Source organism: Sesamum indicum, linkage group LG11, assembly GCF_026168435.1.
Source record: "Sesamum indicum cultivar Baizhima isolate 11 linkage group LG11, ASM2616843v1, whole genome shotgun sequence".
Taxonomy (NCBI): domain Eukaryota; kingdom Viridiplantae; phylum Streptophyta; class Magnoliopsida; order Lamiales; family Pedaliaceae; genus Sesamum; species Sesamum indicum.
The window spans coordinates 8270807-8342895 of NC_142667.1; the positions used below are offsets into that span (position 1 = coordinate 8270807).

At 36.6% G+C, this 72089-nt stretch overlaps 3 protein-coding genes and 1 pseudogene across 3 annotated transcripts; 3 read left to right on the forward strand and 1 right to left on the reverse strand.

Moving 5' to 3' along the window:
• Nucleotides 1-387: 387 nt before the first annotated feature.
• Nucleotides 388-4227, forward strand: LOC105173794 (benzoate carboxyl methyltransferase). The gene is made up of 4 exons (XM_011095673.3): nucleotides 388-548; nucleotides 644-1060; nucleotides 2142-2399; nucleotides 3706-4227. Exons 1-4 carry the CDS (start codon nucleotides 474-476, stop codon nucleotides 4081-4083), a joined length of 1128 nt encoding a protein of 375 aa, XP_011093975.2. The 5' UTR covers nucleotides 388-473; the 3' UTR covers nucleotides 4084-4227.
• An 8524-nt stretch (nucleotides 4228-12751) lies between these two features.
• Nucleotides 12752-14219, forward strand: LOC105173410 (malonyl-coenzyme:anthocyanin 5-O-glucoside-6'''-O-malonyltransferase-like). The gene has a single exon (XM_011095134.3). The coding sequence runs from the start codon at nucleotides 12752-12754 to the stop codon at nucleotides 14111-14113; it is 1362 nt and encodes a 453-aa protein (XP_011093436.1). The 3' UTR covers nucleotides 14114-14219.
• A 10542-nt stretch (nucleotides 14220-24761) lies between these two features.
• On the forward strand, nucleotides 24762-30433 carry LOC105173795 (benzoate carboxyl methyltransferase pseudogene; annotated as a pseudogene).
• Nucleotides 30434-65383: 34950 nt separating this feature from the next.
• On the reverse strand, nucleotides 65384-66967 carry LOC110012925 (uncharacterized). Its single transcript, XM_020698056.2, has 3 exons — nucleotides 66800-66967; nucleotides 66077-66707; nucleotides 65384-65994 (listed from the first exon to the last, which is right to left on the reverse strand). The coding sequence occupies exons 1-3, from the start codon at nucleotides 66965-66967 to the stop codon at nucleotides 65384-65386; spliced, it is 1410 nt and encodes a 469-aa protein (XP_020553715.2).
• Nucleotides 66968-72089: the final 5122 nt, after the last annotated feature.

Genomic DNA, 72089 nt, shown 5'->3' on the forward strand with positions numbered 1-72089 from the left:
TTATAAAATTTTATTTTTTTATGAAAAAGAAAAGTAATATTTATATTTGCACCCACTCACTTATTCCCTTTTATACAGACCACCTCATCTTTCAAAAATTATAAAAACTACCCTGACAACCTCTAAAACCAAAAAAATGCCGCTATGTATTCTCTTTAAACACAAGATAGGAAAATAATTAAAGGAGAATATATAGGAGATAGCTGAAAATTTGGCAGAAAGCATATAAATAGGGCGGCAGAAATATAGATATAGGGCGGCATGCAGGTGATCATTTTTATTTGATTATTCGCCTACTCTGGTTGACTGCAATATGGTGATCTCAGGACTATATATGCTACCATGCAAGACCATATTGATCTTCCAAGGATTTCTGTATATATATAACACCCAATCTTGAGATTTTCTATAATAAGCAAATATATATATATATATTTATATTTGTTCTTGAAGAAAAGTAAGAAGCTTCAGAAATGGTGGTGAAGAACGTCATGAACATGAATCCAGGAGATGGTGCAACTAGCTATGCCAACAATTCTGGCCTTCAAGTTCTCTCTCTCTCTCTCTCTCTTTCTTGATACATGCATGGCTTAGTTGTGTGTGTATATATATATATTTATGTGGGATCTTTGATTTATTGCAGAAAGCAGTGATGTCAGAAGCATTGCCTTTGGTAGATGAGACATTGGAAGCAATGTTTTCTGCTGAAAATGGCTTCCATGCTAAGTGCTTGAAGTTGGTGGATTTGGGCTGTTCATCAGGACCCAATACTCTTTTCATCATCTCCCATATCCTGAATACAATTGAAGACTTGTGCAGTAAGAGAAATAACAGTACTGATCATCATCACTTACCTGAATTTGAGGTGTTTCTGAATGATCTTCCAGACAATGACTTCAACAACCTCTTCAAACTGCTCCTGAATTCCAACGTGATTAATGGTAAGAAGAAGAGGCATTGCTTTTTGTATGGCTTGCCAGGCTCTTTCTATTGCAGGCTGTTTCCAAGCAATACTCTTCACTTTGCTTATTCTTGCTACAGCCTTCACTGGCTCTCTCAGGTATCTAATTTCTTGCTATTTTTGTATATTAATTAGTCCAAACTTTAATTTCTGAGCCTATTCCTTCAAGTCCATGAAATGTTTTTCATAGAAAAAGTTCGACTTGAATTTGTTTATTTTAAATTAGTTTTTTATCTGGTGACGTACTTTTTTTGTCCATGCATGCATTTATTCATGCACACGTCTAGGGGCCAGATTCTACTTCTAAAAGGAGATCTTGAAGCCTGTTGGACTGTCCCATAGGGGCCAGATTCTACTTCACATATATATATGTATTACGTGTGTCAAAGGTCTTTTCACTTTTGATTCTATTGATTATAGAATTATCATTTTGATCATGTAACTTTAAAAAATATAACAGTTTTGGTCCCATAACATCTTTCTATTAGATGTTTAGCGGAAAAGGCCACATAGCAATTAAGTGCATGGGACCAAAATTACTACTTTTTAAAAGTTATAGAATCAAAAGTGAGATTTTCATAACATATGGAACCAAAAGCATAACTACTCTAACACGTGCTATTTTTTGTTATAATATATAACGAAAATGTGTCATGGGAACAAAAGTATTACTTTTTAGAAGCTACGGGATCAAAAGTTAATACCCCATAACCAATGGGACCAAAAGTATAAAAACCCTAAATTACGAGACGAAAAATGCTATTTTCTCTGTATAAAACGTTGTCATATGATAGGGATTTTGTATATGTTGTTGATTACTGTATATGCATGAAGGAAAAATTACAATTTTGATTTTGTGGCTAGAAAGGGGTGACAATTTTTATCTTATTAGAACTCAATTTGATGATTAACCCTTGTAATTTAAAACATTTGGTATATTAAGGACAATATTCGCCTCTCAGAATCCTAATTATTTGGATTCACTTAAAGCGAACATATAAAATTTCCCCCAGATTACCAATTTTATATATAAATTTTTTAAATTACAAGGCATAATTAGCAAATTAGATTCTATCCGGACGAAAATTGACAAACCTCTATAATTATCGGAACAAAAATATTACAATTTTGCATGAAATATCAATGAAAGTGAGTAAATTGAGAATTAATTATGGTATAGGTTCCTGAAGGAATTGAGAGTAGAAATAAAGAGAATATATGCATAGCAAGAACAAGTTCCCCAGAGGTATTTGAAGCCTATGCAAAGCAATACCAAAGAGATTTCTCCACATTTTTAAGCCTGAGAGGTGAAGAAATGATAGTCGGTGGGCGTATGGTATTGATATTTCGTGGCAGAAGTGTTGAAGATCCTTCTCGCATAGATGATTCTGCCCATATCACTTTGCTTTCCCAAACACTTCTCGACATGGTAGATGAGGTAATTTATACACTTTCTTAATTAATTAATTAAATGGCATCCCCAAAAAGTTAATTTAATTGTTACGCAAAATTTTTAATATTTTCAATCAAAAAAAAATTTGAAAACACAGTTATAAGGATAACCCAAAAAATGTGCAAAATTAAAACTTGAATTAACCATTTTTACCCCAAAATTATTGAAGGTCTGATGATATTTTGGCCAGGAATTATAAGTTGATGGAGAAACCAAAATACAACTAAATGTCAATGTTAGGGATGCATTAGTCAAGAATTAAAGATGATCGACTAAATTAATTATGAACACAAATTTAATTAAGGGATCATTTATGATATTTACACTTCTTTGGAATGAAAAGTTGATGGAATGGTTTTTTTTTTTTTTTTTTAAATTAAAGAGTACTCTTTAATGTTTTTTTTACATACAAAAATTTATTTCAACTACATTTTTATTTCTTCTAATAATTAATCGTAGAACTCTAACTTTTAGCTTAATAAAGTTAAAGAAGAATTTGATAATTACCTTTTATCTAAAATTTCATGCAAAATTATTACACCATTCTATAATAGTAGCATATAATCAAAGGGTAAATTGCAATCTATTTATCTGTGTTACGAAAAATAGAAAAACCATCCTCTTATGAAAAATAAAATAATAATTTATTCTCCTGTGTATTTCAAAGTGTAGGAATTTACCTCATTATATTTTTAAAATTGAAGCAATTTACCTCTTTAGTTAGGCAGGGAGGTGAGTTGCTTCATTTTTTAAAATATGGGAGGGTAAAAATTGTTATTTATTTTTCATAGAGGTAATTTACTCATTTTCGATATCATAGAAGGATAAATTGCACTAAACCCTATAATCAAATATTCGAACATTGTTATTAGGGGTTTAATGCAATTTGCCTCTTGTGATATTTGCAAATGAGCAAATTACCCCATATAAAAGAAAAATAGCAATTTACCTTGCTGTACTTTTTAAAATGAAGCAATTTACCTCCATATCTGAGGAGGTAAATTGCTTCATTTAAAAAAATATGGGGGGAGGGGGGGAGGGGTTAAAATGCTGCATTTTAAAAATATAATTGGTAAATTGGTGTTTTCCTTCTCATAGAAGGTAATTTGCTTATTTATAATATAATAGAGGAGTTGCTTGTATTTTTCCCTTGCGAGGAGGTTTTAATATATATATATATATATATATATATATATATTTTTAAGAAAACATAGGCTACGTATCATTCAAAATTATACTAACTTGGGAAAGCTAGTAATTGCCCTAACACATATTATGGAACTTTGTTTAGGAACTTGTCAAGAAGGAAGACCTGTACTCATTCAACATACCTCTTTACGCACCACGTGAACAAGAAGTGAAGACTGTGATTGAAACCGAAGGGTCGTTCCACTTAGACAAGCTGCAAGGGTTTCGTGTCCGCTGGGATGCCCATGACAACGTTGTCGATGACGATGAAAATAATCCAATTCTTAAAATTCATAGGTGTGGGAAATTGGTGGCAGATTGTGTTAGAGCTTTCATGGAACCAATGCTGGCTGCTCATTTTGGGAGTTCCATTGTTGATGAACTATTTGGAAGGTATGCTAAGAAAGTGGAAGAGCATTTCTCCATGAAAAAATCAACATATTTTGTTATAGTCATTTCTTTAAGTAGGAAAGGAAAGTAATATCAATGGGGTTGTCTGAAATACGATTGGAATATCCCGTCGATGGTTGTAAGGGATCGATCTGAATGATTAACTTCGATGTATAATATTTTTGTACGAAATTTATACATCATGAAGACTAATAAAATTGAAGGTTCCCATTAATTATCGAATATCTGTACTTTGCGGTTGCATTTACTATATCGGACTTGGTTCTACACTCCATCTATCCAGTCCAATTATGTGTTACTACAAAAAAAAAAAAAAAAAAAATTATTCTATACATTAGAAATGTTTATGGTTTGAAAAATGCGTAAATTGATATTATCAACTACAATATATATGTAAAAGTTATATTTTAATCACTGTTAATCAATATTTATCGTAGTTTTAGTTATGATCAAAATAGTCGCCGTGGTTCTTAATTACGATCCTAGCATTTACTATAATTTTTAAATATGATTCATCTCTTAGTCTTGCTTACTGCAACAACGATCAACAATATATTTAAAAAAAATGTTTATATTCAAATTTATTTATTTCATATCATTCAGCTTGAGGCTGTATTCGAGTCGGATTGCAATGTGGATGCAACCTCAATTTGAGAATGCCAAGTGATTAGGTTTGCTGGGTGGCTTATAGTAATAAGTTATTGATATTTAATGTCTTACAGACAATAAAAAAACCAGGTCACATTACTCGACCTCAATAAATCCTTTGTCATGAGAAAATATTGATATTTATAGAGGATTTTATATGTCAAAAAATATTCAAATCATATGTACCTACAAAATAAGGCATAGCGAAACAGGTCCTTGGGAGGCATATATAGACATAGATATAAAGGAGTCCAAAATCCAATTTGTAAGCCAGTTTTGCTGTATAATTGAAATGTGAATTTAACAAGAATAAGAATCAATTCCAATTTCATGAAACCCTATGCTGCGGGTAGTTTATTTTTTCAAACGAGTATTCTCTTTTTTTCTGTTTTTCTTTTTTAAATAGACTCTCCACAAATTTAGTACTCTTCTCCTCATGGAATTTAATAGAAATGACCATTAATTATTTAAAAATATTTAAATGGAAAGTTAACTTTGTCCATCTCTTTGAGATAAACTCAAAAATCCCAAGCCTCTTTGAGTGGAGATTTCATCCTTGTTGATGGTTGAAACCAAACGGGCTTCTCCTGTTGCAGCTTTAATTCAATTGAACGATGCCATAGTGGGTTTCTGTAATTTGATTAAATGAATTGCTAAATGAGAATCATTTTTTGCAATTCTGGAGTTGCTAAAATGATCTTGAGCTCCAAAATATCTCCTCTTTTAAGGTGGGAATTGTTTTGCCAAGAATTAGATATCGCCCCCACTAATCAATTCCGAAAATTTTGAAATTTTTGGAAATCCAGGTGCTGTAGTATGAACTGAATTAAGAACTCTAAAATCGTACCACTCTTGAACTATTTTTAGGATAAATACTTCAAGCATCCAGGTCCTATTATAATTTTCGAATGTGTCTACCAGGGTCATGCTTGGGTTAATTCCTTTATGGGAAACAAGTTTTCCCATGTTGTTAGATAGACTTACCAAGCAGAAATAGAAGAAATAGACTTGTTAGTATTAACCTTAGAGGTGGCTGTCATCGATCTAAGGTTTATATCTTCCTCCATGCCGCTAGTATTGGGTTGACTTGAATTATCAAGAGATTGCATTTCCTGTAGTTTAATTGTCGCCTTTTCACTAGAGTCTGGCGATAGCTTTTTGCAAGCAGTACTTGAATCTCTCATTTTAAGTACATAGTTCTATACTCTAAATACAGGTTTAGAGCCCAACGCTCGTAATTCTTGGGCTATCACCCTAGGTGTGCCTTTTGAATTGGTTCCATGAATGTGCCCCATAACATGCTAGAAGCAAGTATGATACTCTGCATGGCGATCTGAATGTTGTCAAGATTAGCTTGTTGTATGTGACTAGCTACTTGGGTTTTAACCGTTAGCTATTCAAACTTCTTCTCATACTCTTCAAGGTTTTCCTTGAGGTACCTATATCTCGTGATGATGGAATTCGCATCAAATGTTTCCATCTATCGTCAAGAAATTTGCAAGAACACTTTCATGAAGTTTAATAACAATAATAGTATTTTCTATCAACTCGAGCCTTATGAAGTTTCAATTCAATTTATTTTTAAACAAAGCTTTAACATTTGTATTTTCAACTTTCAAAGTAAATTCTTTTACTAGTAGAAATAAAGGTAATTTCTTAAATGCCTTCTAAATAGCAAAGAACTCTTTCTTATAAATATGCCAAAGTTTGGCTTGTTCATTAAACAACCCTCCTATATATCTAAATGGTTTTTCACCAATAGTTGTCTTCTTCATGAACATTTTGTAGCGTCTCCACAATATATTATTATCTTATTGGGATTTTTGATCATATGTTCGCTCAGAAATATTGCCCTCGGCCTTGATAGTAACTGAACCAGCAATCAAAACTAACTGAGATTGGGTACAACCGCTCTATAACGGTTGGTCAGCAGCGTGCGCTATATCATAAAAATGGTCTAATAACCCTGGCACATAATCATAGGGTCCCCCGCAATACAATGAGCTAGGATCAACACTAGTAAGGCAGACCTTGTACCATCATCAGACACACACTCGTGGTAAGAAAAAAAAATAACCCGACCGACTGGACAAAAATAATCCTCTGTGTCCAATCCATTTGTTGTTCATCACCCAAGTGGGAATAACCCTCCTCATGAGCAGCTGGGGTTTGCTCTTCATGCACTAGATGGCTAGTTACAAAGTCAAACTACTTCTGGCCCCTCTCCTTGCCATGCGAAGTCCAATTATAATATCCTTGCATAAACCCTCGCATACATAAATAATAACTGACATCGCGTGTGTTTTGAACTTTTCGTTTTTGCACTTCTAACACGAGCACCTAATTTTGTCTCCATCCATATGTCCACCTCGACACTTGGCTCATTTTATGGAAGTCTTAACCCCATCCTCAAACTCTAGCGTAAGACTTGCCCTCCGTAGGAGGTTTTTACCATACATCTATCACCTAATTTTGTCTCCATCCATATGTCCATGCTAAATTCAAATATTATGAAAATAAAACACATGCTAAACGCAGAGCAATATAGAGATATCTGCCTAGTAATAATTCAAGAAAATTAATAAAGCCTTATGTTTAATCAACACATGCATTGTTCACGAAAAATAAACAAAAAAAGATCGAATAAGCCACTCAAAGAGCGTCAATATACTTTTATATGCATACATATCTTTGGTATATTATAGCATTTTTTTTTTCAAAAAATTAGGAATACACACTACAAAAGGAAAAAAATATTGCATTTGTAACGGCTTTTTTGGAATGACCGAATAACACAACTTTTTTAACAAGTTTGCAACGATTAAGTTTCGATGACCTCAATCAGAACCCATAAGAATTTTATTTATTTGTAATAGTGAGAATCGTCGCAAAAGCCGTTGCTACGAATATATATCCGAAAAGCCATTCCAAAGTAATGGTCATCACAAGTAGTAACCGCTTTTGAAATTGCTTCAAAAGTTAGGGACAACTTGTCTTTCTTTAATGTTAACCGTTCCAAAATATATATTTAAAATCTATCTAAATGTTTAAATGTTGATGACTGTTACAAAGGCCGTTAATAATTTTCCGCCATTACAAACTTCATATGGTTTTTTGGACGGCCATATCCTTTTGTAAGAATCAAAGAAAAAAAAGTAAAGCCATTCCAAGAACTGAATAAACAACCATTACAAAACCTATAACGAAAGGACGTTACAAAAGTCGTACCAATATGAACGACTATTTGTTTCAAGTGTGTTACAAAGGCCGTTCCAACTGCAAACCCGTATAACGGTTATATCTTTTAAACATCTATATTTCAACGGCTGTTTCTTTGCTCCAAAGGCTGTTCCAAAAGCTGGTATACCTTAGCTTATATATGTGTGTATGTTGAATGTTGTTTTTATTTCATTTTATATTTACTAGAATTGATTATTAACCACACACACTATCAATAGCTCTCTAATTTTCGTGCATATACACTTGATCAGGTAGAATTGCTAAATTTAGGTCGGCTACTACTGATCCCTTGAATTGATTAATCAGGTAACAATTTTAACTCTATGGCAATTAAAGTAGCACAGCTTCCTATTAGGTTGCAGATGGAATGCTCGTGTGTTATCCATATAAACTAGACACCCTACAAGACCCACGGTACTCCATCTTGATACCATCCCATAAGCAGATAGGTCGTTCACAATCCACATCAATGCCACCCGCATAATAAATTTTTTATTTGTGGCATTGTCGTGTGTTCGAACACCCAGATGCCACAATTGCAACAACTCCTCGATCAACGACTCCAAGTACACAATGATCAGACGTTTCGCATTAGAAGGGTTGGGGATCACCATCGTAAGAAACATATACTCAGAATTCATGCATATACCCGAGGAGAGATTGTACGATGTAAGTATAATGGGCTAACATGAATAAGTACTGCCCATGCGGCGCAAACCCGTCTGGGCAAAGGCCCAACTGAATATTACGCAACTCTTCTGCAAAATCGGGATGACGTCCGGTCAAAATGCCTCCAAGCATCTGCACCTGATGGATGACACAAAGAGCCCTCATCCGTCTGATGTGTAGCATGCCACGTCATGTGCTCCACAATTGCTCTAGAAACATACAACCTTTGCAGAAAGGGAGTAAGCGGCAGGTGCCTAAGAACGGCATACAGGGATTTCTTGCGGTGGGGGTCTCGCTCCCTAGTCTGTTTGTACCTAGCGTCTCCACAAAACTTACAATATTTCAAATCGATGTCGTCCTTATAGTACAACATACAACTATTTTTACACGCATAAATCTTTTCAACTGGTAAACCCAAATCCCTTATTATCTTTTTCGTGCTGTAGTACTCTCTTGGCAGGGTATGATCGTGGGGTAATATATTATTATCTTACTGAGATTTATGATCATATGTTCTCTCAGAAATATTGCCCTCAGCCTTAATAGTCACTGAACCAACAATCAAATTAACGGTTGGTCAGCAGCATGCACTATATCGTAAAAATGGTCTAACAACCCTAGCACATAATCATAGGGTCCCCCGTAGTACCACGAGCTAGGACCGACACCAGTAGGGTAAGACCTTGTACCATCTTCAGACACACTCTGGTGGTAAGAAGAAAAATAACCTGGCCGACTGCATTAAAATAATCCTTTGTGTTTAATCCATTTGTTGTTCATCGCCCAAGTGGGAATAAACGCTCCTCCTGAGAAGTTGGGGTTTGCTCTTCCTACACTAGAAGGTCAGTTACAATATCAAAGTACTTCTGCACCCTCTCCTCGCCATGCGAAGTCTAATTATAATATCCTGCTATAAACCCTCGCATACATACGTATAACTGACATCGTAGGGTGTTTTGAACTTTTGGTTTTTGCACTTCTAACACGAGCACCTAATTTTGTCTCCGTCCATATGTCACGCTGACATTTGGCTTATTTTATGGAAGTCTTAACCCTATCCTCAAATTCCATCATAAGACTTGCCCTCCCTATAAGGTTTTTATCATACATCCATCTCCTCAATTGTCGTAAGATGATAATTACTACATATTCACACGTATATATAAAATTATATTTTGACTTATAAATTTATAAATATTATTTTACACTAATAATAGATAACATATAAGATGAAAAAAAATTAGAAAACTAATACAATTAAACTACAATTTAATTTATAAAAGGGTTAAAGTTGTTACCTGATTAACCAACTCAAAGGAGCAATAGTAGCCGACCCAAATTAAGCAATTCTACCTGATCAAGTGTATACGCATAGAAATCAGAGAGATAGTGAGAGTGTGTGTGGTTAATAATCAATTCTAGTAGAAATAAAATGAAATAAAAACAACATGCAACGCACACATATATATAAGCTAAGGTATATTGGCTTTTGGAGCAGCCTTTGGAGCGAAAAAATAGCCATTGAAATGTAGCTGTTTAAAAAAAATATAGCCATTATACGGGTCTCCAGTTGGAATTGCCTTTGTAACACACTTGAAAGAAATAGCCGTTCATATTGGTACGACCTTTGTAACATCCTTTCGCTGTAGATTTTGTAATGGTTGTTTATTCGGTTCTTGAAACGGCTTTACTTTTTTCTTTGATCATTACAAGAGGACATGGCCGTTCCAAAAACTATATGAAATTTGTAATGGCGGAAAATTATTAACGGCCTTTGTAACAGTCATCAACATTTAAACATTTGGATAGATTTTAGATATATGTTTTGGGAAGGTTAATATAAGAAGAAAGATAGGTCGTCCCTAATTTTCGAAGCAATTTCAAAAGCGCTTATTACTTGTGACGACCATTCATAAGAAGAATGACAGCTCGTCCGTAATTGTGCGGCATTTTTTTATTTTTTTTTGTAGTGTGTATTCCTAATTTTGTGCACAAACAACGGTATAATATATCATAGTGTATGTATGAAATTTTATTCGACTCACAACCAACAATATATAAAAGTATATTGACGCTCTTTGAGTGGCTTATTCGATTTTTTTTTTGTTTATATTTCATGAACAATACGTGTGGTGATTAAACATAAGACTCTGTTAATTTTCTTGAACTATTACTAGGCAACTCTCTATATTGCTCTGCGTTTAGCATGTGTTTATTTTCGTAATGTTTGAAGTTGGAGAAAATGTTTGAATTGGTATTTTTCCTAACGATTTGAATTATTTTTTTATGATAGAAATTGAATTTAATATGTATTTTTTTAAATTATTATTCTCAATTATAAAATTAAAATCAAGATGAATCAAAATATATGTTAAATAAAATAACAGCCAAATATGCCCTTATATAGACAAGCTTCTACCTAATTTTTCCTCCAAATTGGGTTGACTGTTTGTTTTAATGGTCAACCTAAAAAAAGATACTCAGGTGGATAAAAATTAAAAATTTTGGATACCAAATCTAATGACTTGAAAACCCGAGGTACTAAAACTGAAAAAAAAAGAGAATATACTTTGGGTACAAAAATTAAAATTATCTCATAAAATATACATTGCATCGATACATCATGTTTCATACTTGTTGGTATTTTATTTGATTTTATTTTATATTACAGAGGACATATGCAAGAAGAACTTCTAGGGAAGGTCACTTATGAAAAAAAGAAAAGAACAATTAGTTGTAAGACCGTCTTTGAAAATGTGAAAATATGCTTCCCTAAAGAAGTTTTAGAATTAGACTTACTTTGCATATGAAATTCTTCATTTACACTTAACGTATTTCGCTCGCTTTTTTAAATAAAAAAATTGATGTTAGCAAAAAATTATATTAATTTTTAATTTTTATTTTCTAATTTAACATTCTCCTATAATATTTCTATCCATGGGCTTTAATTTGATATGAATATTTATTACAATTATACTCTTTTGATTATATATATATATATATATATATTAGATTAATTCGCTTATAAGTATACAAATGTTATAGTGATATGTTAAATAAGGGGTAAAATTGAAAATTTATATATATTTATGTTAAGATCAATATTTTTCATCGTAATCTCGATGAAAGGGGGTCATGTGTAATCGATAAATTTCGGAGACACTACAAAAATAAAATAAAAATTAGTGACAAAAAAATTTAGCGATAATTTTAATATTGTCACTAAATGTATATAATTGGTGGAAGGAATTATTATTTTGTCAAAAAAATAAATTTTAAAGTTTTAATAATAATAACTATTTTGTAAAAGTTATAATTAGTAAGAATTAGTGACAAACTATTGTCCATTAAATTGTCATTATATACAGTTAATTACACATGTATAGTGACAACTTAGTGACAATAATCACTTATTATCACTATATTTATGTTGTCACTATAGATGTATAACTAATTATTTGTAGTGACAACATCCGTCTTTACTTGTCACTTATAATTATATGGTAATAAAAATCAAAATTATTATCACTTAATATATATTTTTTATGACAACTTTAAAATTATTACTGCATTTCATTCCCTGTTTTTCATTCCCTCAGTGTGGGTCTATGATATCTGAGAGTTACCTCATTCAAATTATACTTAATTGACATCTTCATTTCATTTCCACTATCCCAAAAGATCAGGTAAACATAAATGAAGCACTTCTTTCTGAATTGATTGTGGAACTAATAAAATTAAACTATGTTAGCAGTAGAATATGTTTGCTGCTGGTCAAAGCTGTTTCCGGAAATGCTTGAAGATGGTGGAGCAGCCTCATATATCATAAATTATTCTAATATCAACAAAAGCCGGTGTAGCTTAATTTGTGTTGGTCCTTTCGAATGTATTTACATCAGTTTTCGTTTAAGGATACTTAAACTCTTCTCCCTTAAATCCAAGTATAAAAACTCACATTGGATTTAAGGATAATCAGGCTCCAACTGATAACTTTCACCATGTCAAGTTGACACTCTACCTCTGAGTTATATCACTTCCCTGCCCTCAGTGACAATTCCTGAATTATTGAATTATTGCAACTACCATCTTGAATTTGCAACTACCACCTTGAATTTGCAACTACCATTTGTGCACCTTAAAATACCACAACTTCGTTCACTTAAAATACATTGAAAAACGCCATGGCTACCACCATACTCGAAACATGCCGAGTTCCAGCTCCACCAGGCGCCGCTGCTAACCTATCGCTGCCTCTTACTTTTTTCGACATCCAGTGGCTGCATTTCCATCCAATCCGTCACCTTCTCTTTTATGACTATCCTTGTTCTAAGCCTTATTTCTTGGAGACTGTCGCCCCAAAACTCAAAGAATCTCTCTCCCTCACTCTCAGGCACTACCTCCCCCTAGCGGGCAATTTGATCTTCCCTCTCAACTCGGAGAAAAAGCCAGAAATCCAGTACGTGGCTGGGGACTCGGCAGTTTCGCTGACAATCGCCGAGTCTGCTAGTGATTTCGACCATCTTACTGGAAACCATGCACGAGATGCTGATCAGTTCTATGAGTTTGTGCCCGAGATAGATCCTGTAACAGATGAATCCGAGTACCAAAGGGTCCCTGTTGTGGCCCTGAAAGTGACTTTGTTTACGGGTCGTGGTATATGTGTTGGGTTCGCCAATCTTCACTGTCTTGGCGATGCAAGTTCGGTTGTAGGCTTTATTAAAGCATGGGCTTCAATCAGCAAACTCGGGGGGGATGAGGAGGAGTTTCTGACCAAACACGCTGAATCTTTGCCAATTCTAGACAGATCTGTCATTAACGACCCGCTTGGAATTGATACCATCTTCTGGAAAGTAATAAGAGACGTTCCTTTGAAATCATCGTCTTTTCCATTACCCACCAACCGGGTCCGGGCGACATATATTCTCCGTCAGGCAGATATAGAAAAGCTCAAGGATTTGGTCTTGGCGAAGAAACCAGGTCTACTTCAAGTCTCTTCTTTCGTCGTCACAGCGTCTTATGTTTGGACTTGTTTTGTCAAATCCGAGGAGCAAGTGGATGATGATGATGTGCTGCAAGTCTTCATTTTCGCGGCGGATATACGGGCACGGATTGATCCGCCAGTTCCCGCCAGTTACTTCGGCAACTGCTTGGCTTACGGGTTGGCGAAAATCGAGCATAAACAGCTTGTGGGGGGAGAAGGGTTTGTGATTGCTGCAGAGGCTATTGCTGACCAAATCAAGAATAGGTTGAACAACAAGGACCAAGTGTTGAAAGGTGCTGAGAATTGGCTGTCAGAGACTAAGGAAATGACAGCCATAAGAGCATTTGGGGTGTCTGGATCCCCGAAATTCGACTTGTGCAGTGCGGATTTTGGATGGGGAAGGGCAAGAAAGCTGGAAACGGTGTCCATTGATGGAGAGAAGCATTCCATGTCTTTGTGCAAGTCAAGGGATTCAGAGGGAGGATTGGAGGTTGGCATATCTTTGCCAAAGGCAAGAATGGACGCTTTTGCAGCTATCTTCGAAGAGGGGCTAAGGTTTTGATAGTGTATGTTACTTGTTCTGGATAATTATCGTCATCTGCTTTTGATTGTTGAGTGCCTGTATACTTTCATTTGAATTAAGGGATAATTACACTCTACTTTGATCAGGTTTGGTAAATTAGATATAGACTCCTGTGATTTAAAAAATTACATGTAATTCTCGTGAGGTTTGTTCTATCTAACAAATAATTTCACCATTAGTCAAAATTAACTGAATTTGTTGATATAACAAAAAAATTAAAAGAAAAATTGATATTTACTATAGATTGACTTATTGTAGGTCAACCAAATTTTTTAAACTAAACCATTTTTATAACAGTGAAAATATATCTCCTCACATAGATTAACGGGTGAAGACGTATGAGGTAATTTGGTGATAAAAAGATTTATTTGATCTTCAATTATTTAGTGATATGTTAATCGAGGGTAAATCTATTTTTTTTTTTTTTATATTTTTGTTAATGTCAACCAATTTTGTGAATTTTGACTAACGGATGACTTATTTGTTAGGCAAAGCAAACCTCAGGGATGCTAAATGTAATTTTTCAAGACAAAGGAGATTTACATGTAATTACACCACACTCAGGAAAGGGAGGTGTAATGTAATTATCACTTGAATTAATGGAAGGTTAAATTGCAATATTTTCTACTTGTTGTTTGTAAAAATTATAAATATCTCTGTAATTTTTAATAAAATTGTATAATTCTTTGATAGAGTCTGAAATTGTGAACTTTGTTGTTGTATTTTTTATTTTTCTTAAAGAAATTAAAAAATTATAAAAAAATCAGATGAGGTTGATGAAAAGATTTATTCTCTTAGTTCATAAAAAAATATTTTTTAAAAAAAAATAAAGTTATAATTCATAGTTCGTATGAACATTAAGTTTTAGACGAAAAATGCTAATGTTAGCAAAAGTTTACATCAATTTTCAATTTTATCTCTAATTTAACATTCCCCTATAATATTTTTATCAATTGACTTTAATTTGACACCAACAATTATTACAATTATACTCTTTTCACTTTATATATAATACATTAACTTCCTTACAAATAAAAGAAATGGTATAGTTAAATATTGAATAAAAGATAAAATTAAAATTTTATGAATATTTTTGTTAACGTCAACATTTTTTATGAAAATTTTAGTGAAAGAGGGTCATGTGTAACCGATTAATTTAGGAGGAACTACAAAAAAAAAAATAAAAATAAAAAATTCCTGGCAAAAAAATTTAGTGATAATTTTAATATTGTCGCTAAATATATATAATTGATGACAAATTATTACTTAATCGCAATAAAAAATTTTAAAGTTTTAATAATAATGATTATTTTGTAAAAATTGTAATTAGTGAGAATTAGTAACAAAATGTTGTCATTAAATTGTCACTATATACAACTAATGACACATGTATTGTGACAATACTTAGTGACAATAATATGTTATTGTCGCTATATTTATGTTATCACTATACTAATTATCTATAGTGACAACATCAGTCTTTATATTCAATATTTATCACTAATAATTATATATAATGACAAAATTAAAATGATTGTCACTCAATATATATTTTCTGTGACAATTTTAGAATTTTTACTTGATTTCTTGTTACTATTATTATATTTTTTTTTCGGCTGACGAGATGTAAGTATAATTTTAATTTTTTTTAAAAATAAATCAAATTTCGTATTTTAAAGAGATCTGAGTTCCATTCATTTTCACATAAGTCATTGACAATTTTCGAGGTTTGGGGTATATAGCTGTCAAATTAAATATTAGTAGGAATAAAATTATCATCGGTAATATAGTTATCGGATTAAAAATACAAATTTCCTCTTATTGCAAGACGTTTTTAAAAAAATTATAATTTTAGCCAATCACGTTCTAAATTAACATACATGACTTCAAAATTTTAGATTCCTGAAGGATTAAATCGTCACAATAAAGAGAATATATATATATATATATATATATATATATATGGCAAAAACAAGTCCTATGGGAAATCAATTAGATTTTACAAACATATATGATATTGGGATATTACATACATCCTATGAGAAATCTTCATAACTTAAGAATAGGACTTTGTTGGGTATTAACCACCAGTAATGAACTCAAAATAAATCCTATCAAACTATTACAGTGATGATGATAGGCTTAAAACCCTTATATAAATATAATTTGAAATTAACAAATAAATAATGAATAAAGAGTAAATGAACATATATGATTATACAAAATATGAAAGCAATAGATCTCAGATAGGATTTGGCTCAGGGGCTAGAACCGACAAGGAGGAGGCCCAAACACTACCAGTGGTCGGCAACCCCTCACGGTTGCTAAAACACACAGGCACCAAGGCTAGACCGCAAAGATCCACCAAAACCACTTAGGTTTCTCACTTATAACTATGAAGAATCACTCAAAAACACTGAGTAATTTCCACTTAGAAAATATCACAAAGAACTTAATTCATTGAAAAAGGGAAAAGACAATTTCTGTTCTATCTATTCATCCTCTCTGCCAGAAAAATTGACAGCCATAAATAAATAGGAGGACATTTTTAAGTTGGTGAGAGAGGGAGACGACGGAGTAAGAATCTGAGAAGAGGAAAGAGGGAAGAGAGAAGAAGACGAGGAGACAGAAGAGCGAAATGAGAGAGAAGGGCACAAAAATTGGAGAAATTAGGGTTAGGGTAAAATTACATATGTAAGTAGAAGTGGTCGGATCAGGTAATGGGTGTGGGTTGAGACATAGAGATGTGCTTAGACAAATTACATATATAACGCAGTGCTGTGCTCTGCTAAGCATATCGCATAATTTATTGCAGCTACGCCAACAATTCTGCCCTTCAAGTTCTCTCTCTCTCTCTCTCTCTCTCTCTCTCTCTCTATCTATCTATCTATCTATCTATATATATATAGGCGTAATTGCAAAAATAGTCCTGTAAATAAGGGGGGTTGGCGTTCTTGATCCCGTAACTTTAGGACTGGCAATTCTAGTCCCGTAAGTTTCAAAAAAGTCGCAATTTTAGTCCTTCGCACAAATCTGGCCGATTTTTGGATAATTTTACCCTTTTCTAGCTTTAAAATGAGCAGTTTAGTCCAGTTTCAATTATCATGCATTCTAATGCATGTCTTTCACCCATGCTCGCCAAGAATGGTATCAGAGCCTAGGTTTATTGAAGAAATATATGATTATATTACATTTTGACATTATTTATCCACTAATGGATGAGACTTTTCAAGATAAAATAACCGAACGAAAATTCGAGTTACTCTGAAAATAGGGAATATTTCCAGATTCTGGAAATACAAAGAAGAGAATTTCTCATGAAAATTCTAGACAAATGTGACAACGGTCCCAAGAGGATTGATCCGAAACTTCTCACGCCAGAAGAACAACAAGAGTGGCTGAGAAATTTTGAAGTTCGACAAGTACTACCGAGAAATGGAGTGAGACGTCTACACTCCACTAAAGTCCATGGTAGAATCCCAGCCAGGATAAATGGAACGGTAAATTCCTACATAATTTAAGTTCTAAAAATTATGACTGATTGGAAAGAACTCGAGCCGGATACATCAACGATCTCCCAAGATCTGAGGGAGATACAAAAGACGGTTCAAGACTATGGACATAGGTTAATACATATACCTATAAAAATAGAATCTTTGAGCCAAAAGGTGGACGAAGTCCTTAAGATCCTTCCCGATCTACACAAGGGTCTTACAAATCTGAAGGCAGAAATCACAGATCTGAAGAAAAACCAATGAGAGAGCCCTGAGACACCTAGATCCAGACAGGAGCGAATCAGGAACGCCCTTGGAACAGTACCTCTTCTACATCAGAAGGGGAAGGCCACAGAGATTCAAAAGCCAAAGTCAAGAGAAGATCTAATTATTGCATCTATTAGATCTATCAAATAATGGAGGTAACGAGAGTGGATCTATCAGATCTACAAGAATTAGCGGAATCCTTCTCCCAACTCGGTATCATGGATTTAGCAATATTCAAACAAATGAGATCACTCCAGTACTACCACTGCCGGAGGGAAGTACATGCTCTAATGATCCTCCACAATTTCCACACTAATGCCATTCCAACATTTGTGAGAACCAGGCTAAAGGAAAATCCAGGAAGAAATTCAAAAAGAGTGCCGGAGAATACATCTTGCGCTATATTGAACCTGGATATCATCGATTTTCAAAATATCGAGAAATTGATAGACGAATGGGTTGCAACCATCAAGATAGCAGCTACTACCCTAGAGCTCGACAAGAAAAACTTCATAAAGCTTGTGGAGTTGAGCTTGGAGGGATCAGTGAAGATCGGATGGGATAATACCCCAGAAGATACTAAAGCCAGTATCCTTGCCGGAGACTCAAAAGGTGCAATAGCAGACAGGCTAGGGAGGCTTATCAAGATACACTTCATCGGAGATGGATACTTCGAAGGAAGTAGAGCAGAAAAGGCTAGAGAATATGCACAGGCTCTTTTCAGCCTAGAACTAAGAAGTATTTGCGCAGTAGATGAATACATCTATTGGTTTTGCAAGTATTTCTTTCAAAGTGGAGTAGCAACGGAGGTAGCAGCTCCAATGTTCTTCGCAAAAATATGCAGTCCATGGAGGGAAATGTTGATCCAATCATATAAAGTACCTGAAAGACAGCTGGATTCAGTCGCGCGAAGAATGTCTTTCCTTAAAGACAAACTGAAGGATTGGTGTTATCAAGCATCCATCCAAAAGAATATGAAAAGACTGAGAGGTAAAATCAAACGAACCCCTCTCTGTTGTGATAACAATGATTTTCCAACTATTATATGAGAATCAAACGAGCCAAGAAAAAGGAAGAAGCAAAATAGTGACTCCTACCCCAGGAGTTCCAGAAGAACCTTTTCCCGACGGTGATCATGGTGGTCCAAGTCCAAAGCCAGGACATACAAATCTAGACAGAGAACAGGACCAACAAGGGCTTCATCCCAAGGATCTAGACGAACAGATGCAAGATCCAACGGAAGAACCCCTACAAGGAGAACTTTCAGACGGGCCCATACCCGAATTAATGAAAGTTTCAAAGACTGCAGTTGCTGGACTTGCGGAGCAAAAGGCCATATATCTCCCGATTGCCCACAAAAACGTGGTGAATTAAGAAAATTTGAAGCCACGAATGATATCTTAGATGCAGTTTACTATGGAAATTTGGTACCCATCTACCAATTCGAAGATCTTACTTCAGACGAAAGCGTCTATGAGGAGGAAATAAAGACTGATTCAGATGGATCTTCAACCGAGTCAGAATAATTGCAACGAGGGAAATAGGCTTCAAACCTCTGAAAGCCTATCAGGATTCTTTTCCAGAATGACGGTGTCAAACAAAACTATGGAAAGAATCATGCGACAAGATTGCAACCTCAGCCTATATGATGGATTCAGGATTGGAGGCATTGGGAAAGTCCTAAACCAGATAGGACTAATCCAAAGAAGGCATCACATCATCTACAAAGTAAGTTTAGGTGAGTTTGATATACCTATTGAACTTACTGGTAATGTGATGGAAATGCAATTAATTCCTAAAGAAGAAATTCTTGAAGAATTAAGCAAGATTAGAGAAGAAGTAGCTGTTACTATGAAATGGATCCACATAGGAACTATTGAAGTAGTAATAAAAGCGACTTTTAAAGAAAGAATTGATTCAGAAATACATTTATCGATAATGGATAGAAGAATCAATAACTTAAGAGATGGTTGTCTTGGAACAATGATAGGAAATTTGTATGCTTGAGTATATTGAGATTTCTAGAATTTTCAAGGAGTTCACCAAGGTAATGACACCATACCCTGTTAGGATATCTAGAATAGGCGGTGTTGATATTATTATAAAAGATCACCCAGTCTTAGATCGGACACTTAGCTCTAGGACTGAGTTTAGTAGTCGGATGTCTTTTTCAGAAGATAGGATTATAGGCTACAAAGGAAAGGAGAAAGAGTTACTAAAAGCTTTAACTCCTCAAGAGATTAGGGTAGATAACGTACAACTTAGATGCCCTGAAGGATGAAAAGAAATACAAGTTATATTTGACATCACTAAAAAAGATAATTATTTCCCTTGTGATGACTTCTATAATTTGCAGCAACCTGTTGTTGGAAAATATGAGGGCATGCTAGAAATAGCAGGCCATGAAATTTTAGTTGCAGGTGTGGTAGGACGAGAAAATGGAAGTATGACTTTGGGGATAAGTTTCCTCGAATATCATAAACCATGGGGAAGAAAAGGTAACGGAATAGAATTCAGTCTTGATGGTGTTACCATAAGGATTGAATGACGAGTTCCTTTTCTATATACATATCTGTTTGTATGTTATATGATCAATATAAGATAGAATATTTTGCAGCTTATATTGATTCAGGATCAGGAATTTGCACGGCAAAACCTGGAGTTTTTCTTGAGGAAGCAAGGGAAGCCTTACCTGTTATTGCAGGAAGGGATTTTTCGCAAAAAATCCTGATACTCAATAAGGGAATACGAAAAGCCAAAATCATGATTGGAGGAGCATTTGGATCACCCTGGTTTAGGATAAAAACACCTCCTATATACTTTCATGATACAGGTGCCGATATCTTGCTAGGTAACAATTTTATTCAAACATTTGCAAGATATATGCAAGATAATTAAAGCAATCTGTTAATCTTTACTACTAACTGTGGTAGTGAGATACAAGTGTTGTGACGAGAAAAGGCATTTAATAGGATAATGCCAATATATTTTCGCAGCAAACGTAGTGATCTTGATGCCAAATTAACTCATTCAAAAATGCAGGATAACAGAAAATTTGATAAGGTTCTTTTGTCTTTCAGGCAACAGGGACTCATAGACAACGATAATTTCTATAAGGAATCCGAGGAGGAAATTCTGAACCTTAAAGAAGCACTACTGGAAATAAAATCGCTAGATATTGACGAAGAGAGCAGGTTTTCTCTTGAGAATGTCAAGAGGCTCATCCAGAGGAACTTTAATGAAAATCCTCTAGCCTGGTGGGATAGAAATAAGATCGAAGCTACTCTAAAGGTCAAAGATGAATGCAAATACGAGTATGTTCGATACAAACCTATCCAGATAACATGGAGGATAAGAAGGATATGCAAATGATAATCAAAGAGCATATCAGTCTTTGACTCATTGAACCTGGAGTCTCTACCTACAGTAGCCCTGGATTTCTGGTAAGAAACCATGGTGAGATTAAGAGAGGTAAACCCAGATTAGTATTTAACTATCAAGGTATTAATAAGATATTAGAATTTGATGGTTATTACATTCCTAGTAGAGCACACTTAATTGATTGCATTAAAGGAGCAAAAGTATTTTCTAAATTCGATTGCAAATCTAGTTTCTATCAGATTAAAATGGAGAATAAATCAAAGAAATTTACTGCATTCTCCAAACCACAGGGACAATATATCTGGAATGTGCTTCCAATGGGTTTAGCTAACGCACCCCAAATTTTCCAAAGAAAAATGGATAATCTTTTTAAAGATTACTTCGAATTTATGTTTGTCTATATTGACGACATACTGATTGCATCAAAAAATATGAAGGAACATATTAAACATCTTGAAATATTTTCTGATGCATGCTATAGGGAAGGTTTAGTACTTTCTGAAAAGAAAGCTACTATTGCAGTCAATAAGATTGAATTTTTAGGAATTCTTATTGATGAAACAGGAATTGAGTTGCAGGACCATATTGTGGAGAAAATCCTCAATTTTCCAGATGTACTCAAAGACAAGAAGCTACAAAGCTTCTTGGGAGTTGTTAATTTTGCAGGAATCTTCATTAAGGATCTTGCAAGATACAGAAAGGATTCCAGACCACTTCTGAAAGAAACGGAGAGTTTAAAGTGGAAATGGGAAGAAATCCACACCAAAAGGGTTCGTGAGCTTAAACAAGTTTGCAACAACCTTCCAAAGCTTGCTAGACCACAAGACAGGGATGAATTGATAGTCTACACAGACGTGCGGTGCTCATGAAGAAGACAACTACAGGGGAAGAACCCTGTAGATATACTGGAGGGTTGTTCTCTTTGGTACATAAATGAGAAATAATTCTTTGTGGTTTGGAAGGCTTTCAAAATATGGCCTTTATTCTTACTTGCTAAAGAATATACTTTAAAAGTTGATAATACTAATGTTAAGGCTTTCTTAAAGAATAAATTAGAATAAAAAATAGAGAAAGCACGTATTATCGGATGGCAAGCAGAATGCCAATATTATTGTTATAATATTGTCTTTATAAAATCTCATGAGAATGTTCTTGCAGATTTCTTGACGAGAGATGGAGGCATCTGAAGCAAACTCCATCATGTTGAGACTCAGGCACCTTAGGGAAAACCTCGAGGAGCTTGACAGAAAGTTCGGACAGCTAGCGGTTAACGCCCAAGTTGCCGGACAAATTCAATGAGCTAATCTAGACACTGTCTAGGTCGTAATAAGGAGTTCCTTATTAGCATCCACCTTGCTATGGAACGACATAAAAGAACCAATTCGGAAGGCGTCACCTTCGGGGATGACTCACGAGTTGAGGGAGCATGACCCAGAACATGTATTTAGAATACAGGGCTCTAGACTTGTAGCGTCGGATTTAAGTACCGATTGCACAAGGCCATCACCAGACTGTGGTGAAACGGCAACAATTGAGTCAAAGGAAGTACAAACTCCTCTTGATTCAAGCCAACCCAGACCTCAGGGGTTAAAGAGGGAGATTTTAGCCTTAGGCCAATGACAGGCACCTCTAAGGTTAATATTAATGAGTCAATACCTTCTTCTGCTTGGCAGGATTATCAGCGTATGTGGGGAAAATTACTTTCTCGCAAAGGAGTTAATCCAAGTAAGACCATTATAGAAACATCCGAAAAATACAACAGAGTCCGGATGTTAAAAGGGTCTAAACCCGAAGATGTTCGAGAATGGTATGATTTTGGAGCTCTTGCTTCAGTTCATACTATGTCACCAAGTTTTCCAGAAATATCAAAGCTTCCGGAGTTGATTAGTAGGGCGGTCTTTGATTCATGGCAAAAAACAACCCCCACTTAAAGAGAGGCGACATTCTGGAGATAAAATTCATTTCAGTTGCTCCAGAAACAGCAGGAAAATGGTCTCATCCAGCATTTCATTTCATGAAGTTGCAGAGGCCAGACATGGTGGCGTTTAATAAAATCAAAGCTGCCTCAGAAGAAGCTCCCTGGTATTAGCCATTAGTGAAGATAGTATCTCTACCAGGAGAGCTTGGGGATTATGGGTCTGTCTCACATAAATGGACAAAGTCAAATATCCATTCAAGATTTTCTCGAATAAAGTGAATGGATCATTCCTGTTAAACTCTATGATAGGAAAAAGTACTGACTTCGCAGAAAGCTTATTTGAAAAGAAAAGGATGTTAATCTGGAAAAATAAGCTGCCGGTGACTGAAGCAACGAGGATGAAGACGTGCAACATGTTGCATGTTGGGCAATGGCATAATCATTTGTGCCCTTGCTGTGAGAAACAAGAGAAGCCCCTGTTCGGGACAAAAATCCGGGTCACATAAAATAAACCCGAACCAGATCAGGACAAGGAAAAGAGAAAATTTTTTACCAAAAGAAGTAAAAATTAAAAAAATGTAAAAAATTGAGGAAATAAGGTTGTCGGTAGAAGATGACAAAAGCCAACAGTCTAGAAGACAGCTGGAAGTCACATGGCCGACAAATCATAATGACAAACAGCTGGAAAAGCAAGAACAATGACGAGCGCAGTGACGTCATTCGGAAAGGACAAAATGATGACGGAAGCAATGACATCATCAAAAAATCAAGTTGGGGTCCGAATTTCCACGGGCGCCTATAAATAAAGATGCAAGGAAGCAGAAGGGGATCATTAGAAAACTTCTCCTACTCTTCAAAGCATTAAAATTCTGAGTCATTTTAATCTCCTGTAATATTTTGATTTTTCAGTTTATGGGGGTTTCCGAACAGGTCAAGTCCTCTACACCATGAGAGGCTAAAAGAGTTGTCTCCTCCAATGGACGAATAATATCTATGTAATATTTCTTATATTTCTTCAATAAAAAGTTAGGCTTCTATTCAACTTGTGTATCCAAAATTTTATTGAAGTCCCCATACTGGAGTCCCTTTCACGCCCTAAGGTAGGAAATGAAATAGGACTGTACTAATTGTTGCTGAAGGAGCCAAGTATTTGCGAACCATCTGATGTGGTAGTCTGGTTGGAAGAAGTCCATAAAACCGAGGACTTGGAATACCTGGGAACAAGGCGGTCGAGAAAAAGGTATGAATTTATGAGGGCTTAGTTTATTTCGGAAGCATGTTGGGCCAAACTTGGAGCATGTTAGGGGCTAAAGATAATTTTTCGCTAGAAGGGCAAAATGGTCCTACAATGGGCTCAAGGACCAAAATTACAAAAATTCGAAAGATACAGGACCAAAATTGCCACCGCGAAAATTAGAGGACCAAATTTTCCATACCCCTATACATACAGGATGAAAAAGCAATATTGCCTATATATATATATTCTGCATTTCAACTGATTTGCTGTCTTATTGCAGAAAGGTGTGATATTAAGAGCATTGCCTGTTTTAGCTGAATCCCAAGAGACATGTTTGCTGCTGCTGAAAGCTGCTTCCCGAAATGCGGGAAGATGGTAGATTTGGGCTGTTCATCAGGGCCCAACTCTCTTTTTGTCATCTCCACATCCTGGATACAGTTGAACAGTTGTGCAGTAAGAAAAAGTTTATTGGATCAGATAACTCACCTGTATATGAGGTGTTTCTGAATGATCTTCCAGACAATGACTTCAACAACCTCTTCAAGTTGATTCGTCGTCAGGCGATTGGTAAGAATAAGAAGAGATGGTGTTTTTTGTATGGCTTGCCTGGGTCTTTCTACGATAGATTGTTTCCTAGCAACAGCCTTCAGTGGCTTTCTCAGGTATTAAGAACTTAATTATTTTATTATAGGAAAAACTGCAATTTCAACCCGTAACTATACGACGGTGAAAATTTTAATCTTCTTGGAACTTTATTTGTCAATTAAGCTCCATAATATTTAAAAAGAGTTGACAAATTAAGAACAAAGTCTGCAAAAAATTGAAAATGTCAACCTTGAGCCAGAAAGTGGACGAGATCCTTAAGATCCTCCCCGATCTACACAAGAACCTTATAGATCTGAAGTTAGAAATTGTAGATCTAAGGAGAAATCAAAGAGAAGCCTTGAGACATCTAAGTCATGACAAGAGTGAATCAGGGACGCCCTTGGAATAGTACCTCTTCTACATCAGAAAGGGAAGGCAAATGAGATTCCAAAGCCCAAGATCATAGAAGATTTCATCATCTCATCCATAAGATTATAAAGTAATGGAGGTAACAAGAGTAGATCTATCAGATTTATAAGAATTGGTGAAATTCATTTCCCAATTCGGGATTGTGGATAATATCCAAACCAATGAGATAACTCCAGCACTACCACCACCGTAGGGAAGTACATGTTCCAATGATTCTCCACTGGATCATCGAATGAGAACAAGTGTAGATTTCCACACCATCGCCACTCCAACGTTCGTTGGGATTAGGCTAAAAGAAAATCCAGGAAGAAATTCAAGAAGAGTGTCTGAAAATACACCTTAGGCAAGAACCATGCTCCAGCCCTTGCATCCATACGGCGCTATACTTAACCTGGATACCATCCATTTTCATAATACCGAGAAATTGATAGATGAGTGGGTTGAAGTCATCAAAATAGCAGTAACTACCTTAGAACTCGATAAGGAAAACTTCATAAAACTTGTGAAGGTAAGTTTGGAGGGATTTGTGAAGATCAGATGAGATAATACCCCAAACGATACCAAAGCCAGTATCCTTGCCGGAGATTCAAAAGGAGCGATAGCAGATCAGCTAGGAAGACTCATCAAGATACACTCATCGGAGATGGTTACTTCGAAGGAAGTAGAGTAAAAAAGGCTAAAGAATATGCACAAACTCTCTTTAACCTTGAACTAATGAGTATTTGCACGACAGATGAATATATCTATTAGTTTCGCAAGTATTTCTTCCAGAGTGCAGTAGCAACAATAGTAGCAGTCCCAATGTTCTTTGCAAAGATATGCAGTCCATAGAGGGAAATACTGATCTAGTCATACAAAGTACCTGAAAGATAGCTAGATTCAATTGCAAGGAAGATGCCTTTCCTTAAAGATAAACTCAAGGATTGGTGTTATCAAGCTTTTATCTAGAAAAATATGAAAAGACTGAGAGGTAATCTCAAACGAACTCCTCTATGTTGTGATAACACTAATTTTTCAACTATTATAGGAGAATCGAGCGAGCTAATGAAGAGGAGGAAACAAAATAGTGCCTCCTACCCTAGGAGTTCCAGAAGAACCTTTTTGCCGACATAGATTCTGGTGGTCCAAGTCAAAAGTCAAATCATACGAATTTGAAAAGAAAATAGGACCAACAAGGACGTTATCCTAAGGATCTAGACGAACAGATGCAAGATCCATAGAAAGAACCCTTATAAGGAGAACTTTTTGACGGACCCATACCCGAGCCAATTAAAGTTTGAAAGACTGCAATTGCTGGACCTATGGAGTAAGAGGACATATCTCTCCCGACTGCCTGCAGAAACATGGTGAATTGATAAAATTGGAAGCTACGGATGACATTCTAGATACAGTTTACTATGGCGATTTGGTACCCATTTACCAATTCGAAGACCTTCCGTCAGGCGAAAGCGTCTATGAGGAGGAAAATGAGACCGATTCAGATGGATCTTCAATCGTGTTCGAATAATAATAACGAGAGAGATAGGCTTCAAACCTCTGAAAGCTTGTCAGGGTTCTTTTTTAGAATGACAGTGTCAAACAAAACTATGAAAAGAATCATACGAAAAGACTCCAACCTTAGCCTATACGATGGATTTAGAATTGGAGGAATTCGAAGAGTCCTTAACCAAATAGAACTGTACCAAAGAAAGCATAACATAATCTACAAGTAAGTTCAGGTGAGTTTGCTATACTTATGGAATTTACTGGTAATGTGATGGAAATGAAACTTAATCCTAAAGAAGAAATATTGAAGAATTGAGTAAGTTTAGAGAAGAAATAGTTGTTACTATGAAATGGATCCATATAGGAACTATTGAAGTAGTAATGAAAGCAACTTTTAAGGAAGGAATTGATTCAAAAATACATTTATCTATAATGGATAGAAGAATTAATAACCTAAGAGATGGTTGTCTTAGGACAATGATGGGTAATCTATATGTGGAAAAATTGATATTTGATACTCATCCCAGGATCACATACAACCTAACAGACTATGATTTCAGCAGAGTCTTAACCCTTCATCAGAATTTTAAAAAAGGAAAGATCTAATGAAAAAAAGTAATAGATCATATTCTATAACTTATAGAATAGCTTGTGCCCTTTCCAATATACATCATTCTGATTTATTTCATAGGAAAGAGTACATTGAGATTCCTAGAATTTTCAAGGAATTTGCTTAGGTTATGGCACCAGATCCAATTAGGATACCTTGAATAGATGGTGTCTATATTGTTATAAAAGGTCACCCAATTTTAGATCGAACACTTAGCTCTAGAACTGAGTTTGATAGCAGAATGTCCTTTTCGAAAGATAGGATCATAGGCTACAGAGGGAAGGGGAAAGAGTTATTAAAAGCTTAGAGTCCTCAAGAGATTAGGGTGGATAACATGAAACTTAGATGCCATGAAATTTTGACATCACTGAAAAAGAAATCTTTTCCCTTTGTGATGAAGGCATGTTTGCAGGTGTTACAAGAAGAGAAAATGGGAGTATAACTTTAGGGTTAAGTTTCCTCAAAAATCATAAATCATGGGGGAGAAAAAGTAATGAAATGGAATTCAGTCTTGATGGTGTTACCATAAGGATTGAATGATGAGTCCCTTCTCTATATACATATATGTTGGTATGTTGTATGATCAATATAAGACAGAGTATTTTGCAGTTTATATTGATTCAAGATCAGGGATTTGCATGTCAAAACCTGGAGTTTTCCCTAAAGAAGCAGAGAAAACCTTACCCGTTATTGCAGGAGGGATTTTTCACAAAAGTTCCTAATACTCAATAAAAAAATATGAGAAGCCAAGATCATGATCAGAGGAGCATTTGGGTCACGTTGGTTTAGGGTAAAAACACCTCCAATTTACTTCATGATACAGGTGCTGATATTTTGTTTGGTTATAATTTCATTCAAATATTTGCAAGATATATGAAGATAATCAAAGAAATCTGTTAATCTTTACTTCTAATTGGGGTAGTGAGATACAAGTTTTGTGAAGAGAAAATGCCTTTAACAGGATAATACCTATAAATTTTCGCAGCAAGCGTGGTGAATTCGATGCCAAATTAACTAATCCGAAGAATATAGGATAAGAGGAAATTTGGTAAAGTTATTTTATCTTTCAAGCAACAAGGACTCATCGATAGCGATAGCTTCTATGGGAATCTGAAGAAGAGATTAGGAACCTCAAGGAAGCATTGCATGAGATAAAGTCATTAGATTTTAGCGAAGAAAGTAAGCTCTCTCTCGAGAACGTCAAGAGACTTATCCAGAGGAATTTCAGTGAAAATCATCTGGCATGATGAAATAGGAACAAGATCGAAGCTACTCTGAGAGTTAAAGAAAAATGCAAGTATGAGTACATTCGGTACAAGCCTATCCAGATGAGAATGGGAGATAGGAAGGATATGCAGGCAACTATCAAATAGCATATCAATCTTGGACTCATCGAGCCTGGAGTCTCTGCATACAATAACCCTGGATTTCTAGTGAGAAACCATGATGAGATAAAGAGAGGTAAACCTAGGTTGGTAATTAATTATCAAGGTATTAATAAAACATTAGAATTTAATCGATATTACATTCCCAATAGAGAGCACTTAATTGATTGCATTAAAGGTACAAAAATATTTTCTAAGTTTGACTGCAAATTTGAATTTATCAGATTAAAATGGACAATGAATAGAAAAAATTTACTGCATTCTCCACACCACATGGACAATATATCTGGAATGTACTTCCAATAGATTTAACTAATACATCTCAGATATTTTAAAGAAAAATGGATAATCTTTTTTAAGATTATTTTGAATTCATGTTTGTCTATATTCACAACATATTGATTGCATCTAAAAGTATGAAAGATCATATTAAACATTTTGAAATATTTTCTGATGCATGCCATAAAGAAGGTTTATTGCTTTCTGAGAAGAAAACTACTGTGATGTCAATAAAACTGAATTTTAGGAGTTCTTATTGATGAAACAGGAATTGAGTTACAGGACCATATTATGGAAAAAATCCACAATTTCCTAAACATACTCAAGGACAAGAAGCATTTGCAGAGCTTTTTGGGAGTTGTTAATTTTGCACGCATCTTCATTAAGGATCTTGCTAGTTGTCAGGCTTAATTGTCAAATTAAATTTCAATAGGATTAAAATTATCATCTGCTATTATAATTATGAGATTAAATTTACAATTTTTCCTATCATTGCAAGACGTTATAACAACATTATACTTTCACCCGAGCGAGCATGCACCATATATCTAAATTAACAGATATGGGTTCAAAATTGTAGAATCCTGAAGGACTGGAGCGTAACAGTAAAGAGAATATATACATGGAAAGAACAAGTCTTCTGGAGGTATTTGAAGCTTATGAGAAGCAATACGAAAGAGACTTCTCCACGTTTTTTAGCTTGAGAGGTGAAGAAATGATAGCTAGTGGACGTATGGTTTTGACATTTATCGGCAGAAGTGTTGAAGATCCCTCTTCCAAACATCATTCCGCCGATTACACTTTGCTTTCACAAACACTTATTGATATGGTGGCTGAGGTATGTACATATATATATATATATATAATTTACTCGATATATTGGTTAACTTAACTCTCTATTCCAAGAACTTGTGAAGATGGACGATTTGTACTCATTCAATGTGCCTATCTACATGCCCTATGAAGAACAAGTGAAGAGAGTGATACAAAATGAAAGATCCTTCAATTTGGACAAGCTGCATGTTTTTCCTGTCCGTTGGGATGCCCAATACAACATACTCAACTATGAAAATAATATAGGGTTTGATAAACATCGGAGTGGGAAATTGGTGGCAAATTGTGTTAGAGCTTTCATGGAACCATGGCTGCTCATTTTGGGAGAAAATGGGAGAGCATTTGTCCAAATAGAAATATTCATCATATTACACTATACTCATTTCCTTATCTAGGAAACGATAGTAATGTGACTTGTTAGGTTACCAAAAATTAAATGATTTGAATATTGAGTTATATGTAGTATCAATATTGTTTTAATGATCTGAAGAAAATAATGATTGAATATGGCGACTAGTGATAAATGATTTTTTGGTAAAAGAATTCTAATAAGTTAGATTTTACAAACGCATATGATGTTGGGATATTTCATACATCCTATGAAAAATCTTCGTAACACAAGAAAAGGACCTTGTTGGGCATTCATCACTAGTAGTAAACCCAAATTAAATCCTATCAAACTATTACAGAGATGATGAGTTTGAAAACCTTTATACAAATATAATTACAAATTAACGAATAAATAAAAAATAAAGAATAAATAAACAAATATGATTATACGAAATATGAAAGCAGTAAATCTCAATAGGATTTGGCTCAGGAGCCAGATCCCGCAAGGAGGAGGCTTAAACTCCACCATTGGCCAGCAACCCCTCATGGTTACTAAAACCTATAGTCACCAAGGTTAAACCACAAAGACCCACTAAAACCACTTAGGCTTCTCACTTAGAAGCACAAAGAATCACTCAGAAATATTGAGATCTTTCTACTCAAAAAATTTCACAAAGAACTTAGTTCACAATGAAAGGGGAAAGACAATTTATGTTTTGTCTATTCTTCTTCTCTGCCAGAAACACTGGTAGCCTTAAATAAATAGGAAGACATTTAAGTTGGTGAAAGAGGGAGACGACGGAGCAAGAACCCAAGAAGAGGGAATAGGAAAGAAGACGAGGAGACAAAAGAGCAAGATGAGAGAGAAGGGAACAAAAGCAGGAGAAATTAGGTTTAGGGCAAAATTAAATATGTAAGTGGAAGTGGCCGGGTAGGGTAATGGGTGTGGGCCAGGTGAGCAAGTGGGTTGAGACATGGAGATGGGCTTATCCATCCAAGTGAGGGGTGTATAGGTGGGTATTGGGCCTAGGAGACATGTGCCATAAATTTCCAACATACTCCCTCTTGGATCATGGACTTAAAAGAGGAAATCAGGCCCAAGGCCGGATCTGGCATTCATCATTGCCAGAACACATGGATTGTACCTACAAGAGAAAACAGAGAACACTCATTGCTTACAAGGGTTAGATGGTGCAGTAAAAACAAATTAAGTTAAGGCAAGTAAAAAAAATTCAAAACATTTCTCCAACATCTTCTTCAGAAACTAGGTTAGCATCTTGTAAAATTACCCAAAAATGCAGTGGAGAATTTGGGGCTTAGGGTTCCAACGTCCACGTGAGCGCAACTTAAACACCTAGCAGCTTGCAGGGCTGATGACGTGGTGGGAAAAGAGGCCCTCTTCCTGCTTTTTTTTCACCCCTATGTAAGTGAAATCTCTCTCTCTCTCTCTCTCTCACTCTCATAATTGCTGCAAATGAAGTTGCATGGGAAGAAAGATAGCTGAAAATGTTTTTATTATCGTCGGGTAATAACTCCACCACTGTGGTAAACTGCTTTTGTGGCAATAGGGCTCCATTAAGAACCTCTTGGACCAATGACAATCTTGGAAAAAGGTTTTATTCTTGGGCAAATTATAAGGTAAGAATATTAAGTTTAAGTTTAAGTTTTATAGATATATCTTCCTAAAAAATGATTTATTGGCTTATTTTTTGTTCGATTACAGAGTGGAGGGTGTCGATTTTTTACCTAGGATGACCCCCCTATGTGTACTAGAGCTCTATGTGTCATACTCGGTTTGTTTCGCAAGCTTCAAGCAATGAAAACCAAAGGAAAAAATGTTAAAGAGAAGATATTTTGGCTTAAAGTTTGCTTGGTGGCATCATGGTTTGTGTTGGTCGGTTTTTAAAATTGCAACATCTTGTAAAATTGCCAAAAAATACAGCGGAGAATTTGGGGCTTAGGGTTCTGACGTCCACATGAGCGCAACTTAAACACCTAGCAATTGCAGGGCTGATGACGAGGCGGGAAAAGAGGCCCTCTTGCTGCTTTTTTTCACCCCTATGTAAGTGAAAATATCTCTCTCTCTTATAATTGCTGCAAATGAAACCACATGGGAAGAAAGATAGCTAAACATGTTTTCATTCGTCGGATAATAACTCCACCACTTTGATAAACTGCTTTTGTGGCAATAGGGCTCCATTAAGAAGCTCTTGAACCAATGACAATCTTGGAAAAAGATTTTATTCTTAGGCAAATTATAAGGTAAGAATATGAAGTTTAAGTTTACGTTTTGTAGATATATCTTTCTAAAAAATGATTTATTGGCTTATCTTTTGTTCGATTACAGAGTGGAGAGTGTCGATTTTTTACTTGGGATGACCCCCCTATGTGTACTAGAGCTCTATGTATCATACTCGGTTTGCTTCCCAAGCTTCAAGCAATGCAAACCGAAGGAAAAATGTTAAAGAGAAGATATTTTGGCTTAAAGTTTGCTTGGTGGCATCATGGTTTGCGTTGGTCAGTTTTTGGATGGGTAAACAAATGGTGGTTTCTGGATAAACCATTCCAGGTTGCTAGATTGGTAGGGACTTACCTTATGTTGTTTAAACATAAGATGGAGGAATGTGTATGCTAGATATGCATATTATGTAATGGTATTTTGTAGTTTTGGTAATGAAATTGAAAGCCTCAAAATTTTCAGCTTTTGTGAATTGTATGTTGTATTGTTAATGAATTTTGTGTTAACAAATTTTGTCAATGAATTTTAATAATGACATTGAAAGCCTCAAATTGCAGTTGTTAATGAATGTGGTTTGGGTTGTTAATGAATTTTCAACCTCAAATTGAAAGTCTCAACAAGATAGTAATATAATGAAAATGAAGAACATTCATTTCTGCACCCTTTTCAACATGTAAAAAACATTCATTTCACAACATCTTACATAAATATCCATTTACAACACCCCCCAATTCGTAGCATAACAATAACAACTGATTCCTCAAGTTTCTAAAGTATCTTGAGATTACGGACAAAAAATGTTTCCATTCCTATAGAAAAGTTCTTTAACAAAAGGTGAATTCCTCCAATCTTTGTTCTTTCCCTTCCCCCCTTGTCTTTTGATTGTGATAACACATCGTTCAACCTTGATAATGTAACATACTTCTTGCCATCCTTCTCTAAAAAAGTGCATGTTGACAGAAGAGATTTGGTCTCTGGATGCAAAGGTTGTTTTGAAAAAACCTCCTGTCTCCCGGTCCCTCTTGGTGGGGCTCTAATATTCACCTTTGAGACTGGTGGCTGCAGATGAGTTGGTGGAGGTGGCCTAAAAGTTTGACGTGTATCTTGTTGCTGGGATGTGGAAGACTTGTATGATGCCCTTCATGATTGCTTGTGTGCAACTTTTTGTTTACAATGGGGTGGTTTGAATGGTGTTGCTTTAGTGATTTAAGGTTTGGGTACTGGTTTTGTTGAAGTTGGTTTCTCACATATTACCTATAAGGAGAATGAAATTAACCGAATAAGTGATTGATAAACAAAAGGTGAATTACTCTCTATGAAAATTCTTGAAATACTTGAAAATTACTTAATGAAGCTGCAGTTTCTTGACTCGTATGATGGACTACATCAATTGAAATTTGTTCTTGCATCCCCTGAGAAAAAGTCATTAAGTATTAGTGAAGGTGTAATTAAAATAAAATAAATGGAATGGTTGCTGAAGTTTCTTACCCTAGATTTGTCTCCCTCAAATGCATCAGTTTTAGTTAGGGTGTCAATTGATGTTTGTTCTTGCATCCCCTAAAAAAAAGTCATTAAGTATTAGTGAATGTATAATTAAAATGGAATGGTTACTGAAGTTTCTTACCCTAGATTTGTCTCCCTCCAACATGTCTGTTCGGGTGTCTTTGCCACCTGCCTCCTTTTCAACCTGTAACAGAAAAGTTTCATAAATTAACACACTTGCCTCCTTTGTCACTACTTACTCTGTAGTACACATTTCCAAGCTTTGTGAAATATATTCAATTACCAAAATAACCAACCTCACTAGCTATCTTATTCAGTTTTGAAATAGACATTTCATACACATCCTCATAATCAAATTTGTACCTTAATTCCCTAAAAAATATAATGTAATAGTTTCTAACAAACTATCATTATTATCTGTAAGAAAAAAGAGAAACAAAAACAAACACAAAACAAAAATAAATAACATTTAAAATTTCAATCACAAAAAAAATTCATACAAAAAAATCTACAAAATGAATAAATATACACATATTTCCATACAAGAACAACAACTAAAAACACGCATATGGGCCAAATAGAATAATATGCAGACAGAAAAAAAGAATCGGCCACTGTTGGTTTCCAGACAAGAACAACACAATAGGACCACAGTGTTGGAGATAATTTCCTCACAAAGCACAAGGGACCCCATACCCAAATCAGATTTCATTTTTAAGGACCACAAATAATTCTATTTTATACGCTAAAATAAAAACCCGTTTATATATTTTACAAAACTTACCGTACGAAGGTGGAGCAAAATCGTTAACTTAGGATCCCGAAGTGGCATTGCTTCAATCGGGTTTCTTCCTCCTCAATCGACAATCAATTCTGGATTTCAGTTTAAAGAAATTTTTTAGGGTTTTTTGGATTTGGGGCAATCTACTGCGATTTGCGGAGAGACTTCTACAGTTGGATTTTTTACCTGGGTTGATTTTTTACCCGCCTTGCCACGTCAATATTTTATGCCACGTTGTAGGTCACACGAGCTGCTGATTGTGTAACTTGGGCCAAGTTAGCCTTTTTTTCCACCCATTCCACGTTATCAGCCACGCAAGCTGCTAGGTGTTTAAGTTGTGCTCACATGGGCATTTGAACCCTAAGCCCCTCCGCTGCTTTTTTGGGCAACTTTGGCCGGTAGGACAAAAATTGCCACAAAATAAATACTTATAGGACTAAAATTGCTAGTCCTGTAGTTATGGTCCTAATTTTGCCAACCCTCATTTTTATAGGACCAGTTTTGTAATTTTTTCATTTTATTCTTATAGAGGAATAAACATACTTATCATTTTCTAATCTTTTTTCTTCAGAAACATTTGAGGTTATCTACTATCAATTACTTTAAAAACTTTCTGTTGAATCAAGATACTTTTCAGTTTTTGTTGCCATATAGCAAAATCAGACTTACTGATCAAAATGTTGTAGTTATAATCAGCCATATTATCAGAAGAATATTAATCACAGAGCATAGAATAATCAGTTGATTTAGAATAGAAACTAACAGAGTATACTAATAACAGTTTATCAATAATTTGAGGGAATCTTTTGTAAAACCTTAATCCAGATACCCGTCAGCCTTTGGGGCTCGACCAGGTGAGGGATTTAGCAAGGGATTTGGTCTAGGTTTTAGGAATAATCTTAAATTAGTAATAGAATAAGCACTTAACAAATCTAATTATCAATATCAAAAAGCACTTAAGCAAAAGGATTCAAGCATCACAAAGTAGTTCAAAACAAATCCAGAAAAAGAAAATTTTCACCCTCAAAGCAGTAAAGCAGATTCATTAAGCAGTGGATTTACGCACTAAGCACTGTTAGAAAATTATTGCACACAACAAAAAAAGTTACAGAACTCAGAAATATCAAATATCCAATACTAAGTTATTTTTCACTAAGCAATTTATAGCACAAAGCAATTTCGCACAAAGTTGTTTTCATGCACAAAGCAGAATTCAATATATATCTCAGAAAATAATTTAAAAAAAATGATTTCCAAAAAAAAATATATTGCAAAAGAAATTTCAGAAAAATATCACAGATTTTCAAAAATAAGCTTTAAACAAAACAAATTGTACACAACAGAAGTATCCACAGTGCCCAACAAATATAAGAATTTTCAAATAGTTTTACTAAGCTATTTTTTCCTTCGCCACCGAGAAATATTTTGCAGCAAATAATAACAACAACAACAATAATAATAATAAAAAGATCTCACTAGCTTGGGAGATAGAACTTGAAGGCTCTGTACCACTGTTGGGTGTTAACCACAAGTAGTAAACCTAAAATAAATCATATCAAACTATTACATATATGATGATGGGTTCGAAAACCCTTATACAAATATAATTACAAATTAGCAAATAAATAAAGTTTAAATGAACATATATAATTATACAAAATATGAAAGCAATAGATCTCAATAGGATTTGATTCAGGAGCCAGATCCGGCAAGGAGGAGGCTCAAACACCACCACTGGCCGGCAACCCCTCATAGTTGCTAAAACCCACAGTGGCCAAGGCTAGACCACAAAGACCCACTAAAAAAATCTAGGCTTTTCACTCAGTACCACAAAGAATCACTCAAAAATACTGAGATCTTTCCACTCAGGAAATTTTACAAAGAACTTAGTTCAGAAAGAAGGAGGAAGACATTTTGTTTTGTTTATTCTTCTCTCTGCCAGAAAAAACCAACAGCCTTAAACAAACATGAAGACATTTAAGTTGGTGAGAGAGAGAGACGACGGAGCAAGAATCTAAGAAGAGGGAAGAAGACAAGGAGACAAAAGGCGAAAAAAGAGAGAAGGGAACGGACGCTGGAGAAATTAGGGTTAGGGCAAAATTTATATTTGACTAAAAGTGGCCGAGTAGGTAATGGATGTGAGCCGGGTGAGCAACTTGGCTGAGACATGGAGATGGGTTTAGCCATCAAAATGAGAGGTGTAATAGGTGGGTATTAGGTCTAGGGGGCATGGGCCATAAATTTCCAACAGACCTTACGAAAGGTCAGGGCTGAAAAAATTACCAAGGTACTCACAGTTGAAGAGCGGACCAATGGATTTGTTTGTTCTCATATATATACTTAAAGTTTTCTTGTATCGTAATTGGGATTTTTTGTAATAGCATATGATTCATTAGGCGTAATTGCAAAAATAGTCCTGTAAGTAAGGGGGGTGGCGTTCTTGGTCCCGTAACTATAGGACTGGCAATTTTGATCCCGTAAGTTTTAAAAAGTTTGCAATTTTAGTCCTCCGCACAAATCTGGCCAATTTTTGGACAACTTTACCCTTTCCCAGCTTTAAAATGTGCAGTTTAGTCCAGTTTCAATTATTTTGCATTCTAATGTATATTTTCCACTTATGCTCAACAAGAATGGTATCAGAGCCTAGGTTTATTGAAGAAATATATGTTTATATTACATTTTGATATTATCCACTAATGGAGGAGACTTTTTCAAGAAAAAATGGAACCGAACGAAAGTTCGAGTTGCTCTGAAAACAGGGAATATTTCCAGATTCTGGAAATACAAAGAAGAGAATTTCTCATGGAAATTCTTGACAAGTGTGACAACGGTCCCACGAGGATTGATCTAAAACTTCTCACGCCAGAAGAAGAACAAGAGTGGCTGAGAAATTTTGAAGTTCGACAAGTACTACCAGGAAATGAGTGAGACGTCTACATTCCACTGAAGTCCATGGTAGAATTCCAGCCAGGAGAAATGGAACGGGTAAATTCCTACATAATTTCAGTTCAAAAAATTATGACTGATTGGAAGGAACTCGAGCCAGATACATCAAAGATCTCCCAAGATCTGAGGGAGATACAAAAGATGGTTCAAGACTATGGACATAGGTTAATACATATACCTATGAAAATAGAATCTTTGAGCCAAATGGTGGACGAGATACTTAAGATCCTTCCGGATCTACACAAGGGCCTTACAGATCTGAGGATAGAAATTACAGATCTAAAGAAAAATCAGAGGGAGAACCCTGAAACATCTAGATCCAGACAGGAGCGAATCAGGGACGCCCTCGGAACAGTACCCCTTCTACACCAGAAAGGGAAGGCCACGGAGATTCCAAAGCCAAAGTCAAGAGAAGATCTGATCATTGCATCTATCAGATCTATAAAATAATGGAGGTAACAAGAGCAGATCTTTCAGATCTACAAGAACTGGCGGAATCCTTTTCCCAACTCGGGATCGTGGATTTAGTCAATATCCAAACAAATGAGCTCACTCCAGCACTACCACCGCTGGAAGGAAGTACATGTTCTAATGATCCTCCACAGGATCAACCGATGAGGGAGAGTGCGGATTTCCACACTAATGCCACACCAACATTTGTGGGAACCAGATTAAAGGAAAATCCAGGAAGAAATCCAAAAAGAGCGCCGGAGAATACACCTTGGGCAAGGACCATGCTCCAGCCCTTACATCCATATGGTGCTATACTAAACCTGGATATTATCGATTTCCGAAATACTGAGAAATTGATAGACGAATGGGTTGCAGCAATCAAGATAGCAGCAACTACCCTAGAACTCGACAAAGAAAACTTCATAAAGCTTGTGGAGTTGAGCCTGGAGGGATCTGTAAAAATCGGATGGGATAACACCCCAGAAGATACCAAAGCCAGCATCCTTGCTGGAGATTCAAAAGGCGCGATAGCTGACCGGCTAGGAAGGCTCATCAAGATACACTTCATTGGAGATGGATACTTCGAAGGAAGTAGGGCAGAAAAAGCTAGGGAATATGCACAAGCTCTTTTCAGCCTCGAATTAAGAAGTATTTGCGCAGTAGATGAATATATCTATTGGTTCCGCAAGTATTTCTTCCAAAGCAGAGTAGTAACAGAAGTAGCAGCTCCAATGTTTTTTGCAAAAATATGCAGTCCATGGAGGGAAATGTTGATTCAATCATACAAAGTACCTGAAGGACAACTAGATTCAGTGGCACGAAGAATGTCTTTCCTTAAAGACAAGTTGAAGGATTGGTGTTATCAAGCATCCATCCAGAAGAACATGAAAAGACTGAGAGGTAAAATCAAACGAACCCCTCTCTGTTGTGATAACAATGATTTTCCAACTATTATAGGAGAATCAAGTGAGCCAAAGAAAAGGAAGAAGCAGAATAATGACTCCTACACTAGGAGTTCCAGAAGAACTTTTTCCCGACGGAGATCATGGTGGTCCAAGTCCAAAGCCAGAACATACAAATCTGGACAAAGAACAGGACCAACAAGGGTTTCATCCCAAGGGTCTAGACGAACAGATGCAAGATCCACCGGTAGAACCCCTACAAGAAGAACTTTCAGACGGGCCCATACCCGAGCCAATGAAAGTTTTAAAGATTGCAATTGTTGGACGTGTGGAGCAAAAGGACATATATCTCCCGATTGTCCGCAAAAACGTGGTGAATTAAGAAAATTTGAAGCCACGGATGACATCCTAGATGCAATTTACTATGGTGACTTGGTACCCATCTACCAATTCGAAGATCTTCCTTCAGACGAAAGCGTCTATGAGGAGGAAATAGAGACTGATTCGGATGGATCTTCAACCGAGTCAGAATAACTACAACGAAGGAGATAGGCTTCAAACCTCCGAAAGCCTATCAGGATTCTTTTCCAGAATGACGGTGTCAAACAAAACCATGGAAAGAATCATGCGGCAAGATTCCAACCTCAGTCCATATGATGGATTTAGGATTGGAGGAATTGGAAAAGTCCTGAACCAGATAGGACTAAACCAAAAGAAGCATCACATAATCTACAAAGTAAGTTCAGGTGAGTTTGCTATACCTATGGAACTTACTGGTAATGTGATGGAAATGCAGTTAATTCCTAAAGAAGAAATTCTTGAAGAATTGAGTAAGCTTAGAGAAGAAGTAGCCATTACTATGAAATGGATCCACATAGGAACTATTGAAGTAGTAATAAAAGCAACTTTTAAGGAAGGAATTGATTCAGAAATATATTTATCAATAATGGATAGAAGAATCAATAACTTAAGAGATGGTTGTCTTGGAACAATGATAGGTAACTTGTATGCAGGAAAACTGATGTTTGACATTCATCCTAGGATTGCATACAACCTAGCAGACCAAGATTTTAGTAGAGTCTTAACCCTTCATCAAGATTTTAAAAGAAAAGATCTAATGAGAGAAGGAAATAGACCTTATTCTATAACTTATAGAATTGCATATGCCCTTTCCAATACGCATCATTCAGACTTGTTTCTTAGGAAAGAGTATATTGAGATTTCTAGAATTTTCAAGGAGTTCGCCAAAGTCATGACACCAGACCCTATTAGAATACCTAGAATAGGTGGTGTTGATATTATTATAAAAGATCACCCAGTCTTAGATCGGACACTTAACTCTAGGACTGAGTTTAATAGTCGAATGTCCTTTTCGGAAGATAGGATTATAGGCTACAAAGGAAAGGAGAAAGAGTTACTAAAAGCTTTAACTCCTCAAGAGATTAGGGTTGATAACGTAAAACTTAGATGCCCTGAAGGATGGAAAGAAATACAAGTTATATTTGACATCACTAAGAAAGAAAACCTTTTTCCTTGCGATGACTTATATCATTTGCAGCAACCTGTTGTTGGAAAATATGAGGGCATGCTAGAAATAGCGGGCCATGAAATTTTAGTTGCAGGTGTTGCAGGAAGAGAAAATGGGAGTATGACTTTGGGGTTAAGTTTCCTCGAAGATCATAAACCATGGGGAAGAAAAGGTAATGGAATGGAATTCAGTCTTGATGGTGTCACCATAAAGATTGAATGACGAGTCCCTTTTCTATATACATATCTGTTGGAATGTTGTAAGATCAATATAAGACGGAGTATTTTGCAGCTTATATTGATTCAGGATCAGGTATTTGCACGGCAAAACCTGGAGTTTTCCCTAAAGAAGCAAGGGAAACCTTACCTGTCATTGCAGGAAGGGATTTTTCACAAAAAATCCTGATACTCAATAAGGGAATACGAGAAGCCAAGATCATGATTGGAGGAGCATTCGGATCACCCTGGTTCAGGGTAAAAACACCTCCTATCTACTTTCATGATACAGGTGCCGATATCTTGTTAGGTAACAATTTTATTCAAACATTTGCAAGATATATGCAGGATAATCAAAGGAATCTGTTAATCTTTACTACTAATTGTGGTAGTGAGATACAGGTGTTGCGAAGAGAAAAGGCATTTAATAGGATAATGCCAATAAATTTTCGCAGCAAACGTGGTGATTTTGATGCCAAATTAACTCATCCAAAAATGCAGGATAAGAGAAAATTTGGTAAGGTCCTTTTGTCTTTCAGGCAACAGGGACTCATAGACAGCGATAGCTTCTATAAGGAATTTGAGGAGGAAATCCTGAACCTTAAAGAAGCACTATTGGGAATGAAAGCACTAGACATCAGCGAAGAGAGCAGACTTTCTCTTGAGAATGTCAAGAGGCTTATCCAGAGGAACTTCAGCGAAAATCCTCTGGCCTGGTGGGATAGGAACAAGATCGAAGCTACTCTGAAGGTCAAAGAAGAATGCAAATACGAGTATGTTAGATACAAACCTATCCAGATGAACATGGAAGATAAGAAGGATATGCAGATGATAATCAAAGAGCATATCAGTCTTGGACTCATCGAGCCTGGAATATCTACCTATAGTAGCCCTGGATTTTTGGTAAGAAACCATGGCGAGATCAAGAGAGGTAAACCCAGGTTGGTCATTAACTATCAAGGCATTAATAAAATTTTAGAGTTTGATGGTTATTACATTCCTAGTAGAGAACACTTAATTGATTGCATTAAAGGAGCAAAAGTATTTTCTAAATTCGATTGCAAATCTGGTTTCTATCAGATTAAAATGGAGAGCGAATCAAAGAAATTTACTGCATTCTCCACACCACAGGGACAATATATCTGGAATGTGCTTCCAATGGGTTTAGCAAATGCACCCCAGATATTTCAAAGAAAAATGGATAATCTTTTTAAAGAATACTTCGAATTCATGTTTGTCTATATTGACGACATATTGATTGCATCAAAAAATATGAAGGAACATATTAGACATCTTGAAATATTTTCTGATGCATGCTATAGGGAAGGTTTAGTACTTTCTGAAAAGAAAGCTACTATTGCAGTCAATAAGATTGAATTTTTAGGAATCCTTATTGACGAAACAGGAATTGAGTTGCAGGACCATATTGTGGAAAAAATTCGCAATTTTCCAGATGTACTCAAAGATAAGAAGCAATTGCAAAGCTTCTTGGGAGTCGTTAATTTTGCAGGAATCTTCATTAAGGATCTTGCAAGATACAGAAAGGATTTCCGACCACTTCTAAAAGAAACGGAGAGTTCAAAGTGGAAATGGGAAGAAATCCACACCAAAAGGGTTCGTGAGCTGAAACAAGTTTGCAGTAACCTTCCAAAACTTGCTATACCGCAGGACAGGGACGAATTGGTAGTCTACACAGATGCCAATGATTACAGATGGGCAGCAGTGCTCATGAAGAAGACAACTACAAGGGAAGAACCCTGTAGATATACCGGAGGGTTGTTCTCAGAACAACAAGCCAAAGTTTGGCACATAAATGAGAAAGAATTCTTTGCGGTTTGGAAGGCTTTCAAAAAATGGCCTTTATTTTTACTTGCGAAAGAATTTACTTTAAAAGTTGATAATACTAATGTCAAGGCTTTCTTAAAAAATAAATTACAATCAAAAATAGAGAAAGCTCGTATTATCAGATGGCAAGCAGAATGCCAATATTATTGTTATAATATTGTCGTTATAAAATCTCATGAGAATGTTCTTGCAGATTTCCTGACAAGAGATGGAGGCATCTGAAGCAAACTCCATCATGTTGAGACTCAGGCACCTCCGAGAAAACCTCGAGGAGCTTGACAGAAAGTTCGGACAGCTAGCAGTTAATGCTCAGGTTGCCGGACAAATCCAAAGAGCTGATCTAGACACGGTCCAGGTCGCAATAAGGAGTTCTTTATTAGCATCCACTTCGCTATGGAACGACTTACGAGAACCAATTCGAAAGGCATCACCTTCCGGGATGACTCGCGAGTTGAGGGAGCATGACCCAAAACATGCCTTTAGAGTACAGGGCTCTACACCTGTAGCGTCGGATTCAAGTACCGATTGCACAAGGCCATCACCAGACTCTGGTGAAACGGCAACAATTGAGTCTCAGGAAGTGCAAACTCCTGTTGATTCAAGTCAACCCAACACCTCTGGGGTTAAAGAGGGAGAGATTAGCCTTAGGCCAATGACGGGCACCTCTAAGGCTAATACTAACGAATCAATACCTTCTTCTGCTTGACAGGATTATCAGCGTATGTGGGAAAAATTAATTTCCCGCAAAGGAGTCAATCCGGGCAAGACCATTATCGAAACGTCTGGAAAATATAACAGAGTCTGGATGTTAGAAGGGTCTAAACCAGAAGATGTAAGAGAATGGTATGATTTTGGAGCTCTTGCTTCAGTTCATACTATGTCATTGAGTTTTCCGGAAATCTCAAAACTCCCGGAATGGATTAGTGGGGCGGTCTTTGATTCATGGCAAAACAACCCCCACTTAAAAAGAGGCGATGTTCTGGAGATAAAATTTATTTCAGTAGCTCCAGAAACTGCAGGAAAGGGGTCTCATCCAGCATTCCATTTCATGAAGCTGCAGAGGCCAGATATGGTAGCTTTTAACAAAATCAAAGCTGCCTTAGGAGAAGCTCCTTTGGTATCAGCCATTAGTGAAGATAGTATCTCTACCAGGAGAGCTTGGGGACTATGGGTCTGTCTCACAGAGATGGACAAAGTCAAGTATCTATTCAAGATCTTCTCAAACAAAGTAAATGGATCATTCCTGTTAAATTCCATGACAGGAAAAAGCACGGAGTTTGCTGAAAGCTTATTCGAAAAGAAGAGGATGTTAATCTGGGAAAATAACCTGCCAGCAACCGAAGCCACAAGGATGAAGACGTGCAACATGTTGCATGTTGGGCAATGGCATAACCATCTGTGCCCTTGCTGCGAGAAACAAGAAAAGCCCCTGTTCGGGACAAAGATTCGGATCACGAAAAATAAACCCGAACCGGACCAAGACAAGGAAAAGAGAAAAAATTTTACCAAGAGAGGTAAAAGTTAAACGATGTAAAAGGTCGAAAGGATAAGACTGTCGGTAGAAAACAACAAAAGCCAACAGTCAACAAAACAAGGAAGACAGCTGGAAGTCACATGGCCGACAAACCTTAATGACCAATAGCCGGAAAGGACGGGGCAATGACGTATGCAATGACGTCATTTGAAAAAGACAAGGTGATGACGGAAGCAATGACGTCGTCAAAAAATTAAGTTGGAGTCCGAGTTTGAAGTCCGCGGACCCCTATAAATAATGTGGCAATGAAACAGAAGGGGAGGATCAGAAAAACTTCTCCTACTCTTCAAAAGTATTATTCTGAGTGTTTTCAATATTGCTAGTATTTTAATCTTTCAGTTTATGGGGGTTTCCCCAACGAGTCTAGTCCTCTATCCTATGAGAGGCTAAACAGTTGTCTCCTCCAACGGAGGAGTAATATCTATGTAATATTTTCTATATTTCTTCAATAAAAAGTTAGGCTTCTGTTCAATTTGTTTATCCAAAACTTTATTAAGTCCCAATATTGGAGTCCCTTTCATGCCCTAAGGTAGGAAACGAAATAGGGCTGTGCTGTTTGTTGCTGAAGGAGCCAAGTACCTGCGAACCATCTACTGCGGTAGTGTGGTTGGAAGAAGTCCGTAAAATCGAGGACTTGGAATACCCGGGAACAAGGCGGTCGAAAAAAGGTATGAATTTATGAGGGCTTAGTTTATTTCGGAAGCATGTTGGGCCAAACTTGAAGCATGATAGGGGGCTAAGGTTCATTTTTCGCTAGAAGGGCAAAATGGTCCTAAACGAGGCTGAAGGACCAAAATTGCGAAAATTCGAAAGATACAGGACCAAAATTGCCACCGCGATAGTTAGAGGACCAAATTTGCCATACCCCTATACATACAGGACGAAAAATGCAATATTGCCGATTCATTACGTCATTTAGTACATTTGAATTTAAAAATAGATGCACTATATTTGTAAACATACATCTACATTCGTGGAACTCGAATTTACAACATTTTCGTTGTTCTAGAAGAAAATTATTATCTAATCATGATTTGTTGACATAATTAAAATTAAATAATCATTGACTATCATCACGCTATGTTTGTTAGTCTTGGTTTTTGCAGGTGTGGCTAAAATATTTCTCATGATTAGAAGCCATGATATAAACATTTGCCATGACACATAGCCATGGTAAAAATAGTTTTCATAGTGAATAATCTAAACCTTCTCATCAATTTTTGTTTAATCATAATTAATAATAATTATTTTATTATAATTTTACTCTATAATCAATAAAATTATAAATAATAATAAATTTTCTCCTAATATTGTGAGGTCTTATCGTATTAATCATTTATGAGTATAATCTATTGTCATTTAAATATCCTATCCAAATTCAGATACAATTTATTTATCATTATCAACTTTTTTATTCCGGCTATTGCTAGCCGTCCATATTTTTAATTTCTAATATAAATTATAACAAACTCTCTTAAAATTATAAATATTTTTTATTATTTAAAACATTATTAATACCCACTAATTTTAACAGTCATCTAATAATTAGTCCAATTCATTAGTTTCTGTTAAGTTTTATTTTCGTTTACTTTTTTTTAGAAAAATTCAAATTTTCTACATACTAAATGAATTTTTGTTTAACAATTCTTTAAAATTTTTGGGTAAAATGCAAATACCATCCTACGTCTGGGGTTATTTGCACTTTGTCCCTCAATGTTTATTTTTTTTTACACTTTCCTACCAAAACTTTTGAGTTTATTGCACTTTGTATTTTTTCAGGGAATAATGATGGAATATTCCATCCATGTGTGTATACGAGCCTGAGGGCAATTTTGAATTCGATAAATTTGTAAAGGTTAAACGCAAACAACCACCCAACGTATGGGATCATTTGCACTTTGGTCCCCAACTTTTTTAACAAAAAAAAATAAAAACAAAATAAGTTAGAAAATTTTAGAAAAAATATAGAGAAAAATTTCTAAAAAATGGAGAAAAAGGAGAAAAGTTTTAAAAATTTAATGCTTGATTTGCCGATCAACTACTTCAATTACAAGCCAAATGTAATATTGGCATGGACAAAAATATACACACATGTTTGATGGTGACGTAGACAGAAATAAATAATTTTTTCCTTTATTTTTTTATTTAATATTTCCTCATTTTGTACAATAGTAGTGTATTTTATTTTGTTGTAAAGTTACACTCCTTCATGATTTTTTCATTTGGGTTGTTGAAGTTCAATCTCTTCATTTGGGTCGGTGAGTTTTCTTATTTTCTCATCTGGATTTTTTCAATTTTATAATGTTCTTATATATTTTGTGTTTGTGTTGAAGCTTTTTATTTGTCAATTGAAGTTTAAAGTTTCTTTTTTCGATTTAGGAGTTTCACACACCTGATATTGCAGAAAGTTCATGCTTTTTCTATTTGATTTTATCTTGTAATGTGAAATTATTTATTTGAAAATTACATATTGAATTTTTTCTCCATTTTTTGGATTTTTTTTTCTATTTTTTCTATTTATTTTGTTTCTATTCAAAATTTGGGGGGGCAAATTGCAAATGATTCCATACATTGGGGGTTGTCTATATTTAATCGTTCCAAGTTTATCGAACCTAAAATCGCCCTCAGACGCGTGTACAAATGCGGATGGAATATTCCATCATTATTTTTTGAAAAATATAAAATGTAACCAAAATCAAAAGGTGGGAGGGGGAAGTGTTAAAAAAAAAGGGCTGGGGGGAAAAAGTGCAAATGACCCCATACGTTGGGGGTATTTGCATTTTGCCCTAAGTATTTTCATCTACCTCGTCTGACTTTTTTTATAAAATTTTTAATTTTTGATGAAAAAGAAAAGGGATATTTATATTTGCACCCCCTCAATTATTCTCTTTTATACAAACCACCTCATCTTTCAAAAATTACAGAAACCATCCCTGACAGCCTCTAAAACCAAAAAATGCCCTTATTTATTCTCATGGATGGTTTTAAAATTGCAGTCACGATATTGTAGGGAAGGAACATGCATCAAATCTAATCAAACATTTAGGAATACCTGTGATATTATTAGGGGATAAAATGGTGAGCTGTTGGTTGAAACAAGCTTGGTATGCAAAATAATCGGCCACTTGATTACCCTCTTTAAAGATGTGTGATATCTTGAACTCAGTTTGGGATAGAAGATCTCTAATTTGTTGCAGCAAATTTTGAAGGTGCCATGGCCCTTGGGGGGAGATGAAATGAGCTTGATGGTGATGTTGGCATCTGTTTTCACCCAAATTTTTCTAATGTTGTTATCAATGCACGACTTACTCACCTCTATATATAGCTTTTAGTTCTGTTGTTATGTTGGAGCTGAGGCCAAGATGTTCCTGGAATGCAAAGACGGTATGACCTAGATGATTTCTAATGATGCCGCCTGCTCCAACTACGCTAGATTTCATTTTGATGCCCCATCCGTGTTCAATTTGAACCATCCCCTATCTGGCTTAATCCACTTAACAATAGATATTTTGGATGATATCTTCTGAGGGGGGAGTGAAATTTTAAAAAAAGACGCAACAAATCTGTCCCCTTTCCAGTATATAGCTCTCATGAGGTTGGTTTTACCAAGAAGTTGAAGATAATTGAGGGTTTGTGAGATAATACCATTAGCTTTGAAAGGAACCCCCTCAAATATGGCAGCATTCCTACAAGTCCAAGTGTTCCACATGATCAGGGAGGGAAGAATATCTCTAATGTGGAGTTAATTCGAAATATTGCTTCTCCAGGCTTGAAGGATCATGAAAAAATTATCCTTGGCTGGGATATTGATTTGAAATTTGGAGCAAAGAAACTCCAGAGTTCAAGGGAGACCTTGTTATGAAGGAAAAAGATGAGGGATAGTCTCCTCCTCCTTCAAACAGCAAACACATCTAGAGGCCAGAGAGATGCCCTTTTGTTTGAGTCTGCTATCGACTGGTATCCAGTTATGGAGGACTTTTCAAATGACGATAGAAATGGTAGGCCTGACAAGGGGAGACCAGAGAGTTTTGATGATGGGAAGGGAAGGTTTGTGATTTCTACTAATCTCCCATGCAGATTTGGTAGAAAAGGAACCATGCGAGGATGGTTTCCAATGCATAAAATCTTGAAGCTGAGGACTAATGGGGATTTTTCATAATAAGCTCCATGATATGCTGAGGAACGACTTCCTTCAATTTACCAATATCCCATGTGTGGTTGGTCCAGAAGTTTTTTGACCAGGGCATTTGGTGCTCTGTTGGGGTGTATGAGGGAATGAAGGGTGCCAGCAGGGAGCCACGATCATACTAGAAGGATACATTAACAGCTCCAAGGCTCCAAAAACATGTTCTCCAGAGAGATAGATTTAATGCTACAAATTCTTCTTCAAATGTTAGAGTCCTTCGGTTTAGCTTTAGTAGAGGCAGCAGGAGTAGACTTTTTACAATATCTACTGATAGTAAAGCTGGCCCATAGAGAATTATTTTGTCTCAACCGCCATTCCTTCTCTTTACTTATAAAAGCGCTATCACGCTTTATAGGTTAGAAAACGGTTTATTAGTTTTTTGCAGTTTATTCTGTTTGCCTTGTATATATATAAGAGGCCTTCGTCCTCTTCAGAAAGAACACTGTAACCAGAGCAAACAATTCTTGCTTCTTGAATGAAATTCTGTTGAGTTGTTTCCATGGCTTCCTTGCGCACCAACCTCCATAATTTTACAGGTCCCTGCCTGAAAAAGTGACTTTGTTTCCAGGTCGTGGTATATGCGTTCAGTGCGCCAATCTTCATTGTCTTGGCAATGCGAGTTCTGTTGTGGGCTTTATTCAAGCATGGGCTTCGATCAACAAACTTGGGGGAGATGTGTCAAGATATGGGAGTAGAACAAGAATGAAGAAAAATTCTTTTAAATTCCATTGATTGATCTCAGAGAATGAACAAGTGAATGTATATATACATATTTACAGTAGCAGCAGCCAAGAATCAGTTGAAAAACTCAACTAACCCAACGGCTAGCAAGTCGCCATTTCCAACTAATAAAAATGTTATTCCTAAAGTAATTGGAAGAACACGACTACAGGCAGTTAACAAAGGTGCAACAACTTAAAAAATCGTTAGTGCTATTTCTATTTACTCAGCAGCTTCTCGTCACACCAGTAACACCAGTTCAAACTTAGCTAACTTGCTTTCTTCCTCAAGCTCAAAGTGAGATTCTGCATCTGTCTTCGACCCCCCCCCCCCCCCCCTCAAGCTGGACTTGGGATAAAGGGAATCAAGCCTAGCTTGCCAAGCAAAAAGTGAAATATTGGTCCTGTTACAGGTTAAGTAAAAATATATGCCAATTGTTCCTTCAAAGGAACATAAGAAGGGCCCAGAAACCAGACTTGTAGTGATCACAAACAAGGTGGCAGTCAATCTCCAAGTATTTGGTGCATTCATGAAAGACTGCGTTGCTAACAATGTGAAGGGTTGCTCTATTGTCACAAAAGAAGGGAATGGGCTGAGGAACGACAACGTGAAGATCCTGGAGAAGAGAATAAATCCACACGAGTTCACAGGCTGTAGACCCTATGGCCCTGTACTCTGCTTTACCTGTTGATTGAGAAACAGTAGTTTGTTTCTTGGTTTTCCAGGAAATTACTGCAGGTCCTAGAAAATTACAGTAACCTGTTAGTGATCTTTTTCTACCTGGACAAGCAGCCCAATCCGGATTGCAGTATGCTTGAAGCGCAAATTCTGTTCTTGAGGGAAAAATTAGGTCTTTCTTTGCTATTCCTTTAAGATACCTTGCCAAATGTGTGGCAACATCCGAATGTTGTTTGCGAGGTGACTGAAGAAACTAACTTAGTTGCTATGTTGCATGTGGGAGATATGTGGTCCGGTAAAACTTAGATAGAGAATTCTGCCAACCAGCCTTCTGTAGACTGCTAGATGAGGCAATGTACTGTCTGAATCAGCTGAGAACTTGATTCCTGCTGGAAGTGGTATGTTAGTTGCCTTGGCATCAAGCAGTCCAAGATCTGTCAAGATGTCTTTGATATAATTATGTTGTGTAAATGCTAATCCTTCTACAGACCTTGCTATCTCCTACCCTAAGAAGTATTTGGTTGGTCCCAGGTTCTTCACTGTAAACAAGTCATCTAGTAGATCTGTACTTCAACTATCTGAGAGCTTGAGGGTCCTGCAATCAAAATGTAATCTGCATAAAGTAATAGGGCAATGAATCCTACAGGAGATGATTTTGTGAAAAGGCAATAGTTATATTTAGATTGGCTAAAGCCAAAAGACTGCATCCTTGATGTGAACTCATAGTTCTATTGCCTTGAGGCCTGTTTGAGGCCATAAAGAGATTTCTCGAGTCTGCACACATGGCCTGGAGGGACTGGGTATCCTTCAGGTGCATTCATATATATTTCCTCATCCAAGGATCATGCAAGAATGCATTGTTGACATCAAATTGATGGATATGTCAGCCAACAGATGTAGCAACAGCAAAGGGTGTCCTCACTGTTACTACTTTGGCAACAGGTGAGAAGCTTCCAAAGAAGTCCAGTCTCTCTATTTGGCTGTATCTTTTGGCAACCAACCTGGCCTTATGTCTATCAGCTGTTCCATTTGGATTCAATTTAAACTTGTAGATCCACATACAACTAGTGGCTCTTTTTCCATGAGGAAGTGGTGTTACATCCCAAGTTTTGTTGTTTTCCAAGGCTGTGATTTCTGCCTTCATAGCCTGTATCCAACTTGGTTGTAATGCTGCTTGCTGATAAGTGTATGGCTCCTGCAATGTAGAAATGGAAGCAACAAAAGCAGCATGTGCTGCAGCAACGATGGAAACAGTAGGAGGAGGCTGATCAACTGAGTAATCACACACAAAGTCATTCAACTAAGAGGGCTTAGACAAAGTTCTAGTGGATCTCTTGAGTTCTGGGACTATATGTTCTAATGCTGGAGGATTCTCATCAAGATTTTCTCTTTCATGATTATCTTATTCAATTCTGTACTAGAACCAGTACCAATTTCATGTAAGGGCAGGGGAAGTGGATCAGCTTGTTCTCCTTGAAATGGAAATATATTTTCATGAAACACAACATCTCTACTTACTAATGTCATTTTCTTTTCAATGTCATATAGTTTATAACCTTTTTGTCCATGCATATACCCAAGAAACACACACTTTGATGCCCTTGGATCAAACTTGGATTTGAAAAGCAAGACATTTGTAGCATAACAAAGAAAGCGAAAAACTTTCATGTGGTAATAAGTGACAGGCTTGTTGTACAGCTTCTCATATGGAGTGTTCCAGTTAAGAGTGGTAGTAGGAAGCCTATATAAGTGGTTGTAAGAATGGCTTCAGTCCAAAAACTTTTAGGAAGGGATAATTGAAACATGAGTGCTCTTGCTACTTGCAAGAGGTGCTTATGTTTCCTTTCAACTATTCCATTTTGTTGAGGTGTGTATGTACAAGTTTTATGATGCAACATACCTTCATTCCTAAAAAATTCTTGGCACTGATTACTTAAGAATTCACTCTAATTATCAGTCCTCATGGTCTTGATCCTCCTGTTAAATTGAGTACTTATCATGTTTTAAAAAGAAATTAGCAGTGGCACAGTGTCTGATTTATGTTTCATAAGAAAAGTCCAAATGCATATGCTATACCCATCCACAAGAGTCATCATATAGCTACATTGTGATAGAGATTGTTGATTGTAAGGACCCCAAATGTGTATATGAACAAGATCAAATAAACCTTCAGAGACACTTTCACTGACTGCAAAAGGAAGTCTCTGTTGTTTGGCCAATGGACAAACATCATATTTGCTAATTTTGTTTTGATTTCCCTTTAACAAAGGAACATGATTGAGTACATTGTGAGATGTGTGTCCTAGCCTTCTGTGCCATATATCTAAATCAGATACAACTGAATGGCAGGAATGATCAATTAAGCCTTCTTATATTGTCTGATAGTTTTTTGCCTGAATGAATTATCATCTATAATGTACAATCTCCCTATCATTTTCCCTACAACCGCAATTTCCTTAGTCTTGTGGACCTGCAGAACACAATAAGAGTTAGTGAATAGAAAGGAAATGAAAGAAGACTCACACAGCCTGCTGGCAGAAAGCAAATTAAATTTAAGTTCAGACACATGCAGAACATCTGTCAGTTTTACTTGATTAGGCAATGTAATATTTCCAATTTGTTCAACTGGTTGCCTTGAACCATCAGCTAGGTGAATATATGATTTAGTTGCAGTTTAGCAAGATATTCAAAGAGGTTTTTATTTTTGCACATGTGTGTAGATGCACCACTATCGATGATCCAAGAATTCACTCTAATTGGTTCTTTTTCTTCTCAACTAAGGATTTGTACCAATCAGGATACCCAAGAATTTCGAAGCATGAGCTCTTCAAGTGTCCAGTCTTTCCACACTCTTCACAGTACATGTTTTGTTTTTCTGTTTGAGTCCTTTTCTTTTGTGGAAATCTTGGTGCAAATCCAACACTTTTCTTGTTGTCTCTTGCTTGTATTGCCACATTCTGTACACTACTTGCAATTTCAGAATTAATTTCCCTCTGTTTTTCCACCATCAAGATCATAGAATAAGCTTTGTTTACACTAGGCAGTAGTTCCATCAAGAGGATTTGATTTCTCACATGATCAAAACTACCATACAATTCCATCAAGAATTCCATCAGTTGATTGGAGATATTAATTTCTGAAATCATTTTAGATGCACCACACTCACATTGCGGCATTGGTCTGAGACATGTAAGTTCATCCCACAATTCTTTTAGCTTTCCATAATACGCAGAGATTGAAAGGCCCCCTTGTGAAATAGATGATATTTCCTTGTGTTTGGTAGATCATCGGCCCATTGCTCTCTCCAAAGTGTGCTTCCAATTCCACCCATAAGTCTCTGGAAGAATTTAAACAAAGGAAGCTTTATACTATTTCTTTGGATATGGAATTTAATATCCAACAAGTTACCATGCAATCATTTCTCATCTGAATCCTCATGTGGTTTCAGACTTTCCCCATTGATGAATCCTAGTTTCATCTTTGCTCCTAATGCTATCTTCATGGATCTACTCCAAAAAAGATAGTTCTTGCCATTCAGAAGTCTAGAAACCAAACACATTCCAGGATTTTAAGAGATTTGTAGCTTCATCACTTCTGATTCTTCCATCATTTTCTTTTGTTTGTTCGGTTTTTCTTCCAAGTCGCTCATCGATGACTCTGTATGAATAGTGATAAAGATTTCAAGAAAGTTGAGGAACCATTTAGAATGGCTCTTGTACCATATCAAGATATTAGAGTAGAACAGGAATGAAGAATAATTCTTTTAAATTCCATTGATTGATCTCAAAGAATGAACAAGTGAATGTATATATTTACAGTAGCAGCAGCCAAGAATCAGTTGAAGAACTCAACTAACCCAACGGCTAGCAAGTCGCTATTCCAACTAATAAAAGCGTTAATTCCTAAAGTCATTGGAAAAACACGACTACAGGCAACTAACAAAGGTGCTATTTTCAACTTAAAAAATCGTTAGTGCTATTTCTATTTACTCAGCAACTTCTCGTCACACCAGCATCACGACTTCAAACTCAGCAAACATCACGACTATGAACTCCAAATGGAACTGTAACTCTTACAAATATGTGCGAGTTCTTTCTTACTTTTATAGCTCACTTTTCAAATTACACTTGACATTTCCACTATCAAAAAATCAGATAAACATAATCAAGCATTTTTTTTATATAAATGAATGTGAAAATTTTTAAATTTAAACTATGAATGTGAAATTTTTTTATATATATTTAGTTTTACTACTACAAATTTCCAAGTCATTAGATTTTGTATGCAAAGTTCCTAATATCATTCATCTGAATACCTTCTATTAAGTTGATCTTTAAAATAAACGGTCAACCCAATTTTGGAGGAAAAATTAGGCGGGAGTTTGTCTATATAAAGACATGTTTGGCTACGTACGATTTTATTCAACACACAAAAATTTCTATTTTGATTCATCTGAATTTTGATTTCATAATTGAGAAAAATAATAAAAAATACATATTTAATCCAATTTCTATTAAAAAGACCAATTTTAATTACTGAAAAAAGCACATGCTTTTTTTTCTTTTTACTATTTGCATGACTACAATATAAATATTGTCAATGCTATTTATCGAGGGTTTATACTACTTTCATACAATTTTTTTAATTATTTTTAATAAATAAATTTTTTTTTTGGCCTTTTTTTAAAGACTAGTGAAATAGAAAATTTCAATAAATCTATAAACAAAATTCTCTCTGCTAAAACCAATAATTGATGTGTCACTATAAAAAAAAAAAAAATCATCTTATTGTAAGATTTTTGTAAGGGCCCAATTAAAATTTTGTAACAGTTTTATAATATATGTAATGACTCTTGTAACGGAAGGCCTTCCGCAGCTCTTTTGAGCATTATAAAATATTTATAACGATTATCTTTCAGCCAATACAAATTGTAACGGACTTTGTACAGGCCAAAAATGTCCTTGCAATACTTGAACAAATGCAGAAAATGAGTTTGAAACTGTTTTTGGAATGTCAAATTGAATTTGATATATATTTGAAATGGTCATTGTAACACATTTTGTTATGAGAGTTCATCAATGTTGGAACTGTCTTTTGTTGCTCTTTTTGTAATAATGTTTTTCAGAATATTTTGTAACGGTCTTTGTGGCTTCTATTGTAAACATTGGTTTTAGTTTTGTACTGGTCTTTGCCATGGTTTCTATACCTACTCTAGTAATGGTTTTTAAATGGCTTGTTTAAAAATTGCCAACACGCTTTTGTACGGCCTTTGAGGCTACTTTCGCAGTTACATGATGGTGAATTCTATTCCAAAAAATTGTTACAAAATCCCTTACAAACTTAAAATATTTTTTATATTATTTATTTATATTTAATTTATTTTGTAATAATAAATTGTTGAATTCTTTGTGATAAATATATAGTTAAATTTGTCAAATATGAAATATTATATATAAAACATATAATATAGCAAGAAAACAACAATAGTTTGATTAAAAAAATAAAAAATATTGCTTAAACATTATATTTGCACAAACAAAAAAAATTCTTAATCTAAATCGAACTTTTCATCACTAGTGTTGGTACAACCCTCGTCCTCATCTTCGAGTACAGGGGGATCAGTTGGAGGCTGGGACGGTTGGGGTGGCAGTGGAGTGGGCCGGGTCGTCTCCATCCACGCCTCGAGCCTCATGACCGTATCATCAAGGTCGGGGCATTGCGATTATGGTGGCGAGGGCAACGGAGCAATGGACAAGCTGAGTTGTAATGGTCCAACAATTGCATGGTGGGCCTTGGTATCGAGACCAAGTACATGGCCCCTATTCCAGCCTCCCGCTGTTGACCACCATAGTTGTTGCTCGGTTGGGGTTAGCAAGCCTTGAGAGGATGATGGAGGATCTTTATCACTGTATCGCTGGGTTTGGCATTTCTCCATTATCCTCATGAACAGCTCTTGCAAATAGATTAGTTGATTAGTAAAAATTTAAAAAGTTTAATTTAAAACAAAATTATATTTTAACATGCTTACCGCGACCTCCGCTGCCCTCAGGATGCTCCATTGGCCATCATCTTTATTTTTATAGCACTTCTCGAAGACCTCCATTTACTTGACAGGGCGTCCGATAAGTACATCTTGTTCAAGAACCATTTACACAAATGATTAGTAAATTAAAAAATTATATTAAATGTATAATATAGTTTAAATTACTTACCATATTAAGCTTGTATGATCCAAAGGAGGATGACACCCTGCGGTAGAGGGTAGCTACTGCAGCTAGGTTGGCTGCCCGATTAGCCTTATTTTTTGTTGACTGTGACTAAAAATTTAGGCTTGCCCAGTAATCCAAGAGCTAGCGTCAGATCTCCATGTCAGCCACAATGGTTGGGTCAACTGATTTTGGGTGTCAGTGAACCCACTTTCGCAGGAACTTACCCACCTGCCACTTGACGACCTTGACATGGACTCGTCATTGCAACCTCACCAGTAAGAAAATTGCAAATTTCACATATTAAAAAAATATAAGTATTTGATAAAAATAAATATTCACTAATCTTACCTTTAAATTATTAAATCAAAATAGCCGATGCTCTTGTGGAATTTGGATATGGACCCCTTGGGGTGCAGATAATGGTTGCGGACTGTAGCATTGGTTGCATTGGAAAAATCTCGGTCAAATTTAAGAAAATAATTAAATATTAAATACAATAAAAAAAAGTAATAAAATTTTTAGAAAATAATTGAATTTATTTTTCTTACATTACTTCGCATCCCGAAGGTTGATATAATGGCGGGAAGAAGGTGGTGGCAGTGGTGGCACTGATTGTGCTGGTGTGCATCCCATGGCCTTAGGGGTGGGGGAGGCTGTGAACTGCTCAACCTTACCGCAGCTGACCCCACTTTAGTGGGATTTCCAGTCGTGGTCAGTGGCATGGATGCAGGCTCTGGTGGTGGGATTGCTTCTACATCAACAGTGGGAGGAAGATTGGGAGGGCCACAGCCACGGCCATGACTTCTTCTCGGAGGAGACGGAGCATCGATAGTCATGGATCTACAATTTAAAAAATCATACTATTAACAACTATTAATTGTATTTTATTATTTATAAAATTATATTTTTTCTAAAAATTTTAAATTTTTTAAAATTCACATCAAAGTCCATAATGTTCCTAAAATTTTGTATTAGTGTCCAAAAGTTTCCTATAAAGTCAATTATTTTTTTAAAAATTGCATTAAAGTCCAAAATTTCCTAAAATTTGCATTAAAGTTCAAAAATTTTTAAAAATTGCATTAAATTCCATGAATCTTCTAAACTCCATAATTGTCCTAAACATTGGATTAAAGTCCAAAATACTACTAAAAGTTTGTTATAAAGTCTATTATTTTTCTAAAAATTGCATTAAATTCCATGATTATCCTAAACTCCATAATTTTCCTAATTTTTGCATTAAAGGCCATTATTTTAATGAAATTTGAATTAAAGTCCAAAATATTTCTAAAAATTTCATAAAATTATAAATAATTACACAAAAATGTAATTAACTAAAGAAAATTACCAAATCATTTCATAAAATTACAGAAAATTATTTCAAAGTACGAAAAAAGTTACAAGTTTCTTTTTATAATTACAGAAATTACTGGAAATTATTTTCCTAAATTATGAAAAAATTACAGATTTTTCTTTAAATCACAAAACTTCTTTTAAGAAATGAACTTTTAAATTTTTTTCAAAAATTATTGTGAGAAAATTTCATAAATTATTTTGAAAACCCATTTTTACAAAAAAAAATTATTTAAATAATAAATCATTATCCATTTAAACTCTTTTAAATCATCATACATTTAAATCATTAATTTAATTCGGGATAAAACCTGCACACTCATATATTATATAATTTTATATATAACTTAGGAATAAGTTTTAACCAAATCAATTATTAAAAAAATGTATAAACTTGATGGTAGGTTCCGAGATCAGATCGTGATGGTAGGTTCCGAGATCGGGTCGCAAGATCCTTCTTTCGAGCTTCCTGTCAGTGAATCCTGAGAACAAAACAAACGTCAGACTAGCTGGATAGCCCCCATCGAGGGCCCTCCGATGCCTAAGTTAGAAATATGGGGTCGAAAATAATTAACGAGGTCGAATGAGACTAGAAAATGGCGGTAAAACTAATAAATGTGACGTGTTTGAATAATCATAAATGAAGATATATATAGTCGTGTGATACCGACTGGATGTGTGGCACGTGGCACCATGGAGATGTTGCCACGTCACCAAATGCCCTAGCAGCTGCAATAGTTGACTGTTGACCTGGTCAAAGGAGTCAAACCTTGTCAAATATATACATAAAAATGCCTTAAAATATAAGGGTATTTTAGTAATTTGGTAATTTCTCTCATCATTAATGACACTAAGGGAAGTGAACAGGCAATTGTCAGGCGAAGGGATCTGAGCCATTAATGCTCATGACGTGTTACCATCTGATGGCATGTGAAAAGGCACGCTGCCTCAGATATTCTCCTATATATAGCCCTTCAATTGAACTCCATTGACCGCACTCTCCTGCTAATCGCTTTCGATCTCCCCTTGCAAGCTCCCTCCTTTTTCTTCAGGTACTTCTAAACTCCTTTATTTCTGCTTTCGTAATAGCATGTCTTCTAGGTCTAGGAGCCTTTCTAATTCCGACTCTGAGTTTGCGTCGGGCTCAAGTTCGAGCTCAATGTCGGGATTGTCCGCGACTTCCCCAAGGGAGACCGCTAGTACGTCCCGCAATCCCGCTTCCTCTGCTCCTTCTTCTTCCCGATCCCATATTCCAGAAGAAACCGCCGATTCAGATGAAATTCCTATATTTCAAAAATATTCTGACATGATGCAACAAAAATCATGGTTAGGGATCATAAGTGCAGTTAAAATGCCAATTGTGCATATAAAAAGAAAGTATTTTATCCCTGAAAACTACGAGATTATTCTCCCTCGATCTTTTGATCGGATGCATCAACCTCCTAAGGGTTGTTGCACATTGTCAATCCCCCATTTAGATGCAGGATTACGTTTTCCCTTAGCCCGAGAGGTGAATAACATTCTCGTTAGGCTAGATGTCTGTCCCATGCAGCTATCCCCTAATTCCAAAAGCCATATTCTTCTGTTCATCACTGTTATGAAATATCTTAATTTGCCTCCCACATTTGATAAGTTTTGGTCACTTTACAATACACTACTTCAAAGAGTTCGGGTGAAAGTGGTTGGTTTTATCTAACCACCCACAAGGACTGTCGCTATTTGGACGACGTCAAGTCCAATGTCGATTTTTGGCGTGATAAATTTTTCTTTCTTCGACCTCCACCTGGCAAATCCTGGGACTTTCGTCTTGATGGCGTAAGTCCAAACCCAAACCAAAAACTTATGGGGAGGTGTTCGATAGCGACCTTATCAATTACATCACTTTATTTTGGTATCTTCCAAAAGTATTGCTGCAAGAGAAAGTGTTGAAGCTCGCGGGTCTCTCCCCAGCCCCTATTCCTGTCAAGAGCTCTCTAGGTGATTTCAATTTCTCTTATTCTATTCTTTATCTTTTGAGATGATATACTAACTCCTATTATGCAGAATAAAAACTCATGCTTGCTCGGATCGCAAACAAAGCTAGAGCCAAGAAAGGTACTCTGCCTCCCTCTGTAGATCGAGATTTGGCTCGCGCTGCCGCTGCCAACAAGGATAAATCTAAGGCAGCCGAACCTTCTGTACCTTCTTCTGCGACCCCACCTGCTTCCGAACAACCTTCTTCCCCAGTTGAAGAGACTTCTCCCGACGTTGAAATAGTCGAGGTCACTGAGGAACGAGGTCTAAAGAGGAAGAGAAGCAAGGGTAAGGAACGGGCAAGGACCCCAGGACCCACAAAAAGCAAGACCAAAAGTGGGAGCGAGCCCTCCTCCAAATCCGGCCGACAAAGCAGACTGGAAGCCAAACTTGCTGCAGACAGAGCTGGCGAACCTAAGAATCGCTAGAAATTTGCAGCTTTCTAGGAAGTGTGGCAATGAACAAGGGACGAGCGATCCCTTCCTATACGAGTCGTTGAGATGTCAGGTGATAAGTGGGTGCTTGACTGGAAAATCTCTAAAAATAGCAGTGTTCTGCGAATGCTAGCTGTCCAGGATTCATGAGAGATCTACAAAGTTGCCTGTCTTGAGCGAGATCAGGTCATCTTAGCCCAATCATACTTCTATCGAAGAGCATTTGGCACATAACGTCACACAGGTAACTAACGATCCCTGGACTTCGCCCATAACCTCTCCCTTCGATTTACTAACTTCGACCCTTCTCCTGGTAGGTAATTGCCTTCGCCCATAACCTCTCCCTTCAATGCTTAATGTGGAGGCACGATAAAATCGTTGCCGATGCCAAGACGCTATAGATGGAAAAGAAAATCCTGGAGCAGCAATCCCTGATCGAGTCCATGCGATCCGATGTGCTTAAGGTGAAGGAACTCACTTTGAAACTTGAGTCCGCTGAGAAGGAATTAGAAGAAGTGAAGTCCTCAGCTCAGAGCGATAACATATCTGCCTTTGAATCTGGAAGAGAACAAGGGTTGGCGGAAGGGAGGGAGCAAGGGTTGATCAAGGGTCGTGATATCTACCTTCAGAGCTCTGACCAGCAAAATTTACTTGTTCAAACTCGTTTTGGTAGAGCTTGCGACTTCCTTAGATCTCGAACCTTCAAAGAGGCAATAGAGAACCAAGCTGTTGAGTTCCCGTTCGAAGGATTTGAGAAGTGTCACGGTCAGATCAAGAAGCTCGGCGGGCTCGTGCAAGATTTTGATTTGGAGCAACTGGATATATCTATAGATAAGAATATGGAGCCATTCCCACCGGTCCACCAACAGAATGATGAATTTCCCGAGTTCGCTCCTCTAATGGATGATCTGCCATCACCTCCCCATCCTTGAATGTTCTCTATATATACTTCCTTTTTGTAATCGCTTCAGTAGCTGATTTATTTTTTGAACTTGAAATATGTGAAGTATGAACAGACAACATTTTGTTTATGAACAACCGATCATTGATATGAAGATCCACTTTTGTTAATCAACTTTCAAACACTGTCGCTTTATCTTCTCCAAGTTTTTGTTTTATTCGATCTTTAAATTTAGATTGTTTTATAAAATGTATGAGACTAGAAATCCAATGATCTTTTTCTGATCGCTTGACAGAATCCTTTTTCAATTTAGAAATCATGTGATCTTTTCCAGATTGCTTAACTGAACCTTTTTCAGGCTAGAAATCCTGCAATCTTTTTCAGATCGCTTAGCTGAACCTTTTTCAGGTTAGAAGTCCTGCAATCTTTTTTAGATCGCTTAGCTAAACCTTTTTCAGGTTAGAAATCCTGCAATCTTTTTTAGATCGCTTAGCTGAACCTTTTTCAGGTTAGAAATCCAGCAATCTTTTTCAGATCGCTTGACTGAACCTTTTTCAGGTTAGAAATCCAGCAATCTTTTTCAGATCGCTTGACTGAACCTTTTTCAGGTTAACTCCTGCGATCTTTTTCAGTCGCTAAATCGAACCTTTTTTAGGCTAGAAATCCTGCAATCTCTTTCAGATCGCTTAGCTGAACCTTTTTCAGGTTAAAAGTCCTACAATCTTTTTCAGATCGCTTAGCTGAACCTTTTTTAGGTTATAAATCCTGCAAACTTTTTCAGATCGCTTAGTTGAACCTTTTTCAAACCTTATTTATTTAATATTTTTGTCAGACAAATGTCTTTTTCAGACAGACACAAGATGGGTCTTTTTCAGGTAGGACCTTTGTAGGTCGCATACAACATTCAAGCATAAAAATTTTTCAAGTTGTGCACATTCCAGGGTCGTGGTCTAGGTTCCCTTCTTTCTAATCTGCACCACCTTATATGGACCCTCCCAGGTCGGATCGAGTTTACCAACATGTCTTGATACTTCGACCTTCTTCAAAACCAGATCACCAACCTGAAAGCTCCTCGGTCTCACTCTTCGCTTGTAGCTTCTGGTCATCATATTCTTGTATCTCAAGATCTTAGCGTATGCGCTATCTCTTCCTTCCTCGATCACAGTGAGGTCGAAAGATCGTTCTTGAGAGTTTTCCTCTTGTTCATACTGGTTGACTTAAGCTGTCTCTTCCCTTATCTCTGCAGGTATAACAGCTTCACTACCATAAACTAAGCAAGAGGGAGTTTCACCTGTCGCTGCTCGTGGAGTAGTCAGATATGCCCAAAGCACTCAAGGCAATTTCTCGATCCACGATCCCTTTGCTCCTTCCAGCCTTGTCTTCAGATGCTGCACCAAGGTTTGGTTCGTGACCTCAACCTGTCCATTCGCCTGCGGATTTCCCATCGCTGTAAAGTTCTGCTAAGTTTTGAGCTCCTTACACTAGGCCACGATCTTCTTTCCTTGAAATTGTGTCTCATTGTCCGACACTAAGACTCGTGGGATCCCAAACCTGCATATAATATTTTTTCAAATAAAAATTTATTACCTTTTTTTCAGAGATCTTTGCCAAAGCTTCAGATTCTACCCATTTGGAAAAATATTCAACAACAACAATCAAAAACTTCTTCTGAGCCACTGCCTTGGGAAAAAGGACCAACAATGTCTATTCCCCACTGGTCGAATTAGCATGCGACCTTCACCACCTCCAATGGGCGAATGCAATAACCCTGCGTAATTCTGGCAACTCTCACACTTTTTAGCAAACTCTTTGGCATCCTCCACCATAGTGGGCCAAAAATATCCCTGCCTCAAAATCGTTTGGGCTAAAGATCTTCCTCCTAAATGATTTTCACAGCTTACCTCGTGTATTTCTTTCATCACATACTGCGACCGCTCGCCATCCAGACATTTGAGCAATATTCTTTGCGTTCTCTTCTACAGCTCGTCTCCTAGCATTGTGAATCGATTAGCCTTAAATTGCAACCTCCTTGCTGCGATTTGGTCTCTAGGAAGCTCTCCTCCTTTCAAGTATCGAATGTAATGCGTTTTCCATGAGTTGGCTGCCTCCATTACATGAATGGTCTTTTCATCTATCGTTGGGATTGACTTAACCATCACAGTAATCTTTCTTTTCTTGATTCCTTCCACCATAGCCCCGAACTTTGACAGAGCATCCGCTCTTGCGTTCTTATCCCTTGGGATTTGGTGAATTGTACATTTGTCGAATTTTTCCATCATCTCCCTTACCTTGGCTAAGTACTGTGTCATAGACCATTCTCGCATTTCATATGTTCCATGTACTTGCATCGCGACCAATTGCGAGTCCGTGTACATGTCCAATTGCCTTATTCCTCCATCCAATGCTTGAAGACCCTGTATGAAAGCCTAGTACTCAGCTTTGTTATTTGTCGCTCGAAAGTTCAATCTTATGGCGATCTCGATCTCGATCTCCACGCCATCAAGGCCTTGTAAATAGATTCTAGCTCCCCAATTTTTTGAATTTGATGACCCATCTACATGCAGCAACCACCTTTCATCCTTTTCCTATTGCTCGACCAGAAAGTCAGCGAACATTTGCACTTTAACAGCATTTCTAGTCTGGGATTCAATATCGAATTCCCCTAGCTCGACGGCACACTTAACCATCCTGCCTGAAGTATCTGGTTTCGACATAACCTGCTTCACTGGATGATTAGTTAATACAATAATAGGATGAGATTGAAAGTAAGGTCGTAACTTTCTCGCCGTCGTAACCAAAGCCAATGCTAGTTTCTCGATCTGGATATATTTCCTTTCCACCCCTTACAATATTTTGCTCACATGGTACATAGAGCTTTGCTTTCCTCCTTCTTCTCGAACTAGCACTGAGCTAACAGCATTATCGGACACTGCCAAATATACATACAACTTCTCTCCAACCATAAGGTTGGAAAGTAGGGGAGGGGTTGTTAAATACAACTTTAGCTCCTAAAGAGCTCGCTCACACTCTTCATTCTATTCAAAGTCATTAACCTTCCGCAAAATCTTGAAAAAGGGCAAATTTCGATCAGTTGACCTAGCGATGAAATGATTTAATGATGCGACCTTCCCTATCAGCTGGTGAACTTCTTTTACCGACTTTGGCGATCCCAGCTACATGATCTCCTTTAATTTTTCTGGATTTGCTTCTATTCCCCGCTCACTGACCATGTAACCCAAAAATTTGTCACCTCGAACCCCGAATTAGCTGGGTTTAACTTCATTCTATAAGCTCGCATGATGCTGAAAGCCGTTCGTAGGTGTGTCAGATGATCACTTTCTTGCTTGCTCTTCACCAACATATCATCTACATACACCTCCATTGTGCTTCCTATCTGGTCCTTAAACATTCTATTTACCAACCTTTGATAGGTCGCTCCAGCGTTCTTCAACCCGAACGGCATAACATTATAGCAGTAAACTCCCTTCTCGATCAGAAATGCTGTTTTTTCTGCATCTTCCTTCGCCATAAAAATTTGGTGATAACCTTGGTATGCGTCCATCATGCTAAATAATGCACACCCTGCAGTTGAATCCACCAAGAGATCGATCCTTGGCAATGGGTATGGGTCCTTCGGGCACGCTTTGTTGAGATCAGTAAAGTCTGTACACATACGCCATTTTCCTGCAGCTTTTGGTACGATAACCACATTCGAGAGCCAAGTCGTATATTGGATCTCCCTAGTGAACCCAGCCTGCAATAGTTTATTCACTTCTTCCTCTATGATTTTGTTGCGTTTCACTCCAAACATCCTCTTCTTTTGCTTAACCGGCTTAACCTGAGAATCAACATTCAATCTATGTACAATTATTTCAGGGTTTATACCTTTAAAATCCGAAGGACTCAATGTGGACATGTCACTGTTGTTCCTTAAAAAGTGTATCATCAACATCTCCATTTCCTTCGACATTTGCGACCCTATACGGGCCGTCTTCTGAAAATCCCCTGTAATCAACTCTACTTCTTTATACTCTTCCAACTGTTCTAACCTCTCCATCTTTCCTCGCTTCACCTCCTCACTCTGACTCATGTCTTCCTTCCTTTTTTCCTTTTTTACAGCTTCCCTTTGCTTAATAGCCAAGTTATAACATTGTCGTGCTGCTCGCTGGTCGCACTTCACTTCCCTGACCCCATGCTTGGTAGGGAACTTCATCTTCAAATGCTACGTTGATACCACTACTTTCAATTTATTGAGTCCTGGTCGCCTTAGTACGACATTGTATGCAAATGGACTGTCTACAACCAAAAATTGTACCAAACACGTCTTCCTTCGAGGCTCATCACCCAGTGAAACAGGTAGGTCTATCACTCCTTCAGGCATGACTTCGTTTCCTCCAAACCCAACCAAGGGTGTGTGAACTGGTCTCAACTTGATGTCTCCCAACTCCATTTTTTTGAGTACATCAGTAAAAATAATATCAACCTCACTACCATTATCTATCAAGACTTTATGTACCTGGTAATTGTCTATATCCATCTTTATGACCATGGGGTCGTTCTAATCAAGTACGCTCGAGCTCAGGTCTTTATCTCCAAAAACATGTCCTCCTGCGATTCCACGTGCATCATCTGCCCTCCATATTTGTACCTATTTTCTCTTGCATATCTCTTTCTTGCCCTCGAAGAATCTCCTTCTATTGGACCACCTGAGATCGTGTGGATGATTCCTTTTGTAGGCGCGTTATCTCGTACTATGCTCTTCCCCGCCTCATCCTTGCGGTTTCTTTCATGACTCCGCGATCTGCTTCGATGTCCTGTCTCACTTCTATTTTCGATCAAATGTCTAAAGTATCCCTGCCTAATTAATCTTTCAATTTCATCTTTTAACTGGTAACAATCTTCTGTGTCATGGCCCTTGTGTTTGTGAAACCTGCAATATTTGTTAGAGTTTTTCTTCGCAGGTGTATCTCGCATCTTACCTGGCCTTTGCAGGAGTCCTTCCTTTTCTACCAACATCATTACTCTTTCCCCGGTCGTGTTTAAAGGCGTGTACCTGTGATACTTTGGCAAGTACGGTCCTCTTCGCTCCCGATCTTTTTCAGATCGCTGTTTTCCCTCCTTCGAGCGCTTGTCCCTTGAACGACCTAGGTCCCTTGCCCATTCATTGTCCTCATGGCATTCATCTCCTCCTTTTCAATGTATTTTTGTGCCATCTCCATCAACTGCTCGGTTCCTGTTGGGGGTCCTTGGCCAAGGCTGACGCGAACGGACCCTTTTTCAAGCTATGTATCAGTATACTCACCATCATATCAATTCTTAAATCTTGCACCTCTAACACTTCATTATTGAATCTTCCCATGAAGTTTTTCAACGTCTCATCATCCATCTGTCTGATTGTAAAGAGGTACGCGAACGGACCCTTTTTCAAGCTATGTATCATTATACTCACCATCATATCAATTCTTAAATCTTGCACCTCTAACACTTCATTATCGAATCTTCCCATGAAGTTTTTCAACGTCTCATCATCCCTCTGCCTGATTGTAAAGAGGTAAGTAGCTGTCCTCTTTGCCTTCCTTTTGCTTGCAAAATGGAAAGAAAACTTGTGTATTAACTGCTCGTATGAGTCAATAGTTCCACTCCCCAAGCTGGTGAACCATTCTTGTGCTTTACCCTTCAATGTAGTTACAAACAACTTTGCCTTAATCGAGTCGGTCTGACCATACAAGTTCATAACCAAATCGAATGCTGCAACATGCTCCCTAGGATCTTTACTCCCATCGTACTTGGAAAGATCCGGGAATCGAAAACTGCTATCAACAACTTCCAGTAGAATCCAGTTGGTAAAAGACGAGCTCCTATTTTGAGATACGATCTCTCCTCTTTTCTTCAGCTCTTCTATCTGCTTTCCCAATTTTTCAATCTGCTTACTAACATTATCTACGTCTGCTCGCAAGATTCCTGCTGTCTGGTGACCGTTCTCTTACTAGTCACTTCATTCGACATGGTCCTTTCAGGGCTTTTTTCAGGCACACTTGAGAACTCTCGCCTATGCTTCATCTCCATTTCCTGGAACAGCTGCCTCCTAGCTCCTTCTCTCGCTGGAGTCACCGTTCTCCGCTCACACTCTACTATGGCCTTCCTACTTGCTTCCTCTATCATACGCTGCAATTCCACCCTCGATACTTGTATCAACTATTCCTCTCTTCCTGGCGTCTCCTCCACATGCTGGTCTCTTCTCGATGACCCGTCAATTTCTAGTTTTTTGTTCTCACTTTCCCACAGACGGGGCCAAAATGATGTAGGTCGCACAAAATTTGGATCGGGTCGTGATGGTAGGTTTCGAGATCGGGTTGCAAGATCCTTCTTTCGAGCTTCCGTCAGTGAATCCTGATAACAAAGCAAACGTCAGACTAGCTGGGTAGCCCCCAGCGAGGGCCCTCCGATGCCTAAGTTAGAAATGTGGGGTCGAAAATGAGTGATGAGGTCAAACGAGACCAGAAAATGGCGATAAAAGTAATAAATGAGACGTGTTTGAATAATCATAAATGAGGATATATATAGTTGTGTGATACCGACTGGATGTGTGACACATGGCACCATGGAGATATTGCCACGTCACCAAATTCCCTAGCAGCTGCAATAGTTGACTGTTGACCTGGTCAAAGGAGTCATACCTTGTCAAATATATACATAAAAATGCCTTAAAATATAAGGGTATTTTAGTAATTTGATAATTTTCCTCATCACAACTTAATCACACATAGTTGGAACCAATTTTTGAAATCAGTTTATGTAAGTCGATCACTATTTGGATCTTCCGAATGGTGGTGTGAGTATAGTTTATTCGAGAATGATCTGTTTGGAAATTCCGTTAAATAAAGATATATATATATATATACACTTAGTTTTATTAAAATTGCAAAGTTGGAAAATTATAACTCACTCACAATATAGTGTGACTACTTGACAGTTGCACAATATATACGTCTCCGTTATGTGGCATTCTCATCCACTGAGTCATCTCTTCTTTGAGGCCTCAGTAGCTCGGCTAGTATGGTTGAAATAGAACGTTGGATTCTATCTTCATTGCTCGTGAGATCATTGTTTCTACCGAGACTGCTTCAGTTGCAAAGAACGTGCGACTCAACGTAGTGGGAAGGGAATAAACCGATTTCTTCTGTAATGTATGCCTCGATAAAGGATGCATGAACATGTGTTTTGTTCTTCATCTTTTTCTTCATGTCATGTAGGAACCTTTCAAAGGGGTACATCCACCTATATTGCACTGTCCCCCCAATGTGAACCTTGTATGGCAGGTAAACAATGAGGTGATCTATTGAATTGAAGAAAGCAGGAGGAAATATTTTCTCAAGGTTGCACATGATGACAGAAAGACTATGTTCCAACTCATGTAGCTTGGTGGCATCAAGCGTGCTAGAGTATATGCACTAAAATAAAAGACTCACCTCCATTAATGCACTCCATACATGCTCGAGAAGCATCTCATGAAAGGCAATCGGGATCGATTTTTGCATTAACATGCGACAGTCGTGGATTTTCATGCAGTGCATCCTAAACTCCGTCATGTCGATGCAGTGGGTAGTGTTAGACGCATAGCAATCGAAAAATTTAAGACCACAAAATTCAATCAAATATCCTCCTCTTCTGCTCCTTCATCAGGGTAAAGACCACTTTAGGCATATTGTTCGGTCTCCGTTAGTCCACCTCAAGCTCCAACCGATTACATATGGCTTCAAGTCCTTCCGTGCATTCAAATTATCCTTCTTCTTTTCCTTTATGTCCATCGCGGTGTTGAATGTATTATTAAATACATTTTTCTTAATTTGCATGCGATTAAGGTTGTGTCGAGTCAGATGTGTTGCCTAGTATGGAAGATCTAAGAAGATGCTTTTCTTCATCCACTGGTTGTCGCTACCATAACCTGAAGGGAGTGTCAACAGCTGTTCAACTGTAGGACTGAAGTCTGCAACCCAATCGCATATGAAACGTGCAACTTTATATTCCACTCGATTCTTTGTGAAGGCTTTCTGTTCTTCCAGTAGAGATGGTCCTGGGAGAGAAACTATCTGTGATAGTTAAAGTAGCACAACTCCCTATCAAGCTACAAATGGAATGCTAGTGTCTTATCCATATAAACTAGACACCCTACAATACCCACGGTACTGCATCTTGATACCATCTCATAAGCAGATAGGTCATTCACAGTCCACATCAACACCACCCGCATAATAAATTCTTGGTCTGTGGCATTCTCGTGTGTTCGAACACCTAGATGCCACAATTGCAACAACTCCTTGATCAACAACTCCAAGTACACAATGATCAGATGCTTCGCATAGAAGGGTTGGGGATCACCATCATAAGAAACATATATTCAGAACTCATGTACATACCCAGGGGGGAGATTGTATGATGTAAGTATAACGGGCTAACATGGATAAGTACTGCCCATGCGGCGCAAACTCATCTGGGCAAAGGCCCAACTGAACATTAGGCAACTCTTCTGCAAAATCGAGATGATGTCCGATCAAAATGCCACCAAGCATCTGCACCAGACGGATGACACATGGAGCCCTCCTCTGTCTGATGTGTGGCATGCCACGTCATGTGCTCCACAGTTGCTCTAGAAACATACAACCTTTGCAAAAGGGGAGTAAGCGGCAGGTACCTAAGAATAGCATACAGGGACTTCTTGCGGTGGGGGTCTGCTCCCTAGTTTGCTTGTACCTAGTGTCTCCACAAAACTTGCAGTACTCCAAATTGATGTCGTCCTTCCAGTACAACATACAACTATTTTTACATGCATAAATCTTTTCAACTGGTAAACCCAAATCCCTTATCAATTTTTTCGTGCTGTAGTAATTTCTTGATAGGGTATGATCGTGGGGTAATATATTATTATCTTACTGAGATTCCTGATCATATGTTCACTCAGAAATATTGCCCTCAGCCTTAATAGTCATGGTACCACCAATCAAAATTAACTGAGATTGGGTACAATCGCTCTATAACGGCTGGTCAGCAGCGTGCACTATATCGTAAAAATGGTCTAGTAGGGCAGACCTTGTACCATCATCAGACAAACTCTTGTGGTAAGAAGAAAAATAACCCGACCGACTGCATAAATATAATCCTCTCTGTTCAATCCAATTGTTGTTCATTGCCCAAGTGGGAATAACCCTCCTCCTGAGTAGTTGGGGTTTGCTCTTCCTACACTAGAAGGCCAGTTATAGCATCAAAGTACTTCTGCATCCTCTCCTCGCCATGCGACAATTATAATATCCTGGCATAAACCCTCGCATACATAAGTAATAACTGACATCGTTTGGTGTTTTGAACTTTTTGTTTTTGCACTTGTAACACGAGCACCTAATTATGTCTCCATCCATATGTCCACGCTGACACTTGTTTCATTTTATGAAAGTCTTAACACCATACTCAAATTCCAGCGTAAGACTTGCCCTCCCTATAGGGTTTTTATCATACATCCATCTCCTCAGTTGTCGTAAGATGATAATTACTACATATTCACATATATATATAAAATTATATTTCGTCCTATAAATTTATAGATATTATTTTACACTAATAATACATAACATATAAGAAGAAAAAAATTAAAAAAGTAAAATAATTAAACTATAATTTAATTTATAAAAGGGTTAAAGTTGTTACCTGATCAACCAACTTAAAGGATCAATAGTAGCCAACCTAAAAGTGTATATGCACAAAAATCAAAGAGACATTGAGAATGTGTGTGGTTAATAATCAATTCTAGTAAAAATAAAAATGAAATAAAAACAACATGCAACACACACATATATATAAGCTAAGGTATATCGGCTTCTGGAGCAGCCTTTGGAGCGAAAACACAGCCGTTGAAATGTAGCTGTTTAAAAAATATAGCCATTATACGGTTCTACAGTTGGAATGGCTTTTGTAACACACTTGAAAAAAATAGCCATTCATATAGGCACGACCTTTGTAACGTCCTTTCGTTATAGATTTTATAATGGTTGTTTATTCGGTTCTTGAAACGGCTTTAGTTTTTTCTTTGATCATTACAAGAGGATATGGCCGTCCCAAAAACTATATGAAGTTTGTAATGGCGGAAAATTATTAACGGCCTTTGTAACAGTCATCAATATTTAAACATTTGGACATATTTTAGATATTTGTTTTGGAACGGTTAACATAAGAAGAAAGATAGGCCGTCCCTAATTTTCGAAGCAATTTCAAAAGCGCTTATTACTTGTGACGACCATTCATAAGAAGAAAGACAGGTCGTCCCTAATTGTGCTGCATTTTATTTTTTTTTTGAAGTGTGTATTCCTAGTTTTGTGCACAAACAACGCTATAATATATCAAAGTATATGTATGAAATTTTATTTGACTCACAACCAACAATATATAAACGTATATTGACGCTCTTTGAGTGGCTTATTCGATTTCTTTTTTGTTTATTTTTCGTGAACAATGCGTGTGGTGATTAAACATAAGACTCTGTTAATTTTCTTGAATTATTACTAGGCAGTTATCTCTATGTTGCTCTGGGTTTAGCATGTGATTATTTTCATAATGTTTGAATTTGGGAAAAATGTTTGAATCGGTATTTTTCCTAACGATTTGAATTAGTGTTTTTTTTTTTTTTAGAAATTGAATTTTTTATGTATTTTTTAAAATTATTATTCTCAATTATAAAGTTAAAATCAAGATGAATCAAAATATATGTTAAATAAAATGATAGCCAAATATGCCCTTATATAGACAAGCCTCCACCTAATTTTTCCTCCAAAATTGGGTTGACTATTTGTTTCAATAGTCAACCTAAAAGAGGATACTCAGACGGATAAAAATTAAAAATTTTGGGTACCAAGTCTGATGACTTGAAAACCTGAGGTACTAAAATTAAAGAAAAAAGGGGATATACTTTGGGTACAAAAATCGAAATTATCCCATAGAATATACATTGTATTGATACATCATGTTTCATACTTGTTGGTATTTTATTTGATTTTGTTTTATATTTTAATATTTTGCACCTTAAAAATCAAACTCACAGAGGACATATGCAAGAAGAACTCTGGGGAAGGTCACTTATGAAAAAAAAAAAAGAACAATTAGTTGTAAGACTGCATTTGAAAATGTGAAAATATACTTCCCTAAAGAAGTTTTAGAATTAGACTTACTTGGCATATGAAATTCTCCATTATACAAGTGGACCTGTATAATAATAATAATAATGCTCTTATTAAAACAA

Excerpts from the sequence above, each read along its gene's own strand:
- LOC105173410 (XM_011095134.3), top strand. The coding sequence starts at position 12,752 with ATGGCTACCACCATACTCGAAACATGCCGAGTTCCAGCTCCACCAGGC.
- LOC110012925 (XM_020698056.2), bottom strand. The coding sequence starts at position 66,967 with ATGATAGAGGAAGCAAGTAGGAAGGCCATAGTAGAGTGTGAGCGGAGA. Across the intron at positions 66,708-66,799 it reads AAAGGACCATGTCGAATGAA|ATAGAAGAGCTGAAGAAAAG; the intron begins GTGACTAGTAAG and ends TTGGGAAAGCAG. Across the intron at positions 65,995-66,076 it reads GATACATAGCTTGAAAAAGG|GAGGAGATGAATGCCATGAG; the intron begins GTCCGTTCGCGT and ends TACATTGAAAAG.
- LOC105173794 (XM_011095673.3), top strand. The coding sequence starts at position 474 with ATGGTGGTGAAGAACGTCATGAACATGAATCCAGGAGATGGTGCAACT. Across the intron at positions 1,061-2,141 it reads GCCTTCACTGGCTCTCTCAG|GTTCCTGAAGGAATTGAGAG; the intron begins GTATCTAATTTC and ends ATTATGGTATAG. Across the intron at positions 2,400-3,705 it reads TTCTCGACATGGTAGATGAG|GAACTTGTCAAGAAGGAAGA; the intron begins GTAATTTATACA and ends AACTTTGTTTAG.